Source organism: Amblyomma mixtum, chromosome 4 (assembly GCF_055824585.1).
Source record: "Amblyomma mixtum isolate Tamu chromosome 4, ASM5582458v1, whole genome shotgun sequence".
NCBI classification, from domain to species: Eukaryota; Metazoa; Arthropoda; class Arachnida; order Ixodida; family Ixodidae; genus Amblyomma; species Amblyomma mixtum.
Genome location: NC_143015.1, coordinates 35,339,401 through 35,396,243, shown reverse-complemented (window position 1 = coordinate 35,396,243; position 56,843 = coordinate 35,339,401). Strand labels below are relative to the sequence as shown.

General features: G+C 47.9%; 1 protein-coding gene and 1 long non-coding RNA gene across 2 annotated transcripts; both read right to left on the bottom strand.

Moving 5' to 3' along the window:
• Positions 1-4,970: 4,970 nt before the first annotated feature.
• LOC149346113 (uncharacterized) lies at positions 4,971-7,302 on the bottom strand. Its single transcript, XR_016292054.1, has 4 exons — positions 7,226-7,302; positions 6,533-6,652; positions 5,817-5,933; positions 4,971-5,077 (listed from the first exon to the last, which is right to left on the bottom strand). It is a non-coding gene; the product is annotated as an uncharacterized LOC149346113 (long non-coding RNA).
• Positions 7,303-34,330: 27,028 nt separating this feature from the next.
• LOC149346112 (uncharacterized) lies at positions 34,331-35,980 on the bottom strand. The gene is made up of 2 exons (XM_089541256.1): positions 35,394-35,980; positions 34,331-34,421 (listed from the first exon to the last, which is right to left on the bottom strand). Exons 1-2 carry the CDS (start codon positions 35,978-35,980, stop codon positions 34,331-34,333), a joined length of 678 nt encoding a protein of 225 aa, XP_089397382.1.
• Positions 35,981-56,843: the final 20,863 nt, after the last annotated feature.

Below are 56,843 nucleotides of genomic sequence, written 5' to 3'. Positions count from 1 at the left end.
AGTGTAGAAAGCCAACACAAGGCGTGGTGGTCAGTGACTACTGTGAATGGCCGCCCATACAAGTAAGGGCGGAACTTCGTAATGGCCCAGACTAGGGCTAAGCACTCACGTTCAGTGATGGAATAATTCTGTTCGGCCTTAGAGAGGAGTCGGCTGCATAGGCGATGACGCGAGGGGAGCCGAGCTGACGTTGTGCGAGAACGGCACCAATGCCATGACCACTTGCGTCGGTGCGTACTTCTGTGGGTGCTGATGGATTGAAGTGAGCCAACACAGGCGGACGGGTGAGGTGGGCAATAAGAGCGGCGAAGGCGGCCGAGTGTTCGTGGCCCCAGGAAAAGGAGACTTCTTTTTTCAGAAGCTGCGTGAGTGGACGGGCGATTTCCGCGAAGTTTGGTACAAATCGCCGGAAGTATGAGCAAAGTCCGAGGAAGCTACGCACGTCGCTGCTAGATTTCGGTGTAGGAAAACCACTTACAGCGCGAATTTTGTCGGGGTCCGGCTGTATGCCATGGGTGTTGACCAAATGTCCGAGGATCTTGAGTTCCCGGCGACCAAAGCTACACTTCTTGGAGTTCAACTGAAGGCCAGCTCGTCGGAAGACGCCAAGAATAGCCGAAAGACGATGGAGGTGGCCCTCAAAGGTTGATGAAAATACGATGACGTCATCGAGGTAGCACAGACATGTGGTCCATTTGAACCCGCGTAGTAAGGAGTCCATCATGCGCTCGAAGGTCGCAGGGGCATTACATAAGCCGAAAGGCATCACCTTGAATTGGTAGAGTCCATCCGGGGTGACAAAAGCCGTCTTCTCACGATCTCGTTCGTCAACAGAGATCTGCCAATATCCAGAACGGAGATCGATGGAGGAGAAGTAGTTGGCACCATGCAGGCAGTCGAGGGCGTCATCGATCCTAGGAAGAGGGTACACGTCTTTCTTTGTTATCTTGTTGAGGTGTCGATAATCTACGCAAAACCTCCAGCTGTTGTCTTTCTTTTTGACAAGTACTACCGGAGACGCCCAGGGGCTGCTCGACGGCTCAATAATGTTGCTGGCCAACATTTTGTCCACTTCTTCCTGAATGATATGGCGCTCTGAAAGAGCAACTCTGTAAGGCCGTCGGTGAACAGGGCGGGCATCTCCAGTATCTATGCGATGTGTGACGACGGACGTTTGGCCCAGGGATCCGTGACCGAAATCAAAAATGTCGCTGTACGACCGCAAAAGGCTGGCAAGGGCACTGGCATATTCGGGACGCAGGTCAGAGGCAACCATGGCTGAGATGCGGTCCTCCGGACTATGTGACGAGGCAGGCTGTGCAGGTACCTCGGCGCGACGGTCGGACAGCACTGCAGAAATAGTAAATGTGGACAAAGGTGACAGCTCGGCAAGGCAAATGCCCTCCGGGAGAACTTGCGAGGACATGCTGAAGTTGAGTACGGGAATGTAGGTGAGGTTGTTCTCGACGTGTACAATGTTATGAGGTAGGGCGATGTTGTGTTGTAGAGTGACGTCGGTGATGGGGTTGACAACGTAGTCGCCGTCAGGAAGGGAGGGAAAAGGTGACATTGGCACGTATACTGCCGCCTCGGGAGGTAGGCGAGTAAATGTACTGGAGCGGAGGCGAGGCTGGGAATGGTCAGCACTAGGGTCGTGAACACAATGGGGCAGGGCTAGGCGCAGAAGTCCGGAGGAACAGTCGATGAGAGCGGAATGGGCTGTTAAAAAGTCTAGGCCTAAAATGACGTCTTGAGGACAAGTAGTAAGGACGGCGAATAGCACAGGTACGTGGTGGCCGGCGATGCTAACGCGCGCAGTGCACATTCCGATGATGGCAGCAGTGTTTCCGTCAGCAACACGAACTGTAGAGGTGTTAGCGGGCGTAAGAACTTTTTTGAGGCGCTGGCGGAACGACGAACTAAGGACTGAAATATGGGCTCCAGTGTCAATGAGAGCGGGCACAGGGACTCTATCTACGAGGACATCGATCAGGTTGCGGCGGGGTGCGATGGTCGAGACACAGTTGGCTGTCCGGGTCGGTAACGCAGCGTCACGTCCGGGCGCTGCGTCGCCTAGTTTCCCGAGTAGGGGTCTTGGTACGTTGGGGACAAGCTGCGGCGAGGAGTAGGTGATCGGGAACGGTGGGCCTGTGGCGATGGCGAACGGCTAGGACGACGGACTTGCTCAATGTTTTCGGCACGATGCTGTGCTGGGGTGACAGAAACGCGCCGCGGTGCATAATAGTCATGGCGGACAGGGCTGTAGTAGGGGTGAGAGGGGGGAGCCGGGCGGCTGCGACAATAGCGGGACGTATGGCCAGCCCGACAACAGACGAAGCAAATAGGCCTGTTGTCAGACGTGCGCCACTCCGCAGGATTGCGGGTGGTGTAGCGCGGTGTGTAGGGCGGTGTGTAGGACGGGGTTGTCGTAGCAGCAGCAACCACTGGAATTGGCTGTGGTGCAGGGGGTGGCGTGGTAGGATTGCAAACGAGGCCCACATTCGCGAATTCTTGGCGGACAACAGCCTGTATCATAGCTATTGTTGCCTCTGCAGGAGGTGTTGTAAGTGGAACAGGAGTCAAGGCCTCGATTTCCCTGCGGACGATGGTAGTGAGGTTATTCTGACTTGAAGGCTGCTGCAAAGTGGGCAGATCGTCGCATGAGGATGTAGTCGCCGTGTTGGGAAGGCGCGCAAACCGATGGACGATGCGGCGCTGCTTCGCCTGTTCGAAACGGCGACACACTTGCAGGACTGAGTCCACCGTAGAGCAGTCTTTGCAGATAAGTATATTGAATGCGTCATCGGCGATACCCTTAAGTATATGGCCCACTTTGTCAGCTTCGGTCATGGAGGTGTTTACCTTTCGACAGAGGGCGAGGACGTCCTGTATGTAGGCAAGGTAAGATTCGGTTGACGATTGAGCGCGAGTAGCCAGGTCGTTTTTGGCTGCGAGAGCTCGCCCAATTGGCTTGCCGAACAAGTCCTTAAGTTTTTGCTTGCAGATGTCCCAAGTAGGCATCTCCTGTTCGTGGTTGGTAAACCAGGTCTTCGCAGTTCCCGCGAGATAAAAAATGATGTTTGCGAGCATTATGCTAGCATCCCAACGGTTATTCTTGCCGACCCTTTCGTATTCGTCGAGCCAATCTTCAACATCCGTCTTGTCTTCGCCGTTAAAAATAGGCGGATGGCGGATTTTGGTTAAGACCATGTGGGCAGCTGGAGTGTCCGGAGCGGGAGATGTGTCCTGGGAAGTCATGCTTACTGTGGCAGTCGGTGGTGTGAGTTCGGGGAGATGGCGTCCACTGCGCAAATCCAGGTTTCTGGCGCAGAAATACGAGGAGCTGTGGCCAGGGGGATCGAAAGCACCTCCACCAAGATGTTACGGGGTAGTTCCGCTTGGGATTGCAGAGAGCGGACACGGAAAACAGGGCTTTAAAACCACAGGCGTTTACTGCAGGCACCAGCCGACACTGCTCGACCGTCGTCTTCTTCACAAAAAAAACTCAAGAGCTTCTTCTTCTTCCTTCCTTATGCATGCACCGCCTAATGTAACAATACTTTTCTTATTAAGTTTCTTATTAGGCCCGTAGGTCATTGCATTGAGGGGGGGGGGGGGGGCAAAGTTTCGTAGTGCTCATTCGTAAACAGATACAGAACACAAAAAATGCAATGCACAGCAGACATGATTGAACACATAAATAGAGTTCAGAGGAGTAGGCGAAACGTTACAGAAATTATAAAAAGAAATACCCTCTGCAGGTTACATAACTATAATAAAATTAAAATGGCGTAGTTTGTCTTATTACGAGTGTGTGATCAACCAATCGCGATGTAGTACAATTCAGGATGGGGTCAGCAAGATGCTACTTGCATGAAAATACGAAAAAAGCTGAACTCATTTCAGCAACTATACAAGCCAGCGAAAAACATTATTAACACTGGCTTCATTTAAATTCTAAGTTTAGTTCTTCCGTGTGAAAGCCTCAGAATTCGCTTTGCTGTAGTAACCAACACTGCATACCAACAATCCATAATCCAAAATGCGGTTCATGTAACATGATGTTTAGAAACTGCAATTCTACGCATAAGAAAACAGCAGTACCTTTTTGAGAAGTGAAGTTATGGCTAGTGTTCTGGCTTGTGGTAGCGTTGGTTACTCCAGAAATTGTGTCTGTTGCGTTTCCCCTAGTTGCATTTTCCTTCGTTTCAGGATACTCGCCTGCGGAAAGACAGGCATGCAGGCGTACTTTATAGAGGTGTCCTAGCGCAAAGACGCATTATTTTCGTTAGCGGCTTCTACAAGGCATGCGAAGGCAAATTCTGGAATCGATGTGTTTTTGAAGAAGCTATATTTTTTAACAAAGTTGTGCAGGAATTTGTGTATTATAGGAATTACAATTTGAAGTTTTGGAAAAAACTCGAGCACTGTGCATTTCTTGGCTCATAAAAACAAAGAGCTGCTTTTCTGGGGGTTACGGGACGTTATTTCCCACCAAGTTACAATGAAGTATTAACGCTTCAAACGTTTAAGAACGAGCATCTAGCTTTTTATACGTTCTGAATACTTTATTTTGGACAAGAAGACCATAGAGTCTGGATGAGTTTTGCACTGAAAAGTTTGAATCACTACTCGTATGCGCAGCAAAACGCTTCTAATGACAATTTAGGTGCCGTCCTCAAGAAAATAACTCAGAGTTCTACGGTCTCTTCCCTAGCATTGAGAACAGCTTCAAGTTAATTTACCTTCTTAAATATGAAAATCTTAATTTTGCTCATAATTTTACTAGATTAAGGTGTACTTTGAGGGCGCAGCTTAACCGCTTTCTTCTGTTATGGCCAGGACAAATTTCCCACTGCTAGTATTGTTGTCGGCATACCAACAATCCATAACCCAAAATGCGGTTCATGTAACATGATGTTTAGAAACTGCAACTCTACGCATAAGAAAACAGCAGTACCTTTTTGAGAAGTGAAGTTCTGGCTAGTGTTCTGGCTTGTGGTAGCGTTGGTTACTCCAGAAATTGTGTCTGTTGCGTTCCCCCTAGTTGCATTTTCCTTCGTCTCAGGATACTCGTCTGCGGAAAAACAGGCATGCAGGCGTACTTTATAGAGGTGTCCTAGCGCAAAGAGGCATTATTTTTGTTAGCGACTTCTACAAGGCATGCGAAGGCAAATTATGAAATCGATGTGTTTTTGAAGAAGCTATATTTTTTAACAAGGTTGTGCAGGAATTTGTGTATTATAGGAATTACAATTTGAAGTTTTGGAAAAAACTCGAGCACTGTGCATTTCTTGGCTCATAAAAACAAAGAGCTGCTTTTCTGGGGGTTACGGGACGTTATTTCCCACCAAGTTACAATGAAGTATTAACGCTTCAAACGTTTAAGAACGAGCACCTAGCTTTTTATACGTTCTGAATACTTTATTTTGGACAAGAAGACCATAGAGTCTGGATGAGTTTTGCACTGAAAAGTTTGAATCACTACTCGTATGCGCAGCAAAACGCTTCTAATGACAATTTAGGTGCCGTCCTCAAGAAAATAACTCAGAGTTCTACGGTCTCTTCCCTAGCATTGAGAACAGCTTCAAGTTAATTTACCTTCTTAAATATGAAAATCGTAATTTTGCTCATAATTTTACTAGATTAAGGTGTACTTTGAGGGCGTAGGTTAACCGCTTTCTTCTGTTATGGCCAGGACAAATTTCCCACTGCTAGTATTGTTGTCGGCATACCAACAATCCATAACCCAAAATGCGGTTCATGTAACATGATGTTTAGAAACTGCAACTCTACGCATAAGAAAACAGCAGTACCTTTTTGAGAAGTGAAGTTCTGGCTAGTGTTCTGGCTTGTGGTAGCGTTGGTTACTCCAGAAATTGTGTCTGTTGCGTTCCCCCTAGTTGCATTTTCCTTCGTCTCAGGATACTCGTCTGCGGAAAAACAGGCATGCAGGCGTACTTTATAGAGGTGTCCTAGCGCAAAGACGCATTATTTTTGTTAGCGACTTCTACAAGGCATGCGAAGGCAAATTATGGAATCGATGTGTTTTTGAAGAAGCTATATTTTTTAACAAAGTTGTGCAGGAATTTGTGTATTATAGGAATTACAATTTGAAGTTTTGGAAAAAACTCGAGCACTGTGCATTTCTTGGCTCATAAAAACAAAGAGCTGCTTTTCTGGGGGTTACGGGACGTTATTTCCCACCAAGTTACAATGAAGTATTAACGCTTCAAACGTTTAAGAACGAGCACCTAGCTTTTTATACGTTCTGAATACTTTATTTTGGACAAGAAGACCATAGAGTCAGGATGAGTTTTGCACTGAAAAGTTTGAATCACTACTCGTATGCGCAGGAAAACGCTTCTAATGACAATTTAGGTGCCGTCCTCAAGAAAATAAATCAGATTTCTGCGGACTCTCCCCTGGCATTGAGAACAGCTTCAAGTAAATTTACCTTCTGAAATATGAAACTCGTAATTTTGCTCATAATTTTACTAGATTAAGGTGTACTTTGAGGGCGTAGCTTTACCGCTTTCTTCTGTTAGGGCCTGGCTGTGGTTTTTTGGTGATTGCGTCGAGAGTCCTTCATCAGTTGACTGAAGTCGGACCGGCTCAGTCGCATTTTCTGCTGAGGCGTTGAACTGGGGACCTGTGGAGTGTCAGTTAAGGCAGCGCATTTTAGACACCTCGGTGAAACACCAGTCAGTTTCGCTCTCACGTTTTCATATATGTGCAGGAGAAAATGGATTAGAGGCATGTTTGCTGGAAGTATGCTATTTAGAGCATGTTTGGGAAGCAACGCGGGTAACATTGAGATATACGTTTGTATAATCGCATGCAGGTTTTCGTTGTGTTGGCAGACCTTTACAAAAAGGACATTATAGATAAGCCTTTCATGTTCAGATAAATTATGTCGCAAAGCTGACTACCTTTCTGTTTGTTTGGTTATGGAGCGAGCACCTGTGTTATCTCTTTTCAAAATGCGACCTCTTTTCAAGAAAAACAGATAGTGGGTTGTGGCTGGGTAATTAAAAATGTGTTGCCATCTGAACCATACGCAAACAGTTAAATTTAGCTGAATTATGCGATTATTGCTTGCGATAAATCCACGTTGACAACAACAGTTTTTTACTAAGCGTTTAGAATGGTTCCAGCAACGTTTATTTATGTTCTTTCAAGACAGCTAAGCAAAACCGCATGCAGTATGGTGAAACCTAATTACCGTTCTCCACCACTTCCACAATCGTATTGTTTGGTAAGGCATCCGTAGAGTTTTCGGCAGATTTCGTTGCATTTTCCTCCCTCGTAATTGTACTGTTCACTGACGCAGTCGGAGGGGCATCTATGGAACAAATTTTATTAAAAAGAACCTTCACACACTCCCCAGCGAACACACGCACTAATTTCATGATCAAAGTTTTGCACAGTCGCGCAGCCATTTTTACTGATCGGCTCCTTTTCAGAATATATAACTTTTTTGCATACGTCAATATGTTCCAGCGTTTAATACATAGCTATTCCTGACCTTAAAAATACGAATAAAATTTGAAGTAGAACCTCGTTAATTGGCGGCCATGTTAGAATTACAAACACGGTACTTAAAAGTGAAAAGACGGCTTTCCTAAGCAAGAAAAGTAAAAAAATTAAATATCGACGTCGCTTCCCCGCCTGATTTTGTAAACAAAACTGCGGAGCGTCGATAAACTTTTCTTGGGCGCGGAACTTCTAAACTGGGCAACATCGTCATGATCACCGTCATGATCATGGTCAGCAAGTGGTGATCAGTCTTTTTTTTATGCGAAGCATATTAACGTAGGTTTCGGGCCTTCGCGCGACGCCCGGCGGTGGCCTTGAAGTAAGATCACATGATGTGACGTCACGTGATGACGTCACACCGGCTGCAGATGAGGCCTCATATCGCGCCGTCGGACGTCGCCCGGCGGAGGCCTCCACGCTTCGGTTCGCGCCGTCGCACGCGACGCGGCGGCGGCGCCACCATCGCTGCATCACGTGATATGTGACGTCACGCCAGGGATGAAGCGGCGCGCGCCCGCCGTCGCGTCAGTCTCTGTGCCCGCAACCGCGCCAGCGTCTTTGCGCCGGGCGTGTATGCGGTCCAGATGCCTCCAAACGCTAAGGACGTTAATAAAAAGAATGCAAAACGAAGGCTGCTTCGCATCCACTGGGCTTAACCGTGATAAGCCTCCAACTTTTTTGGTACGGAATTGAGAAAATGGAATTGTGGAGCGTTAACAGTTTTAAGCCAAATTTTCTCAGCGGCCGATGGCCTGTTCGCTGCCGTACAAACATCAACATAGCGCAAACAGGAAAGAATCATTTTAACGAAAAGCAAAAGTTGCATGTACTTTTCCTCGGCGTTTATTTAAATATGCGCGCTTTTTGAGCGTTGTCGAGTGCCCGTTTTCCCCCTTCAAAGAGGCCTACCGGCTTAGTAATTACGAAAATGAGCTCAATACAGCAGTGCGGAGGATTAGTAATTAATTACAAATTAGTTTATGCCACCGGTTTCAGTCTCGGTGGGCGCCAGCTCTGAAGTGCACCTCGTCGCGACGGCCGACTGGCCAACCTGGACTGCCCTAACACCGATAGTGTCGGTGTCGCAGGCAAACCGTGGCTGTTGCTATGAACAATCTCTGGGTTCTGTTTCGTCACAATAATTGGAGCAAGTGCACCGTGACGCCACTCGATGTGGGTGGAAATGTCGATTGGATCCTCGGACGACATTGAAAATCTTCTCAATTTGACTGCCTCTGAACGCCGGCGACTGAAACTTAATATAAGGCACCTCCTTACTCCCGCGAGAGAAATCATATTGTTTCTTTTTCAAATTGGTTTCGAAATTTTTTCCTATACCCCTACACAGGGAATGAAAATCGTATAACATGTATGATAGGTGAGATGTGCAAGGGAGTTAACAAAAACTGCTAATATCTGGAATAAGTGTGTTTAAAGGACTTCCTTACTTCAAAAGAACGTGAACTGATGTCCTGACCGAGATTTCACACTATTATTTTCTATACTTGCCCGAAGTGAGGGTTAGTAATGCATAATGGCGCAAAAATGAGCCGTTGTGAGGAAATCAAGAGTTTAACGGAAAGCTCCTTTGCTCGGTGTGGTACCTCATGAAACTAAAACGGCGTCAAATGAAAGAGAAATGAAATGATGTCTCGACTCCCACATGGCAGTTTTATTAAGAGTATAGCGGTCTGCGCAGGGAGCACATGATTTTAGGCTCCCGCGACTTCTGCTAGGGAAGATGGGGCTAGGAAAGCCCGTCAAACACCTATATCTAACTCTAGTATGGAACGTGTAGGCAAGCCAAAATGGGCTCCCCTCTGATGAACCCGCATCCGTCCTATGTCGTTTTCGTTACGGCTAGCCGACCTAGAAAATCGGCGCACGTCCTCACAGGTTTCCCTATCGTTCTAATGTATGACAGACGGGGTAGTTAGGTGGACTGCCCACATTAGGCCGATGTGTGTCCGAGCAACAAACCCACATTTAACCCACATGAGCTGCCCACATCAAATCCACAGAGATTCCATCCTTTGTGCTACATGTGATGGCACCTGGGTGGGAGCTGAAATGCCATTACATTTCTTACTTGGCATAGCTGTTTCATTTTATTCGGAAAAGCTGAGCCAGAAGTCGGAGGCCTCGCATTCTGAGCTGCGCTATATTGAACAATTTTTATGCCTTGAGCTTGGCGCACGATGGCCTTAGTTGCCTATGTCTCATGAAGCCAACACAACACATCACAATACGTACATATTGAACAAATGGTTACTTCCAAGCATGTAATGATGTCAACACAAATTCTTGCTCGGTTCTCCTTGCCAATGAGTCAGAACTGCGGTCTGCCAATCCTAGACGGAAAAGGAAAGGCGATCTTTTTCATTGTGGCATAGTTTTCAATATGTGTATGTATGATTGCTACTGTTCCAGGGGGCGCTGGAGCAGAATCTCGAGGATCTTGCGAGAAAAGGGAATCGAAGCGTCTAGAGAAGGCTATGGTTCTCCGGATGGACACACATTAGTCCGCTAAATACCAGCCGTGCAGTATATTTTTATGTTGCGGTTAAGGAAAGCTGGATCAGATTTCCACCATTCGGAAGCAAGAGCTCGTTAGGGAACATTCCATACTGTCACCCCTTGGTTAGCGCTCAGGTGCATCCTCTCGATTCCAAGAACGATGATAGCGGATCTTAGCTGTGTTGCTCAGAAGTACCAATGACAACGAACCAACTCAGGGTGAAAAAGAGTCAGGCCCAAGCGCATGCTACCGAGCGAAGACTGCCGCAGCAGACTCTAGAACAAGCCTTTCAACTGCTCCAAGGAATTGAAGTGTACCTGCCTGCCTCCCATTAGCTCCGCTCCTCATCTTTCGCATCATTGAGCAGGGCGACGCTAGTATCTCAATATATCACATGGAGCTACACCCCAAGAACTTCATACGCACTATCGTGTAGTACACAGTCATTAAAGCCGATTCACCTTTCTCAATGACGCCGCCTCCGAAATCGCCCTATCAAATATTTGCCAAAACAGTTTGGGAACGTAATGAACTTTCAAGAAATACGACATTAGCTCAAAAAGTGTCGTCTGTATCAATAGTGCCGGGTGTATTTTACAATGTGCGCCAGATCAACAGAATTAGCGAAAAATCTTTCAGGTTTATGCTCGCCTTTTCTGTTCGCTGCACACTGCCGCTAGGTTTTGGAGAAGGCAGAATGCGCTCTGGGAGTTAAAGTTTGTTCACAATGGCTTGTACGCGTTTGCGTTTAAAACAATGCAATCAAAGAGCTACTTAATTTTTATGTTCGTAGCAGAGTTAGTATTGCTCTTTTCTTGGGGGGAGCTATCATTACTGTGGGCTTTGTTTTCATCTTGGTAGAAAAGAATTAGTTCTCAGTTTATCCTGGAGCTTCATCCTGGAGTAGGCGATCACATCTCAACGGCAATTTTAATTTTGTGCTGATTGTAAGGAAGATTTTATTGAGTAAATTATCTTAGAAAGTTCAAAAAGAAAAACCAAAATTGGTTAATAAAATTTGTTCTGTGGAATAAAGCAGTAATTCGTAGATTAAAAAAATTGTAAATTCCTGGGTGTAACGTCCTGAAGGGACAAACTGGAAATTAGGGATGCCGTAGTGGTGGTCTCGGATTAATTCTGGCCAGCTGAGGTTCTTTAACGTCCGCTGACATCGCACAGCAGGCAGATGTTTTTATATTTCCCCTTCAAAGAAATACGGCTGAAGCGGCTAGAATCGAACGCGTGACCGCGCGATCGGCAACCGAACGGCAGAGCCACTAAGACACCACTGCGGTTTTGAATAAAAAGACGAGAATGATTTTGTAATGAAGCGGTGTTTCTTTCCGTTATCAAGTTAAGGCCATTTTATTTTTTGTTTGTCTTTTGCTTGCTGTTAGGACCTGGCGCAAGGAAAGTGCATTTAAATCACGATATGATGAGGCGTACCGGAATACATTTAAACGGTAGCAAAAAGGTTTAGATATGATTATCTTGGTAATAGATGCGTGTTTTGTCACCGGTGTTCCCACATAGAGAGAAACTTCCAGATAATTGATTTGTGCTAAGAGCAAATATTGGGTTAATTTATCCTTACGGTTACATTAAGTAAGCGCGCTGTTTAAGGGGGCCGAAAATAATGCACCTTTGATGGGTGAAAACTGAAGGAGGTACAGCAAAACTTCTAGTGTGTGAAGTAAGCAGTTTCAATGAGCTTTCTTTACTAGGTGAGAACGTGAACTGGTCTACCTACGCTATTTTGTCGGTTATTTTTTAACATTCCATCGATGTTCAAGGTTGTCAGTGCATCGTGGCGTTAAAATGTGCCATTATGTTAGAAATCAGCAGTGGAATGGAAGCTTCTCGGTTGAAATGGTACTTCATGCAACAAGAGAAAGGGGTTGAACTAGAGACAAACGAAATGACGTCTCGTCTCTCAGATGGTAGTTTTGTTTATGGTCTAGTGCACAACACCAGCGGCACATGATATTTGGTCCCTGCGGGTGCCACGGGGGTAAATGGTGCTGCGTAAGACCGTGAAACGCCCGCCTCTGCTTCCCGTTAAGAACGTGCATGCAACCTAAACTGAGTTGGCCTCTGCAGAGCCCGTATCGGTGGTAGGTTGGCATTGGAACGGCTACCAAAAAAAAAAACAGTCCACCGACTTCATAAGCGGTCAACATCGGTCCAATGTGGGACCAGTGGGGTAGCTTTCCATCAACTTATTGCTCACATTGGCTGCTATGAGCCGTGTGTGCAGATCCGACGTGAGCTCCCACATCGGTCCCAAATAAGAGCATAAGTGGGCTGTGCCTATTGTGTCGATGAGGGCACGAGCTGCAGAAGCTACATGGACCTTATATGCTCTAAGTACCTTACGGACCTTATATGGGTTACGTACATAGGACGCACACGGTCGCCCATCTCGTAGCGCACTTTGTGCGACTTGAGGACTGGCTTGTGGAAACGAAAATCTCCTTCTATTTGGTGCTTAATTCGAGCAGTTTCATTTTTCCCGCAAAACAGTTAGTATTTAAAAGCCGTACAAACTTAACTAGCAATTGTTATGCCGGGAAATCCACCCGGATTCCAATTCTCGAGGCCGCAAACTTTCTCCTGCGAACGTCCCTTTGACAAGCCCTGGTGCTGCGCCGCAAGGCACGCGCCCTAACGCTCCCTTGACAAGCCACGATGCTGCGCCGTACAGCAGCGGAGTCTTAAGGAGAAGCATCGGCGAGAAGCGTGCCTGGACACGTCGCTGGGTGCCAGACTACGAGGCGCCGGTTTCTCTTTCCCCAGGGCGTCACCGCGCGCGGCAAAATTTGAAGCGGGTGGCCGGCGCGGTCGCTGGTTGGTCCTTTCGGACTGCCGTCGAGTGCTACCTTTGGATTGGCCAGTTCTGAGGGGCCGCCGTTCCTCAGGCTATATAAGCCCCACCGCTGCCGCTTGGGCAGCAGCTGCAGCTTGGAGAGAGTCACCGACCCACCGTGGTGTTGGTCGAGTGCTGCTCACGAGTGGAGTCGGATGGTGTGACATGCTGGTGTCTCGCTGGTCGTCGCTGTGTGAGAACAGTCGCGTTGTGTAGCTCTCGGCCCCCGTGCCGATGTTGAACTATATTATGCCCTGTACATAATGTATAAAGCGTTTTCTTGATCTCACCGACGCCGGACTCGGAGTCTTCGCTACCGCCAAGAGAGCTGGCAGCGCTCAGTCACGAAACGGGTGGCGAGCGCTACGGGACCACCTCTATGGCACAACATTGGTGGCAGCGGTGGGATGCCCCAGTCACAACATTGGTGGTAGCGGTGGGGTGCCCCAAAGTCACAACATTGGTGGCAGCGGTGGGATCGACCGACATCAGCTACCTCGGCGCGGTGAGTGCCTGAAGTTTTCCTCAAACGCCAGACTTTCTCTAACACAGGTTATGGTAGCTTAGAGAAAATTGGTGTAGCATTGTGTTAACCTTGTGTGTTTCAAGCCTAGGAAGAGTGTTTTGAAAACCAAGGGATGCTGAAGGGGTAAACAAGGCAGTGTGAGAAATGCTTGCGCGTGTCTAACTAGTAGTGATATAGTAGTGTACGGCAAGTATTTTCTAAAAGGGAAAACAGCAAGAGGCCATTGTGAACGATGGAGGGTTACAAGGTCAAAGAACTTCTCCAAATTTGTGAGGAGCTGGGCATTGATTTGGGCCCAGCAAAAAGAAAGAATGCGATCCTTGAGGTCATGAGAACCGAGGACGTGACGGCTGAGGAAGCCGAAGAGGCCTGGGCTGATGTCATTGAACGGCGTGAGCGGGAGGAAAAGAGGGAAAAGGAACGTCGCGAGGAGAAAAGGGAAGAAGAGGAGAGGCGGGAGCGCCAGGCGCTGAGAGAGCACGAGGTAAGAATGATGGAGCTGGAGCTCCTCGAAACCTCGCCAGCGCCTATTCTTGCTTCTACGACAGTTCCCTCTAATGGTCCAAGAATAAGCGACCAACTGCCGCCCATGGTCGTCGGCGAGGATATGGATAGATACCTCGAGAAATTTGAGCACGTGTGCGAGGGTAATGACATCGAGGCTCTAATCTGCGGCCCAGAGCGTGGCTGTGAGTCACATGATGGTAACGCTGAAGCGCCAAGCCAGAGCGCAGCGTTAGCTGTAAAGTGCGATGCTACAGAGATTACCGCTGCGATCCTGAAAGATGAAGGCGTAGAGCCAAGATGTAGACCACAGGAGAGCGAGCAGCTGTTCTCTGCGGAAATTGAGACAGGTCGCTCTGAGTTCGCGACGGACAGTGGCGCACCGATAGCGCCAACTGAGAGTTCGATCGTAGGCGAGGAATGCTGTTCAGCGCTGCATCGAGACAAAGATCAGCTTAGTGAAGGTCAAACTCCAGCGTCTTGTGATAGACTGCCGGAAAACGAGCTATTGTGCTCAAAGGAAATAGCACCGAACGGTTCGTCAGGTGAACCGTCGCCTGGCACTGCTAGAAAAGCGCAGGTTTTGTGGCTGCGCGAGCAAAGTCTTGCTCGGGACGAGTGCATGAATTCTTCAGGACCAGATTTTGCTGGTCAGACGAAGGCTGGTAGCTTGAAGGATGAGGGCACCGAAATAACCGGAGAATCGCACAACAGATCCGCTAGAGCAGTTCCCAAAAAGCGGCGGCGTAGAAGAAAAACCAATGTGAATGGTTGCGCTAAAAAGGGAAAAGTGCGGAAGAAGCTTGTACGATCGAGGGCCGGCAATGTGCGTAAGAGCCCGAAATTGTCACCTTGGAGCCCAAGAGTTCGCAGGCGTCGCGTAAAAGGAAAGCCGACTCACCAGGCGCAGCCTGATCTAAAGCGTACTACTCCGCTGTGGAAGAACCGCAGAAGAATTCCTAGGATTCGGGACAGGCGTGATGGACTCCAGAGAAGGGTGCGCGGTCGCCACACAAAAGAGCGCCACAGTGCACGCGCTAGTCAGAAAGGGAAACGACATGACTGGGACCGAGAAAGGAGGAAGCGCCCCTCTCGCTTTCGGCCTTCCAAGCGCTGCCTAGGCTTTGGACGCATGTCGCGGAGAGGCGTGACTAATCAGCCCCTCAGCTTCCGTGAAGCGTCGGCTGGTCGAGCGGCCGTCCGACCCCGACCGCGCAGGGCGCGGCTGAAGTTTGTGGATTCTAAGAATACATCTTTCTTGTATTTAGTGTTTGTTTTTTTTGGTCATTCACTCAGATGTAAAAGGAAAGATGGAGGCAAACCAAAATTTGAGCTTCGAACTTAGAAACGAGCCGTATTGTTTCTCTAGCCTGATGGGCAGAGTGATTCATGGTTTCGGCGGGTTCGCATTGCCATACCTCGACGATGTTGCCATCTTTTCGGACACTGGGGAAGAACATCTGGAGCACTTGCGAGTCGTATTTTGCAGGTTGAAAGAGACAGGCCGTACTGTGAAACCAGCTAAATGTCACCTAGGTTACAGTGAAGTGACTTATTTGGGCCATGTAATGGGGCGCGGCCGGCGTAGACCTTCCGACATCAAGGTAGCCGTTATTGTAAACTATCCCCAGCCAACCAGTTTAGCTGGATATTACCAACACTATGTGAGAGACTACTCTGACCTTGCCAACCCGCTGACAGACGCACTTCGAAAATCGGAGCCCGTTAAGGTGACGTGGGACTCGAAGAAAGAGAATGCGTTCCAAATATTGAAACAAGCCTTGAGCCATAAGCCGGTTCTAACGGCACCAGACTTTCCGAAAGGTTTCATCTTTGAATGTTACGCGAGTGATCGCGGAATGGAAGCGGTGCTATGCCAAGAAGATGCTAGTGGTCATGAACCACCAATTTTGTATTTGAGTTGCAAACTAAGTTGTAGGGAAGAGGCAGAGGAGAGAGAGTGCGCCTGCCTTGTTTGGGCAGTTCAGAAGCTGACTTGTTGTGTCTCCGGTTCTGAGTTTGTTGTGGAAACGGACCGGTCGTTTGCTGAGGTGGAGCATGACCCTCCAGCAGCACAATCTCGTTGTCCGCTATAAGGGAAGGTTGAACGCGAACGCCGATGCTCTAAGTCGTGCATTTTAGGTCTCGCTTATTTCAGTGACCTCCTCGTTACTTACCTTCTCTCACTTTGCGACAAACTATCATGTTCAAAGGAAGAAAGGGGCAAAAATGAATGACCTCATTTGCTTCCTCAGTAGTGTGTTTTCGGTACAAATGATTTCAAGGGGACCAATATGATTGTCATTATTATTGCTGATTATTAAGTTCTCCTGCTATTTTGGTGTGTGGATACCTTGTAAAATGGTTGTTTGAACCTTGTGTACCAGATCGTACACATGCCTCTTGTTGCAGCGGGAGAAAAAGGGTCCATCAATTTAGTTAAGTTGATTTGGATTATGGCTTTGTCTGGTGTTTGATGGGAGACAGAAGGCACTTGCTTGTGTTGGGTGTTGCCTTTTGCCAGTCGGTTTTGTAGTCTGCAGAACGACCAACCATGACCGGTGGCGAGAAGCAAGGGGACCGGAACGAGCGCAGCGAAGCTGGTCGAGGTGCCTTGGCGACAACGCTGTGAGCACAGCTCCTGGCCCGGCGAGTGGGACCTGGTGCACGTGAAGTCACCAGGACGTGAACTTGGAAGAGCCTGAGAAGAGGCGCGCCAGGCATCCGAGCCACGTGGAAGCAGCTCGTCTTCCCGGCGCCTTATCTGATGGCGGGGGTGCTGTTATGCCGGGATATCCACCCGGATTCCAATTCTCGAGGCCGCAAACTTTCTCCTGCGAACGTCCCTTTGACAAGCCCTGGTGCTGCGCCGCAAGGCACGCGCCCTAACGCTCCCTTGACAAGCCACGATGCTGCGCCGTACTGCAGCGGAGTCTTAAGGAGAAGCATCGACGAGCAGCGTGCCTGGACACGTCGCTGGGTGCCAGACTACGAGGCGCCGGTTTTCCTTTCCCCAGGGCGTCACCGCGCGCGGCAAAATTTGAAGCGGGTGGCCGGCGCGGTCGCTGGTTGGTCCTTTCGGACTGCCGTCGAGTGCTGCCTTTGGATTGGCCAGTTCTGAGGGGCCGCCGTTCCTCAGGCTATATAAGCCCCACCGCTGCCGCTTGGGCAGCAGGTGCAGCTTGGAGAGAGTGGCCGACCCACCGTGGTGTTGGTCGAGTGCTGCTCACGAGTGGAGTCGGATGGTGTGATGTGCTGGTGTCTCGCTGATCGTCGCTGTGCGAGAACAGTCGCGTTGTGTAGCTCTCGGCCCCCGTGCCGATGTTGAACTATATTATGCCCTGTACATAATGTATAAAGCGTTTTCTTGATCTCACCGACGCCGGACTCGGAGTCTTCGCTACCGCCAAGAGAGCTGGCAGCGCTCAGTCACGAAACGGGTGGCGAGCGCTACGGGACCACCTCTATGGCACAACATTGGTGGCAGCGGTGGGATGCCCCAGTCACAACATTGGTGGCAGCGGTGGGGTGCCCCAAAGTCACAACACAATATAAAGAGTGGGTAGACGCAACCCTGCAAATACTTCAAGGAAACAAAATACTGCACTTGGGGCTATCTCTAGACTCGTCGCGACTGTCCTCTGGAAGTACATTGTCGAAGAAGAAAAACTGCTTCATTCATGGGGCGCAGTTTTTAGTGTTCGCGTTTGATTGCTTGAGCTCCAGGAGTGCTGACGCAAAATCGGCAGCGTGCTGAGGGGAAAAGAAATTGAAGCATTCACATAAGGCAAAGGATACCCGGATGGCCTCTCACTGATGGGAAACATAGCCGTTACCATGTACACTTGTAATTGGTGGTTCGGAGCAATAGCGCAAACAGGAAAAGGGACCAAGAACGAGTAGACACACACAGCGCTGTGTGTGTCTACTCGTTCTTGGTCCCTTGTCATGTTTGCGCTATTGCTCCGAAGTATGAACCAACAAGCCCGAATTTCAAGGTTGTAATTTGTGGGTTTTAAAAACTGTATCAGACTGTTTTTTTCGTGGAAAAAGAGTGGTATAGTGATTATTCGGCGTTGCCACCTCGGTTTAAGCCATCCGAAGCATTTTCCTGCTTCCATTAATTATGATAGCGGATCAGTGGTGGGCTGGTCAGAACTACCAAAGAATGCACACATAATAAGAGATAGAGAGAGCCATGTTGAAGCTCATTCTACCGAGCGAAGAGAGCCGCAGCAGCCGTCAGAACCAGATAGGTAGCTGGTACAAGGCTCTAATGTGTACCTGTCTGCTACAAATTACGTGCTTACCGCTTACCTCGCCCCAGTAAGCTGTGCGACGCTAGCATGCATCTCAAGATATTACATGCAACTTCATCGCAAGAAGTTCATACGAATTATATTGAGGTTCATCGTGAGTCACAGAAGCCGCTTTCAGTTTCCCAACGAAGCCGCCCTCAAAACATTCATATCGCCATATTTCCCAAAACAGTTTGCGAAGGTAACAACGACTCGAACTTTCAGGGAATGCCGACAACAGCTCCACTGGGCTATCTGTATCCATAGTGTGGTGTCCCTAGCTCAAAATGTGCTAGGTCTACAGAACTATTAAAAATCTTTCCGATGTATGCTCATATTTCCTGGTGACTGCAAACTGCCGCTGTGTTTTTCAGAATGCAGGGTGCGTTATAAGGGTTAAAATTTGTTTAGAATGGCTTGCACTACTTTTCAGTTAGAAGCATAGAAACAAAGAGCTACTTACATTCCTCGTTAGTAGCAGCGGTAGTATTGCTCACTTCTTGAGAAGGGCTATGATCATTGTTTGCTTTGTTTGCACCTTGAAAGAAAAGAATTAGTGCTCAGTTAACTGTTAAACTCCATCCTGGAGTGCCTGACCACATCTCAAGGGCAATCTTACTTTCGGGAAGACTCTATTGAAGATTTTATTGAGAAAATTCTTCTTAAAGGTTTAAGATATGGAAAAAACAAAGATCGGTTATAAAACTAGTTCCGTGGAATAAAGCGGTATTTCGCGGATTGAAAAAAAAATGGAAATTGCAGGGTTTGGCGTCCTGATGGGACAAAAGTTCAGGGGAGGCACTTTGTTGACCTAAAGTGCGGTGAGGCGAAAGCCTTATAAGCGCGGTGTTGCTGCTTGTGTCACTGATGTGTGGTTAAGGCGTTGAGCTTCGCCTCTAAGAGTGGAACGCGACAGCGTCTTGCGCCACTTCTAGGGAGTCCACAGAACGCCATCGCCCGTTCGGCTGTACGCCTTGTTCGACGATAAATTGGTTTTTGAGGAAAGGAAATGTATCTGTCTCGCATATCTCGGTGGACACCTGTACCTCTCTGTGGACACGTTGCCACCCCGTTTTTAGAGATCAAAAGAATATTCCTGCTTCCATTTAGTGTGACAATGGATGAGTGGTGCCCTTTTCAGAAGTACCAATGAATGCGCACATAATAGGAAATATAGATTAACGCTCAAGCGCATCCTACGGAGCGAAGGAAGCTGCAGCAGCCGCCGAACTAGATTGGATCGTGCACCTCTCTGCCATCATTTACTTGCGTACCTCTTATTTTGCACCTGTAGGCTGGGCGACGTGAGCATCTCAAGACTTTACATGCAACTGCATCACAAGAACTTCAGAAGGATTGTTGCTTAGTACAGAGTCAGTGAAACCGCTTGCACATTCTCAACGAAGCCGCCCTCGTAACAATTTTATCGAAATACTTGCCAAAACATTTAACGAAGGCGGCAACGCCGCGAACTTTCAATGAATGCCGACATTATCTCGAATGGGTCATATGTATCTGTAGCGTGGTGGCTGTTTCTCAAAACGCTGTAGGTGCTCAGAACTATTCAAATATCTTTCTTATGCATGCTTGCCTTTTCTGTTGACTGCAAAATGCCACAGTGTTCTGTAGAAAGAAGAATGTACTCTAATGGTTACAATTTGATCGGAGTGGTTTATACGACTGTTCAGTTAAATGAATACAATCGAAGACCTACTTACTTTCCAGGTTCGTAGGAGCGCTAGTATTGCTGTTTACTTGAGGAGAGTTATCGCCACTGTTTGCTTTGTTTTCACCTTGGAAAAAACAATTAGTGCTCAGTTAACTGTTAAGCGTCAGCCTGAAGTACCCGAACACATCTCAAGGGCAATATTAATTTTGGTTAGACTCTAGTGAAGATATTATTGCGAAAATTAAGATTAGATATGTTTAAAAAACAAAAAACAAAACAAAAGTATTAGACTTGATCCCTCGAATAAAGCGCTTTTCTTTGAATAAGAAGAATTGCAAAATTTGGTACTTATAATCCTCCGAACCGACACACTGACTAGGGCGGACTCCGTAATCTAAGGATCCGAGCTGATTTAGATGTCCTGGGGTTCTTGACATAAGCTGACATCGCACAGCACGGTGCTTTATGCGATAAGATTAAAACCGCCTTGTCAGCATGATGTGTTCGATCCCCCGTCTGACGCTCGGTTGGCAGGTTTTCAAAGTGAATAGCGAGGAACTCTCCTTAACACTTTGAAACGAGAGAAAGATGAAAAGATAAGGGAGAAGAAGGAAGACGGAGAGGGTGACATGCGGCTGGTGCTGGTGGTGGGTGTCAAAGAGGAGAGGGCGGGTGGCGTGACCCGGTCCGTCAATCAAGGTGTGACACAACCTCGCTAGTTTCAGGGAAGAGGAGCGAGCGAGAAGGTGGCGGAGCCCAGTCGAAAAACACAGGAGAAAGATTTCTTTCGTCACAACAGATATTTTTGACCGAAAACTTGTAGTAACATTACAATTTTGTGTAGTCTGTCATCGCCGTGCCAAGCCGCTACGGGAGATGGGAGCTTTGTCAAGCCGCCTGCGGGGCTTTTTTTCCTTTCTCCTCAGTCATTGTATATGACTGAAATAAATGAACTGAACAGAACTGAGTTACCACAGAGTTACACGCTACAGCACGTACTACATAAAAAACTAAATTACTGGAGAAATATACTACAAAACAAGAGAAGAATTGTCGTTAGGACAATGCTACGAAATATTCTGTGGCGTCATTGGTTTTGTCATTTTTGTATGCCAGCCTCTTCGCGAGGTCAGCGTGGCTGCGCGCTGAGCCGCGGCACCACCCTCCGCCAGCTGTGCTCATGCGCGGAGTGACATCAGAGCAAGCGGTTGGTGTGGGCGTGGCGCGCCTCGCCGCTGCGCCGACGGCGGAGCAGACGCCGCCCGCCTGGTCAGTTGTGCGCATGCGCGGCGTGACGTCAGAGCACGCGGCACTGCGCGCCTACATTACGCTAGCATTCCGAGCCTTCAACGCGGCGGCGTCGTGGCCGGTCACGTGGATGGTCACGTGGCGCGGAGAAGCAGCCGGCAGTGCTGCGCTATGGCGAAACCGTGTGGGAGAGGAGTGAAGAGGGAGAGAAGATTGAAGAGAGTGAATCCACGTCCAGGGAGGAAGATGAAGAAGGAATGCCCAGCGAAACGGAGCGGCGAAAGACGGACTTAGCAATTGGATTGAGCGAGTTCCACTTGGCCAGCTGTAGCTATCGCGTCAGTCCAGTTTAACCAGAGCTAAACCACAGCCATTTTTTTTTCGAATGGGAGGGAAGAGGAAGAGAACGTGGGGGATGAAGGGGCGTTGGGTAGGGGTGAGTGGAAAGGGAGTATGGCATGTCATAATGTGATTGCTGGATTGGATCGGTGGAGTGCGGAGGGGGCACAGCGCGTCACACTCTTATTGACGGAGTAAATACGCCATCCACTCACACGGTATAGGCCTGTCAGCGGTAGCGGCTATTCCGTCTGAAGGGAACATAAATGATAAAGCAAACATACTGCTGCATCAATAGCATTGATTGTGTAGTCGATGCTGCGATCGAGGACGCGATCTTGGGATTACTAGCCGAATACAACAGGCACTGATCCACAACTACGTGTTTGAACAAAATGGTGGGAGTGATATGAAGCCATGCAGCTTTTTGTTTTAGTGTCGTGATAGGGTCCTCTTAACTTTTTCCTTATTGATTTGCAGTTAAGACCTGACTCATCAGGAGCGTAATAAAATCGTGACATGAGATAGTGGGACAACAAGCTACCATAAATGTTTCATAACTTAGGTGTATTATTGGTAGCAAACGAATAAAGCAAATGGGTCTCATACAGATTCCTTCTTTCTTAAATTGGAACACTTTAGAAATAAAGTAAGGAAGCGAGAATTGGAAAAGAAACATGGGATTATATTCACCTAAATAACAGCCCTCCAAATCAAAGCCACTAGTTAAAATATGCAGAACACAGGCAATGCTCAGGAATGCAGTGTTAACGCAAACGGGCTGGTACGTGTACGTAGTAAAAGAGCAAGCTGAGTACGGTAGTTCGGCTCAGGGACGACATTGTGTTATATGCAGAATTTATGTCCTTGCTAGCCCCATCCAGTCAGATGCAATTAATGTACCCATCTTGTTTTTTTTTGCTTGAAAAACACAGAACTTAGCAATGAGTTTGAATTTTTGCCTGCCGCTTTTATGCAGCTCCTTGCTTTCTGTTGTCTATAGCATGTATAGATTCCAACTTCTCTCTTCTTATACAGTCTAGATCATGTTGCATAGTTTAGCCAGATCGCCCTCTGTCTTCTACTTTTATTGCCTGCGTCATCCAGTTTCCAAGTTATTTTCCCCCCAACACGTATTTGTTATCTAGTTTCACACCGGACACACTTTGTCCTCATATAAATGAATGAATATGAACACTTATTGTCACTCCTTTTTATTAGCACGGAGGTATCTCTTCAGAACCTTCTTAAGAATATGTACTTTGGTAGGAAATAGACAGGAAGAATTTTTTTTTTGTTTACAAACGCTGTTCGCGCTTCACTCCTGCCCCACTGCGCATTAATACAGATCTTGCAGTCGAAATTTCATTTTGTAGTTATAGATGGTCAAATTTTAGCTTTACACTTCAGCACAAAACAAAAAACAAAGGTGTTTAGACGTTATTTTTTCTCAGGAATCCTTATTTGCATGCGTTTGCATGGCTAGAATTAATTGCGCCGCAGCCACCTAATGTATTTCTAAGCTGGAGTGTAATGGTCGATAAATCATACCAGCCATTCAATTTTTTTTTGTTCCCTCACACTAGTTACTTAAATAAATTGGCGATTACACCATTTCGATCCTTAAATGCATTTTAAAAAATGAAGCCCCATACGAAGGACGAAGCAGAATGACTATAAAGGTTTAGTTCATACCAAACGCTGAAAATCAGTTTGTCGATCGTGCAGAATACCAACTCCGGAACTAGAAAAGGAAGCCAGATAAATGGAGAACACAGAGACTTCGATATATTGAATTAATGTGAATATAGAAGCTAGGGACCAGCTGGATAAATGTAGTCTCGACAAGGACGTGGTTCATGAAAGTGGACGCACACAAAATTATGGGTTCATTTATCTAGGCAAGAACGCCGCCTAAATGCTAAGAGGTGCTTGTCCATTTTCATTTCCTTCTCCGAGTTCTTTTAGTTATATTAAATTTGAGTCACAGTCCCACTGGGCCAGATATTTGCTTCCTAGCATGTTGACCATGCGCCCCTTTTTTGTCTCTTTACTATTAACACAATTCCCTGACCATGGTTGAGCGTTTGGAAAAGCAAAAAAAGGGCAATTTTGAAAAACGGTAAGGAGAAATTAACAAAACTTTCTTCATTCACTATCTCTAACGCGCCCACTAATTTCTTATTAGAGCATGTTAGCCCCGTGAACTTATCTGTTATCTGGTTTGGCCTCCAGGGCTCGCGGTTTCGGTCACTACAACCTCGTTGCTTAGAAGCGCTCAAATGAGGTATTGCATACACTAATACAAAAAAAAAATGGAAGAGGACATTTTAAACACTGGAGAAAAAATTGTCGAAGGGGAAACGACATGGCTGTATACAATTAAAAGCCTATATGAGGGCGCGGAAGAATAAACAGGTTATGGGCTCATCGATTCGTGCGGTGAATGCATTTGAACAGGTGTGAAAATGTATAGCGGTGATAGGGCGACACGTAGTCGATTAGAGAATACCGCACATGACCATAGAGAAAGAAGAAAAAAAAAAACGGATATTTTCCCTAATGCGTAATGCGCAACGTGTCCGTTGGCAAATTCAATACGTCACGGATGCCTTTTTCTCGAAGAGTAGGAGGATGTGCTCTGTGCAAGCCGAAGAGTTCAATAGCGTAGACTGGTGGGCGAGTTGGTACGACATTCTAGGAAAAAGCAGCGCACTAGCAGAAACACGAGGGCAAGAGGAAGGAGGAGGGAACGAGGGGAAGAGTCCAGACAGGTGCAATGGCCGACGTGAATCATGTTGAAGTAGAATGTGCGAGGTTCGAAACATAAACCTAGCGTATAGCCTAATTTTGGTAACGTGAGCACATCTCAGGTGCCGTGACGGTTCACAGTCGCCATGCCGCCAAGCATGCTACACTTAATTTCCGTGCAGGCGCTGCGATACCGCGTGAGCTTTTCCCGTGTTCGTTTCTGTTTGCTATATTTTGATCTCGCGCTCACGACTTTAATATTCCTTAATCTATTCATGACCAAGGTGAAAGGTTTACCTCTCCTAACTCAGTGAGTGGTAGCGCATCATCGACCAAACTAATCATTGGCTTACGAAGCAAAAGAATCTGCTAGAAGTTTTTTCGACTTTATTTCATGACATTTATTACGCGGACGACACCATTATTAAGTTATTTAGCATTGCTCATCGCACGCGTCATTCTGCGTCGAACATAAAGTGCTAACTTCCCACTCATGTGGACCGATTCATTCATACCAAAGACCTCTGAAAATGAGGACCTCACGCCCAACTGCCTATCGGCGAAAATTGCAAGAAGTTTTCCAGTGATAAAACGAGCTTTTACTACTCGTCTCTGAGATGCCTCAAAGAGTAAATGCACAGAAAACAAGTAAATAAAATCAGGCAATATTAAGCATCACTGCTTAGCGAACTAATTTCCAGCGAAAGTCACTTTTCTTCGCTCTGTGCAGTGCCGCTTTGCTTTTTTGCTCACATACCACATAGCAGTTTCAGTAAACACAGGTGCGGTATGCTGTGGTAACCAGGTTGTTGTTGTTGTTGCCTCAAAAATGATAGGTAAAGTGAAGACATGTGATATCTGCAAATTCGTTCTTTTTTTTCTTCTTTTTGGAGCACAGCAGGCAGAGCACAGCCAGCGCAGCACAGTGGCATTTTTTCAAATTTTCACTGTATTGCTCAGCAGTACTTTACTGCCTCGTCCACTGAAAACCACGTCGATCCTTCGGAAAGCCAATGGCGGAAACAGTAATGCTCTATGATGCTTATTGCTGCATTAACGTTTGTCATGACTTGGCCCACAAAGTTGTTCGGTTTGAAGGTAATGAAGAAGCAGTGTTGTAAATGCGTTAACAGTTACTCACTCGAAGGACTGGAAGTGCTGTACGTCTTATTCTGATTTTCGGTGGAGTTTTTGCAATTTTTTGTGTCGTGTTCAGCTGGCAAAGAACAATAGAAGCCAATAAAGTTCAGGATAAAACTAATTTTCAGGCATATGCGTACAGAAACCAGAACTGAGGCCATAGCTATAACTTAACTTCACAGGTTTAGTGCAGTTAAATTGAAGCTTTCTGTACATCTTTGCTGGCATGCGAGTGGTTCCTTATTACGCTCTAATTTTGTGGTTTTTTGGTGCTCTTTAATGACTGAGACATTGTTTAGGGTCCTAATAATTGCTTTGATAGAAGAATGAAAAATCTCTTTCATGAACTTGAGTCTAAGGGAAGGAATGCAAAAGTAAAAAAAGTAAATTGCACATTACTATAGAGCTGAATGTAACTCGAAGAAGAGCAGTCTTGCTACTCGAAGAGAGTTGGGTATGAGCCATATTTCGTTCCATTAAAGGTGCAACACAAGTCAAATTTACGATGTGTAGCAGTGACGTAAAGAAAGAGCAGTAAGAAACTGCGAGAAATGGGAGCCAAATATACATCTCGTTTCTTCTGAATCCGAAAAAAAAGCACAAATATTCCTGGATATTAGTCTTGTGTCGGCTGCCAGACTGCTGCAATCATGCCGAACTGAAAAGCGGACACATATATGTCGTACATTTCCAGTTTTCAGCGAGATATTCCTTTACACCTGGTGTATGGGTGGACCTTTTAGTCTCAAACATGAAAAAGGCTAGTTGTGCGCGGAGGCTGAAATAATAAATATGAAATAACTTGTTTTTTGTGTTTTTTTATCAGGCGCTGTTCACCATTTTATTCCAGCATGACTCTACTACACGCAAGGTCAGATACACCTCCACGAGCGCTGCATTCAGGCTACGGCAGTTTTTTGGTAGTATTGTAGCGGTCACGAAACTTCCGCGCTATACAGCTTGGGAGACATAAGGACGGTGCCGATTCGATGCGAAGCCGTGGTGTTATGTTCTGGAACGTTCAGAGTCAATGGGAGAACGGTGAATGATGTGGCATTAGAGGATCCGGCTCGTTGCTGTCTGTTTGACGCTTTCTACACTGATCGTAATCGTACTTTAATAAACAAAGCACAGACCATTCTTTTGAGCGCTTTTGGCCGGGCCGCATAACCACAACAAACTTGAGGACAGCGCCTAAGTCGCACGGTCGGCAATTATTTCCGCTGGCCGAGCATCTTGTGGCGTTTGCATCTTGTGGCATCTTGCAGCATCATTTGGCTATGGCGTTTACAACTGCTAATGTGGTAGGTCTGACTGATGCGAGCCTGATGGAAAAGAACCCTCTCGGTAAAGAGTGTCGATACGGCTGGCGAAAAAGTATCGCTCGACCTTAATATTTCAACAGAGCTGAATGGTTTGCCAAGAAGCCTTCCCCTTGCCCTCACGCATCGAAAATAAAGCCAAATTTTTATTATTTTGACTCTCTCTCTCATGACATGCGCGCACGGAGGACGTCTTTAGTAAGTCAGCAGACTGCGCTAGAGTAGCAACGCGTCATACAGCGGTGAAACCATGAAGTAACTACTAAATTTCTTGAAATCGCACTTATAATTGAATGATTCCACTAGATATCAAGTGTTTTATAGCTTCTGCTCCGTCATGTATTCCCCGCATTCTTCGTATAGCGACTGAGAATGCCACGTGCAGCGAAAGAACTACTGCCCAAAAAAAGACCCAAAGTAATGAAAATTTATATCGTTCCGGATATACTGTTAAGAGAAAGTAGCAAGAATTCCAGCTTTGCGATTTTCCGCAGTGACAATATGGCGCGAAAAATTGCTTCCGCGAACAATTCTCGCTAGAATAGTCACTGAAAGCAACCCTAATAACGATAAGTTTTTCTGTCATAACATTTCTAAAATAATAGGTACCATAGTAGAGGATGTTAAATTGTAAGCCCTGCGATATTTAATAGATTGCTTAAAGGTTTTTCTGTCGCTGTCGAGCCGAGCTCGCTTATATTTATGAATTGTTTTGTTCCAAAGGAGTCGGCTCTTTCTTCGTTATTGACATAATCAGCCGGATTAAATCCAATTCTACACAAGCCCTCTTCGGCTGAACTTCAATTATTACTGTCCGCTGCCAACTACGACCATTCTGAAGAAGCGAAATTCCTCACCTCATATATCCAGCTAAGTTTCTGCCGCCTCCAGAAAATTATAAGAACAGTAAACACTATCGTATTATTCAGCATTTAGGCATCATCATGAGCCATAATACGCCCATGCAGGGCAAAGGTCCCTCCCAAGTCTCTCCAATTTACCCTGTCCTTTCCCAGCTGTGGCCACCGTAACCCCGCAAACGTCATCTCATCCGCCCACCTAACTTTCTGGCGCCCCCTGCTACGCTTGCCTTCTCGGAATTCACTGCGTTACCCTTAAGGACCAACGGTTAACTTGCCTTCGGATTACATGCCCTGCCTAAGCCCACTTCTTCCTCTTCATTTCGACTAGGATGTTGTTAACCCCCTGCGCCCGCTTCCAGTCTCTTAACGTTACACCTATCATTTTTGTTGCATAGCTCGTTGCGTTATGCTTAATTTAAGCTGAACCCTGTTTGTTTCTGCCCAAATTTGAGTACTGGTAAAATAAAGCTGTTGTATACCTTTCTCGTAAGGGATATTGGCAAACTTTCATTCATGATCGGAGAGAACCTGTCATATGCGCTCCAGCCCATTCTTATTATAGTTATTTGCTTCCCTGGATCCTCATCAGCAACCACTACCTGCCCTAAGTAGATGTTTTCCCTTGCCAGTTCCAGCACCTCGCTACCAATTCTGAACTGCTGCTCCCTTGCGAGACTGTTGAACATTAATTTTATTTTCTGCATGTTAATTTTAAGGCCTACCGTTCTGTTGTGCATGTGTAACTAAGTGATCATGATATACAGTTCATGTCCTGAGTGACTTAGTAAAGGCAATGTCATCAGCGAATCACAGATTACTTAGCTATTCTGGATTACCTCTTATCCCCAACTGTTCCCATTTCAGGCCCCGGAATAACTCCTGTAAACAGCCGGTGAATAGAATTAGTGGGATTAAATAAGGCTTTTTTAATAAGTACACTATCGTTAATACCCACTCTCTCAGCGAGATGGTGGTTTCATTGTCGTCCGGTGCCAGGTTTGAACGAGCGAGCCGAAGTTAACATTATCCATGATTCAGTGCCCACTTCGTGGCGTGGTTTACTGCGGTCACATACGCACTGCTCGGATATTGTCACATGGTGGTGATGGCAGTCCAGTACCAAGAAAGCGTAAGCAAGAAGATGCAGCAGCCATGAAACAGATATTCCTTTGCATTAACGTCCGAGAGAAGTATGGTTAGTATATAATTTTTATCTCAAACGATGAAACGTTAAGTGCGAAACGTAAAGTTAGACGTTACGAGACACGAGAGCATTAGCGGGAATAAGACTGCCGAAAGGATCAAGTACTGTGCATAGTAATACGGCGGAGTGGATTTCATGGAAAGTTGCCGCCAAAAGGACCAATAAAGAGAGAGAGTGGTAAGCAAGACAACCTTCATTCTTTTACAGTAAGTTGCCATCCACGTTTAGTAATTTTTTAAAGCCAAGCCATAGTTAATGACATACTTTATCTAACACTTTGCTAGAGTTGAGAAAAAGACTTTCAGCTTCTTGGATGTGATCTTTGACTTCAGTCTCGGGGTTGGAATGCGCTGTAGATCCCTGCTGTAGGTTGTTGAGCATTCAATGTGGGATTGCTGCGCATTCACTGCAAATGTTTCTCAGAACTGAACCTATTGTGTCGCCGAGGTAAACGCACTTCTTCGCAAAGATGATCACTCATTGCCTGCTACGGAAGACGATATGTACATGGGTAAATCTCGAAACGAAGCAGGGAATATAAAATTCCGCGCAGCATGCTGTGTTCTTTTTCTCCAGAAAACTAAGCACACCAAGACTGTACACGAGGCAGAAATACGCACACAAATGCGCCTCGTGGCTCGTCTTGGTTTGCGCGAAGTTTTCATGATTATGTCGTTTCAGCAACTGGCCCAACAATCTGTTGTACCATGAGTTTCTTTTTAGTGGGTGTTCAGATTAGTGTTTTTTTTTTGAGGGACGGGAATGATGCACTGACAGGCTTACTTCTAGGAGGAAATCTAGAAAATTGAACAAAAACTTTCGACTACGTTTGTATGCATGTACAATAAAGGTGGTCATCTGTCCACCTAGTGGAACCATTTAATTAAAATGAGTAAATGGCAAGGCCAGCAGTAGTTAAGATTTACGCCATCGGTAGTATTCTTTTTTACCAAATGTTTTTCTTTTGTTTCTTGTTTCGCTTTAATGTGCTCCTGTTCATTTGTCAATTGCTATTTTGTTGAGTCTGATGTTTTGTTTTTCTCCCACCTACTAAAATCACATAATGTGGAATTGTAGTATGTAAAAATAAACACCACTGTAAGCCCTTGGTGTCTCGTGGTGTATTTTTTTTATGTCATTCATGAAGTTAGCACACACCTACGTAATTATCAACGACAGACTAGCCTCCCTAAAGCATTGCCGACTGTTAATGCCCTTTCCTTCAACGTTGGAGTGTTTATGTAGCGTATAGTGAGCCCTAATAGAACTCATGGGATGTTTGTGGGAGCCGATAGTAGTGAACTTCAGAACGTGAGCATTATGTCTTGAGATAAAGATATGGAATTACCACAACGAGCACTGAAGCTTATGACAGAACAGAATCACACATCTGCGAAGGAATGCACATAGCGATAACATGCGAAATTATTTCTTGGCAGTTGTTCAGAATAGCGAGGTAATAATATCAAGTTCGTTAGATGCACGAAACGATTGCATCAAACTTTTTAGAGAAATATCAGGCAGCATTTTATGTTCGATGGGTTCTGACTACAGCGTATAGGCTACCTGCCAGCCTACACGCTTATCATCAGGTCATGCGCAGAAGTGGTTTAAGGGGCCGCTACCCTCCCTAGTTAGACGTACATTGAGGAGGGTACGCGGGCATTTTCATGGAGGGAGATACGGCGCAAACTGAGGCTGCATGTGTCGTTATGCTGGTGTTTCTGCCCGGGCGGGCACACCCTACTTTTACGTCTGCGTGAATACCGTGTTCCTGCCATTAATTTGTTTAACCCATGGGGTTGTGGACTCCTGGTATTCTGCTTCCAATGTGTCCTGAACGAGTGCATTTGTTGTTTCATGTTGCCGAAATAAAGGCCCTACTCTTGTTTCCTTGGGGCTGTCTTTCTTGTTGGCCGCACCCGTGGTTCGAGAACCGCTAGAACCAGAGGGTGTGGCCTTCAAAACATTATAGAAGCTAAGTTCCCCTAGGATAAGCTAAGCTAAGTTCCCCATCTCCATTGCGAGCAGCAGCGGTGGCGCCGAGGCCAGAGCTTCCACATCACGTGACCATTACGCGCACACAGCCCGTGCTTCGCGTCTCGTGCCAACTTTGTCGCCGTCATGGGGGAGCGGGATCGCAACAAGACGCCGGCAGGCGCCTTGAAATTCAACTAAAGGAAACATTTTGAAATAAACCTGATGGCGTCGCATCCTGCTCGTGTGCGCAGTAGCTGCCTTCGTTGTTACGTTAAAGTCACCAACTGCGAATTGGTAGATAAGGCGCGCTGAGGGAGGGCCATGGACGCAGCCAAAGCAAAGCGCTGTGCTCGGAATGCTGCAGGTACGCGGGAGGTAAGGGCCGGAAACATGCTACTGGAAGTATGGAGTAAAAACGCCCTCATGACGCTGCACGACAATGATTCAGTTCTCAAAACTTAAGCCACTCGTTCCACTCCTTCCAAAAGAGAAATGCGATTGTAATTCTATTAGGCAAGGCATCAACACAGCCAACAGAAGCAAGAATTGCGAATGCACAATATTAACTGGCTAGCGCTGATCATATGCCTTACAACTGGTGCAATTGGGTTAAACATTTTAAGACCTACGGTCTGAGGAAAAAGTAAGGCTTTGGTAGCGAGCAGAAACTCACCTGCCGCAACGTGATACAAGAAAAGTTGAAGAACTATGGCAACAACTACGGGCCTCATTGTTGTTCGCTTGTGAAGACAGGCCAAAATGCAACTGGACTGTGTTAAGTGTGCTGCTTTATATATATACGCCTCAACTAAGTTCCATAATATACAGCATCAATTGCATCAGTTGGTACGAATTGATCTGACACATTATGAGCACGAATAACCTTAAGGATAAAAGAAGGAAAATACAAAAGCGGTCAATAACTTGGGAACGTTTTTATGGAAAGGCATTCTTTTGAAGTGAGCAGCTCTACCTTTTCTCATGAAGCGCATCCCGTTGTGTACATGAGTGAGAGATAAACCGATGGTATATCGTTACACGTGGGCCGCACGTGAAGAGCACTTTTCTTGCGAGCGTTCCGCGAAAAGGCAGCGCGGAGCTCAGGCTGATCCCTTGATTAATGGGGTTCGAGCGAGTGCAGTATTGTGTGCTTAGAAGCACTGGAGCGTTCGCTGTGAGTGCCGGCACTTCAGTCTTCTCGAGCGATGTCGCACGCTGACAGTCACATCTTCGTCTGGAGCCTTCCTGCATGAGGCTATGTTAGGAAGGAATGTGCAACCGGTTCGAGGCATAAAGGAATTTAAGTTTTTAAACAATAGCTTCTAAGAAGAGCTTCGGGAATGTATCGAAAAAATGAACAGAAAAAAGTTTCGCAAAGAGAGTTAAGACTGCTCACGCGTGAAAATGCGAAAGCCTTACTGGGTGCATTGACACCCACCCACACACACTGATGCTCGTACGACATCATTCGGAATGCTGTACGACGAAAGCTTGCATCACAGTTTTTAAACAAAAATTTGCTTTTGAGGGAAGGAAATGTGGTGGTAACTGTCTCACATCTCGGTGGACACCGCAACCGCTCCCTAATGAAAGGGGTAAAGAGTCTGGGAAGGTACACAATCGAAAGTGCTATGTAGTCGGTTTGAATCCCTCTCGCAAATGAGGTAGCCCCGAAGTTGACTAGCAGAAGTAAGCTGCATGCAACAAGAAGTCGAATGACACTACCCAGCACGCTGTGCGACAAACGGTTGTGATTTTGTCACGAATGTTGTCGGGAAAACAGGCGCGACATGGGGGTCAGTCAATGGCGAGTATGCATATAGGAACGACATGTATAGTCTTGTCTGAAGTGGCGATGCTCAACTTGCTGTCTGCGTCATGCGGTCGCTTGATGACGTCAGCCTACCTTTCTTGCTATCGCTGGGATTTTCTGGGCAGCTGCGGTACACTCACTAACACACACACGCCATCGGCTTTTCTGGTAATGGGAGTAATTATGCTTTCGCATTAGAAAGGTGTGACATAGCTGCTTAGATCTGGCAGAGCGGATGGGATCTGGGGAGGCGTCGTTAAGGTAAACCGCTTAGGCTTGCTAAAAACAGGTTAAGTAAACATAGCTCGAAAACCACTACACTGGTTGTCTATGAAGTGCGAGAGTATACCGCATGATACTCACGACGCCAGTTTATTAATTATATCTGAGTCCATGGCATCGAAACAGGATCGGCTGCTGACTGCAATGTCGATTCACAGGACCACATCTGGACGTACACCTCCACGGCGAGCAACAAATCTGCCCTCCACATACAGACATAGGAAGACTGGAAGATCTCCAGCAGTGACACCAAGCGCAAACTCAATGCCTGGCTGAACTTCGTTTAGGAGTCCGGCTCCCTAAACAAGCCACTTACCACGTAGGCCTGAGGCCATCCTTCTAAATAAAGTTAGATAAATTAGTGTTTAAGTAAATAATTAATGACTGTACCTCTTCTTCCCACAGATACACATCACAGAATCTGGTTGAGGTAGGCAAAGACTGCTTCGCCTTAAAAAAAAACAAACTGGGGCGGCGTTACTAAGGGTAACCGCTGAGCTTGCTAAAGACAGGTTGAGAACTTTAATGCCTCGTAAAGATAGAAATAAATATTACTGAACAATAAAATATTGCGCAAAAAGCATGCAATAGCCTTGTTTTTGATAGTATTAAGCTGTCGGGATGAGAACCACTCTCGTTTATAAATTATAATTCTGCCTCATAGAAAAAAAATCAGAATATCGGCGTAATTTTTTGATATTTGATTATATTGCCGTGCCTACAACAATAGACGCTCAGCGGCTGTTCGGCACGCAGCTCGTGCGCCACGCTGTTCGGTGCTTAAGAAGACGAAACTGGACGTTCCACTCTGGCCGTCTCGGTGTGCTGTCGCATCTTCTCGGTGTTGGCGTTCCCCTACCGTCTAGACGCGGCGCTACCTGTACCAACTGCTACGTGACACTGGTGGAGGTTGCGGGCTCAAATCCCCATGTCCAGGACCCCTCCAGACAGCCGCTCATCGAGTCCCGCCCACCTACCGCTTGTCTGCACGGCCGTTCACCGCAGCACCCGCCACCTCCTGGGACTGGCCTCAGAGTTTGGTCTCCTCCCCAAACAGGCACCTGTTGTGAAGCGTGGTTCATCAGACGCGCGCGTTCATGAGCGCGCGTTCATGCGAAGGAGCAGACAAGTTTCCAGGGGCGAACGCGGCGTTTATTCCCGCATGTTCGTCGGTGCGTGGCTGGCTGAGAATAACCCACCCGTAGGTTGCGGCGCACGCCTTTAATTAGTGTGTGGCGCGCATGCGCATTAGTGACGGCGGCGGCGATAGCTGTACAACACATCCCTCCCCTTTTATATTGGATAATTTAACAAGTTAAACTCCAGCTTGATATCTGTCCGGTGGTCGACGGTCTCTGGTCGGGTAGCGTCTTGCACCCGCCGTCTGGAACGCTTGCGAAGCGGCAGGACCACTGGTAGTAGGGGCGGAGGATGTTACTGGATCGACGCTTGGTGGAAACGCCAGGAACTAGTCTCCCTCCTGGTTGGATGCCTCGCGGTCCGGATCCATGGTCCGCACGAGCAGCTGGCCCTTGTGACGACGCCGGGTGAAACTGCCTCTGGGTTTGGTAGCACGAACGGTAAAAGACAAAGGGCCGGACTGCCCCACAACAACACCAGGGACCCAGTTTGGTCTGCCTCGATAATTGCGAGCCATCACTTAGTCACCGACTGCTATTTCACGATCACGACGTGGGCGAGCCAAAGATTGCTGGAACTGATTATATGCAACCCTTCCTCCCACCGCTGGCTTGACAACATCGAGTCGATTTCGCAGCCGTCGTCCTAGTAGCAAGTTTGCTGGTGACTCAGTTGTTGTCGCATGGGGCGAGTTGCGATAGGTAAGCAAATTTGTGAAGCCTCAGATGTAATGTGTCCGCTCCGCTGGACTTCCGAAGAGCGTTTTTAAGTGTGTGAATAAAACGCTCTGCAAGCCCGTTTGAGCTGGGATGATACGGTGCAGTAAGCACGTGACGACAGCCCAATGCTTTCACAAAAAGCTTGAACTCTTCGGAAGTAAACTGCGGGTCGTTATCAGTGACCATGGTTTCTGGGAAACCAAACCGCGCAAACAGTTCTGTCAGTTTGTAAACTGTAGCGTTCGACGTAGTCGAGCGCATAACAAACACTTCCAGCCACTTGGAATGCGCGTCCTCGACCACAAGAAACATTGCGTTCAAAAAGGGGCCAGCAAAATCTATATGTACGCGCTGCCATGGTGCTGTTGGCTAAGACCAAGGATGAAGGGGCGCTTTGCACGGCTCGGAACGCTGTTCTTGACAACTTACGCAGGCCTTGACACGATGTTCGAGGTCCGCCTCGATGGAAGGCCACCACACGTAGCTGTGCGCCAGTTGCTTGCTGCGCACGATGCCTGGGTGCCCCTCGTGGATTTAGTGGGCTCTCTGGATATGCCCCTTTTTGTTGCAACTGAAACAGGTGGCGTCCAAGTGAGGGCATGCTTCACTCGTCTGTTTTGGCGAACCACAGCGAAAACAGCTTTTGCGTGTTTTCTGCGCTTCAGCCTGCACCTTGTGCACATCGCTGACTGCGGCGTCGGTGCCCGTGCTTCAGCAGCACTCTTTTTAGCCTCTTCCATTGCAAGAGCCCTCTCCACCGCTTTCTGGAACGTAAGCTTGCTATCTTCCGTGAAAAGCACTCGCTGAATTTCTTCTCGTATCAGGCCACACACGAAGCGGTCCCGAAGGGACTCGTCAAGGGCCTTTCCAAACTCGCACGTTTGCGACAGTTTACGAAGCTCGGCAACATAACTAGATATGGACTCGCCTTCTCGTTGAGACCTCCGGTGAAACTTGGCCCGTTCTCCAATGACGGACGGCTTCGGGGACAGGAGGTCGCTCAAAACTTCCTTGAAAACATCGAAACTTTTCATAGAAGGCAGGTCTGGAGCAGTTAATGGCTTCAACAACCCGTAGGTCTTCGGACCGATAACGCTCAAAAACGAGTGTACCTTGTCGCCGTCGGGTACTCCGTTGACAATCAGGAACGACGTAAGCCGCTCTTCGTACGAAGCCCAATCGCTGGCGGACTCGTCGAAGGGTGCCAGTTGGCCCAGTCGCCCAGCGTAGTGCGTCACTGCTGCCTCGGCCCCAGTCATGACGACAGTCACCGGCTCCGCACACTGCAAAAACGATAGTCTTCTTCACGGAGTGAAATTCGGAAACACCTGCCTTCCAAAACTGAAGAACGCCGTCTTCTATCCCATCCTCGTAGCCAGTTGCTGTGATGCGTAGTTCATCAGACGTGCGCGTTCATGAGCGCGCGTTCATGCAAGGAGCAGACAAGTTTCCAGGGGCGAACGCGGCGTTTATTCCCGCATGTTCGTCGGTGCGTGGCTGGCTGAGAATAACCCACCCGTAGGTTGCGGCGCACGCCTTTTATTAGTTTTTGGCGCGCATGCGCATTAGTAACGGCGGCGGCGATAGCTGGACACCACAGCACGCACTCATCGACCTGGGGAGCATACCATCATGGCGCAAGCTAGCGCTGGCGTGCCAGCCAACTTCCATGGCGTCACTTTCGAATACGTTGAAGACTGGCTTGATGAGCTTGAGCGGGTCGCCGATTTCATCCAGTGGAGCCCTGCGCAGAAGCTGCGGAACGTGTATTTCGCCCTCGAAGACGGAGCCAAGACTTGGTTAGAGAACAGGGAGGCCGATATTCTAAGCTGGGATACCTTCCGCCAACAGGCCCGGGAAACCTTTGCTAGCACGGACCCCCGGAATTGTGCGCGGCGCCTCCTGGACGCTCGCGTTCGAAAGCCTAATGAGAGCGTTGCTATGTTCGCCGAGGACGTGACCCGTCTTTGTCGGCGCGCGGACCCAGATGTGGCGGAATCCACGAAGCTCCGCCACCTGATGCAAGGTGTGCAGGACCAACTCTTCGCTGGTTTGGTCCGAAATCCGCCGCAGACGGTAGCCGACTTCATCAAAGAGGCGACCGCCATTGAGCGGGCCTTGCAGCAGCGTTGCCGCCGAAATGACTCCTTGTGTGGTGAGCCAAGGGCCAGTGCGGCTTCTTTGAGCGTGTCCAGCGACAATTCGTCGTTGCGTGAGCTCATACGCTCGGTGGTCCGTAAAGAGCTCCAGAAATTGACCCTTGCATCTTGCGATCCGATGGCTGCGGCTCTTACCGAAGTGGTGTATGGCGAGATTCGCCGAGCATTTTCACCGCCTCCTCCATTTATGCCGGAGCCACGCCCCATGAGCTACGCCGCGGCTCTCCGTTCCGAGTTGCCACCTGTGCAAGGCTTGCCGTACCACCCGCCGCCGCCAACCGCTCCGCCACCGTCATTCTACCAGCGGCCTCAGCGAGGACCTGCCATGCGTCCACCGCCCCAGAAGGCGGCTGTTAGGCGCACTTCTGACCAGCAGCCGCTCTGTTACCATTGCGGGGAAGCCGGCCACCTGTATCGCCATTGCCCCTACCGTGAAATCGGCCTTCGGGGTTTCCCACGGGACGCTCCCTGTCCCCGTTTCGGTGAGCGACCCCACGAAATAGAGGAATACCTTTCTGCCCATGACACCACCTCTACACGCCGACTCCGATCTCCGTCTCTTGCACGAAGCACGTCGCCCAGCCGCCAGGCTTTCGCAGACGGACTGCGGGGCCGGTCTCCAAGCCCGCGCCGGGGAAACTGAAAGCGGCGACCTCAGGGGGGAAGGTTGCTGACAGCAGATATAACGAAATCCCCCGAATGCCGCCGGAGCGCGATGCCGAGATCCCGATGCCGCCGCAGCCCGATTCTGTGACACTGAGTTTCCTTGACACCGACGCTGTTGTTAGCGCCGACCTGCGCATTCACGTTGACGGTCAACCAGTGACTGCTTCAGTCGATACAGGCGCGGACATTTCGATAATAAGCAAGCACCTCGCGGATCACTTCAGCAAGGTAAAGGCAGAATGGGATGGAGCTCAAATTCGTACTGCTGGCGGTCACCTCATGACGCCTGTTGGAAGGTGCACTGCTCGAGTCACCATTGCCAATTCTACTTTTGTTGGCACTTTTGTTATCCTGCCACACTGCTGCAAAGACCTGATCCTTGGAATGTACTTTTTGCGCGAGCACGGTGCCATCATAAACCTTCCTGGTCGTCTGGTAACATTTTCGACCCCTGGAACGATTTCAGCTGACACCGAACCATGCAGAGCGGCCATGCGCATAATCGACGCCGATGTGACCGTGCCTCCGCGATTCTGTGCCTTCGTTACCATCAGTTGTGATGACCGGTGCAGTGCTGACGGCGTAGCAGAACAGAACACTGTGTCTGTGCTCTCTCATGGGGTCTGCATCACGAGGCGTACCGTCATGCTACGGAACGGCCTGGCAGATGTCCTTGTAACGAATTTCGGGACCGAACGGCAACACATCGCCAAGGGCGCTGCGGTCGCATACTTCGAGGCCATCGCTGAAACTCACGACTGTCTTACCCTCTAGAGCGAAGCGTCCACTTATCGCACACCTCAGTTGATCCTCGACGTGAACCCAGGCTTACTCCTAACCGATAGGGAAAACCTAGTCGGCCTTCTGCATCAGTTCCAAGACTGTTTCTCGTCTACGTCGGCAGTCAAACAGACACCTTTCGCTAAGCACCGCATCATAACGGACTACAGTACCCGACCAATTCGATAAAACCCATACCGTGTCTCATTGCGGGAGCGTTAGGCCACAGCTGAACAAGTTCAGGAGATGCTGCAGGATAGTGTTATTCAGCCATCGAGGAGCCCGTGTGCTTCGCCTATGGTTTTGGTTAATAAGAAGGATCGCAGTCTGCGATTTCGCGTTGACTAGAGGAAGCTTAACCAGGTTACGAAGAAAGACGTCTACCCGTTACCAGGCACTGACGACTCTCTTGACCGGCTGCGGCACGCGCGCTACTTTTCTTCGCTCGACTTAAAAAGTGGTTACTGGCAGATCAAAGCTGACGAGCGGGATCGCGAGAAGACACCGTTCGTGACGCCGGATGGCCTTTATGAGTTCAAGGTCCTTCCTCTCGGTTTGTGTTCGGCTCCGGCAACATTTAAGAGAATGATGGACACTGTTTCGTTGGGCCTGAAATGGCAGACGTGCTTGGTATACCTGGACGACGTTGTTGTATTTTCGCCAACGTTCGAAGAACACCTCTTGACCGTGCTACAGGCTATAAGATCTGCCGGCCTGACGTTGAAGCCCGAGAAATGCCACTTTTCCTGGGCCATGTCGTCAGCCATCGTGGATTCCGGCCGGATCCTGCTAAAACAGCTGCCGTCGCCAACTTTCCCACTCCTTCGGACAAGAAAACGGTCCGACGTTTTTTGCGCCTTTGCCCGTATTACTGGCGGTTCACTGCCAATGTTTTTCGTCTTGCAGCACCGTTGACGCATCTTACAAGAGAGGACGTCCCATTCGCGTGGACAGATCAGCAGCAGCAGGCATTTGATGAATTACGGCGATGCTTGCAAACGACGCCTGTCCTTGGTCATTTCGATTTTCGTGCGGGGACTCTGGTCAGCACAGACGCCAGAAACGTGGGCCTCGGTGCTGTATTCGTCCAGTGGCAGGACGGCGCTGAGCGCGTGATAGCATACGCCAACCGCACTCTGTATCGTGCTGAATCTAATTATTCCACGACCGAAAAAGAATGCCTTGCCGCGGTATGGGCTGTGACGAAATTTCGACCTTACCTGTACGGCCGGCATTTTCAAGTCGTAACCGACCACCACTCTCTCTGCTGGTTGACGAACTTACGGGGTCCCTCTGGCCGCCTTGCGCGTTGGAGTTTACGTCTTCAGGAGTTCGACATGCCCATGATGTATAAATCAGGGCGCCAGCACAGCGATGCCGATTGCTTGTCCAGATATCCAGTCGAGGCTGCGCGCGACGACGACGAACCGGACTTTCCTCTCATCGTAGCCGTAGACGCAGCTACTATTTCCAGTCAGCAGCGTGAGGACCCGGCGCTGAAACCTCTCATCGACTTCCTGGAAACACGTACCACGGAGGTTCCCCAGCCCTTCGCAAGAACCCAGTCCTCCTTTTGTCTGCGCAACAACGTGCTGTACAAAGCCAGCTTTTCTCCAACCGGAAGCGACTACTTCCTCGTCGTTCCAGCGAATATCCGTGAAGAAATCTTGCAGGCGTGTCATGACGAGGCCACCGCCGGTCACCTCGGCTACGCCCGCACCCTGGCTCGGATCAAAAAGAGCTATTACTGTCCTAAGCTTGCGGCGACTGTACGACGCTACGTGCGCACACGCCGTAATTGTCAACGACGGAAAGCACCCCCTGTCAAGACAGCTGGACTTTTACATCCCGTTCAAGCGCCCAGACTCTCGTTTGAGCAAGTTGGCATGGACCTTCTCGGCCCTTTTCCAACTTCATCTTCGGGAAACCGGTGGATTATGGTCGCCACTGATTACCTTACACGCTACGCTGAAACCAAGGCCCTCCAGCGCGGCACAGCAGCCGAGGGTGCGAAATTTTTCGTGGAGCACGTCGTCCTCAGGCGTGGCGCTCCAGCACTAATTATCATGGATAGTGCACCACTTTCACTGCCAAACTCTTCGAATCCCTCATGCGGCTGAGTGGCACTGCTCACAGGAAAACAACCGCCTACCATCCCCAGACGAATGGCCAGACCGAGAGCTTCAACAAAACTCTCGTCGACATCCTGTCCATGTATGTTGACGTTGAGCATCGATCTTGGGATGATATCCTGCCATATATTACTTTCGCGTATAACACGACAAAACAGGAAACCACGCGGAGGACGCCCTTCTGTCTGTTGTACGGCCGCGAAGTGTCGACAATGTTGGAAGCAATGCTGCCCATGATGGCCGCGACCCCGACGTTGGCGCCGAGGAGTTCACGCTTCGCGCAGATGAACTTCGAGAACTTGCGAGAGTGCGCATCCGGAACCAACAAGACCGTGACGCCCGACGTTACAACCGCCGCCGCAGACTCATAACGTTCGGCCCGGACGACAAAGTGTGGGTATGGACCCCCATTAGACGCCGTGGTCTTTCCGAAAAATTGCTCAAGCAGTATTTCGGCCCCTACAGAGTTCTCCGTCAGCTAAGCGACGTAACCTATGAAGTTCTCCCGGATGGGGCTTGCCAGACTACTCACCGTCAGCAGAGACCAGAGACTGTTCATGTAGTGCGGATGAAGCCCTATTTTTCGCGAGACATTTAGTGACTAAGTGCTGCGCATTACTCTGTTTTTTTTTCTTTCTCCCTATTTTCTTGTTAAAGCATCGGGCCGATGCTCTTTCTGAGAGGGAGGGTAATGTCGCGTCTACAACAATAGCCGCTCGGCGGCTGTTCGGCACGCAGCTCGTGCACCACGCTGTTCGCTGCTGCAGAAAACGAAACTGGACGTTCCACCCTGGCCGTCTCGGTGTGCTGTCGCATCTTCTCAGTGTTGGCGTTCCTCTGCCGTCTAGACGCGGCGCTACCTTTACCAACTGCTGCGTGACAATATACGTGAAATCAATAATAAAAAAAAAAGACAGCAGGACGTCGGTGCGGTGAAGCAGTGCACAAATACAGCGCGGTGATCCGTATTGCGAGATGTCGAGTTTTGCGATGAACAAGCATAACGATATTTTTTTTTAATATCCCTGTTTCTCTCATGATCCCTCCTCCTTTCGTCACAATACGGTTTGGGTATCCACCAGCTAACTGTAAGACTGCCGCCTGTTCTTTACTTCTCAATACTAATATCAACACCAGTAGGACGTGGGCACAGGCTGCGTTGTCGTTTGCAACAGTGCGAGATTCTCTTATCATGCTGCTTCCGAAATTCTTTTCATCTACAGCTGACAACGCTGTCTTGTTTGAGTTCAGACTATAATAATGCTATATGGTTGGAGATGTCACACGAATAACCACCGATGTCTGAGACGAAATTAGCCGAGAGGTCTAGAGATGACACCTCACCTTGCAACGCCATCACAACCCGCCCAACTGGCCGTGAGAGAGTTTCTAGAGAGCAGTCTAGACAGAGAATTAAACAAAATGAGAAAAATATATATCCGAAAACTTCGGCACTGTCAAAGTATACCGCATGCTGAAACCCGCTGTCTCCGCTAGCAGCCCGAATATGGCGATCGAGAAACCGACAATTGCAAAGAAACTGGCATATTGTCAAGTAGATGTTTTTGCAGTCCGGCGAGCTGGAAAACAGTGAGAATCGCTTCTGAACGAAGCTGTTTATTTAGGCTGACTTGCGCCCGCAAAGAACTGAATCACTCGGCGGTGGCGTAAGCAACAAGCATGCTCGGCGGTCGCCGAACAGAATGCCAGTCGCTCTCGGCCGGGCTCATTTTAAAGCTGATAGATAAATCTGGGCGCGTCTTGCATCACACAAAAAAAAAACCACGATAAAGTGGCGTGCCGGCAGCTTCGAAGATTGAACAAACTCTACAAGAAATTCGCGGCAGTATTTCGCAGAGTTGTGAAATTTAATGTTATCGCTTTTTGCACCGTGAAGATGGCTTAAGTGTCCCCATAATTTTTTGCGACCCAATGTGGCGCACGCGGATGCATATCTGACTGAATGAGAAGCTTGATCAATTCGAAGTAACACATACCGGGCTGTCCGCCTAGACATGAGGCGGAATGCCAACTGTCTGGAATGTGGACAGAATGTCAGCAGATGTTTTGGGGACAATGGTAACATTCTTTTGTTGTGACGTTTTAAAATGTTGCTATGGGTTCTGTTTAGAAGGCTCTTTACAAAGGAATGCCTAACAGGGCGTGGTGCTCCAGCGCGAAGAAGCCAAGCTTCTTCTTTCGCGTCTTCATTGTTCCTTCAGCGTCCATAGGTAGCGCGGGACAACATTACCAGATCCGACACGCTGTTCCATATTATTTCACGCCCTTCTGCGGCGGTCGTCGGCGGAGAAGGCCTGCAAGGCACTGCTCCGCTTCTTGAGAACTTCTGGCCTGCACGATAGGCTGGGACTTTAAGGAACAGTGACGTTTTAGAGTGACTTCAATTTTCTGTTACTCTTCTTTCTCTTTCATTTCTTTTTATCCCCTCACCCCCTTCCCCCCGTGTAGGGTAGCAAACCGATTATTCTTTCGGTTAACCTCCCTGCCTTTCCTCTTCTATATCCTCCTCCTCCTCCTCCTCTGAAGAGTACTCGCCTGCTGTTAACGGATGGCCGCCGTGATAGGTGCACTGTGAAATAAGAAAATTATTTTTCAAAGCTTTGTTTTCGTGTGTTCCTGCAGGCCGCGCTTCCATCTCCGGTACCCGCGCATGGGGTAATCGTTGCTCCCACACACTGCGATGTTTTCAAAATACAATACCTTTTAAATGACGTGTCATACTTGTACACTCTGCTTGGATGCCTTCGGAGCTTCTTAACGATGGCGTGTATTTACAGGTGCACCGTGAATTTAAAGATCTATTTTGAACACGTTTGTTTACAAACATTCCTATGGGACCTACCCTCAAATGCTACACATAAACGGCGACAGCAGCACCACCGCATTTTGCTGCCGTCACAGGTCTATATGGGCCGGTTATCACCACATAGACGCGCACAGAGCGTCAGAATCACGTCTCGAAGTGTTTGGCGTCGTCTCAGGACCGCGCGTCCGACCCAGTGACAACGAAGCTTGCTCGAGGCGTGAGGGAAGCGCTGATTGGTGGGGGGTGTCGTCTGTCTTCGGAGAAGAGCTAGGTGCAGTAAACGGAGTGAACAGAAGGTAATGCGCGGAACTGCCATGAGAACATGATCATTAGCCTAACTACGACCACTCTACGATGTCTCTACAGTTAACCCTGTCCTTTGCCAACTCCTGCTACCGTATCCCCGCAAACTTCTTAATCTCATCCGCACATCCAATTTTCTGCCGCCCCTGCTACGTTTGCCATCTCTTGGAATCCGCTCCGTTACCCTTAAGGACCAGCGGTTATCTTGTCTTCGCATTACATATGCCCTACACAAGCCCATTTCATCCCCTTGATTTTGACTAGAATGTCATTAGCCCGCGTTTGTTCCCTCACCGAATCCTTGTTCCCTCACCCACAAAGTGGTGATCGTTCTTTCTAACGTATACATTGGCGACAATGACGCGAACGTGTGGCCTTCGATTCGTTGTGTGCTTTGTTGAAGTGCACATGGAACATGCGAGGGATCCTGAAAAGCTTGTCATCAGCAGTCGAGCACTACCGAATTTCAATCAACACCACATATGTTTGAGGCCGCCAAGGTGGCTCATTTGTTATGGCGCTCGGCTGCTGACCCGAAAAACGCGGGTTCGATCCCGGCCGCGCTAGTCGAATTTTGATGGAGGTGAAATTCAAGCGGCTCGTGTACTCTGCGATGTCAAAGTACGTTAAAGAACCTGAAGTGGTCGAAATTTCCGGAGCCCTTCACTACGGCATCCTCCATAGCCCGAGTCGCTTTGGGACGTTCAACCCCCGTAAACCAAATAGAACCAGATCTGTTCGAAAAAAAATAACTCTTAGTTATCACTAAACTGCGCTCAGTACTGTCTATGACCCGTAATTGTTGTCTAACTGCGGAGCAAATATTATCACAGACAACTCTTCTCATTGTATGTGCTGTGGTCGTTGCAATTCGGACGCTTGCTAATTGCTCCTTGTGGATTTTAAACAGGAATGGATACCGGTACGTTCCAGAATGGACGCACAATCTAGAACGTACATCATGTGGTTTAACGTTGTTCTTTCTAAAGCATGTGCACGGCTAATACTAATGAAGGTGCATATTGCATCTGTCTGCTACAGCTTAGTAGTAGAAAATGAGCCCCCAATTGAAAAGACACTAAAATCTGGTGCTCCGTTCTGGCGCCTCACGTACCGTATGTACGATGACCCGCTCTGGAAGTTTTTTCTGTAATGATCGAAAGGAGAGGTCATGATTCTTGCACAGGGTACTTCTCAGATATTTTTTAAAAGTATCCCAAGCAATATTCATATTTTCGCGGTTCAGATCACATGCAAGACGACGCAATCTTATGGCACTTCAGGTGTTGACGCAAGCGTCTGCATGAGTGCGTGCTATAAAACGAACACTTGAAAAAGAGGCATTTCGTAATTTCTAAACGCCCCTAGCCCGCGCAAAGCAGCTGAATCGATAGCTAGTGTGAGAACGAAATCACTTCATGGGCCATGCAGCAAGCACAATAGAGCGTGAATGCCGTTGACATGTCGCATTTTGAACTCGCTGCGTATAACGGTCACATGCAGCCTGAATGCAGAGAACGCGAGAAAGGTTCAGCGCTCGTGTTTGCGCCTTGCCTTTCTCTCCGTATTCTCTTTGGCGCTGCTTTAATTACCGCTCTTCAAAGTCTTTCCTAAGCTCGCCATGCTGTTTTCATCGTGTTTCGACGCTAATTACACACTGAGGGTGAAGTAACTTTCCCCGAGAAAGACTGATCTCACGCAGTTCGCAAGGAAACTGTTACCGATTGTGTGATTGTATGTTTGCATCACCCGCTCATTTCCTTCATATCGGCGATTAGCTGCCCTATTGAAAAATATACATAGGTTTGAATGGGTTTAGGGATATTGAATTGAGGCACGTTTGATTTTTTTTATAGGATTATCGACCGAAGGCGACCCAAGTTCGTAGGGGGGACGTAGTGGATAGTTTAGATCAACTAGTGTTCTTTAACGTGCACTAACATCGCAAAGGTCATACTTTCGACCACGTCGGCTTCTTTAACGCGCACTAACATTGCGGTACCCACCGGGATGGCTGAGTGCATAGCTCGCTAGGCTACTCAGCCACAGTTCCCACGTTCGAATGTGTCTGGGGCGGCGATGTTTCGATGGCGACAAAACGCAAAAGGCGCCCGTGTGCTGTGCGATGTCAGTGCACGCAGAAGGTGCCCAGATGGTCTAAATTATTCTGGAGTTCTGCACTACGGGACCTACTTCCTTCCTTCCTTCCTTCCTTCCTTCCTTCCTTCCTTCCTTCCTTCCTTCCTTCCTTCCTTCCTTCCTTCCTTCCTTCCTTCCTTCCTTCCTTCCTTTCTTTCTTTCTTACTTTCTCTCTTTCTTTTTTTCATCTTTCTCTCTTTCTTTCTTTCTTTCTTTCTTTCTTTCTTTCTTTCTTTCTTTCTTTCTTTCTTTCTTTCTTTCTTTCTTTCTTCCTTTCTTTCTTTCTTTCTTTTTTCTTTCCTTCTTTCTTTCTTTCTCTCTTTCTTTCTTTCCTTCTTTCTTTCTTTCTTCCTTACTTTCTCTCTTACTTTCTTTCTTTCTCTCTTTCTTTCTCTCTTTCTTTCTTCCTTTCTTTCCTTCCTTCCTTCTTTCTTTCTTTCTTTCTTTCTCTCTTTCTTCCTTTCTTCTTGTCTCTTACTTTCGTCCTTTCTTTATTTCTTTCTTCCTTTCTTTCCTTCGTCCTTCCTTTCCTTCCTTCCTTCCTTCCTTCCTTCCTTCCTTCCTTCCTTCCCTCCTTCCTTCCTTCCTTCCTTCCTTCCTTTAAGGTGCGACTGAGGTGTCTACGGATAAAAGAGACTGTTACCGCGCCCGTCATTTCCTCATAACCAACCGATCATCGCACAGCACACGGGCCTCTGGCATTTCGCCTCCATCGAAATGGAAAAGACGCTGGTTTGATCCAGGCCGCGGAGGTCTCATTCGAATGAGGTGAAAGCCAGAGGCACAAAAGGAAAATGTGTGTGTGTCTCTTTCTTTCTGTCCGTGTCTTTTAAGCGCAGGCATATTTCAATATGCACTATCTAGCCCAAATTGACGTTCTTTGAAAGCCAGAGATTCATGGTCATTGTGATGTAAGTGCACGTTAAAGAACCGCAGGTGGTCGATATTTCCGGAGCCCTCTACTACGGAGTCCCTCGTATTCTTAGTCGCTTTGGAAATCAGACGAAACGTTATATAAACGTATTTCCTGACAGCATTAAAATACATATACATTTTTCAATAGGGTGTGCGCGGAGTTTAGTTCCGTCGCTGCATGGTGATCATGACGGCCGTTCTAGCCGAGCCGGTATTCGGGTTCCAACGCACTCTGGGTTCAGAACAGACATCACGTCGTAAAGAGATTGTTACTTTTTCTTAGAGACGACAGTCGCCATAGAAAAATGTCAAGAAGCGCACAATGTAGTTTTGCAGCGAAAGGTGTTTATCTGAGCCTTTCGTCGCGGACACGAGAGACAGCGTTTCGCATTGAGCTTGTCTGGGGGGTTGCTTGCAAAACGGATTAGCGGCGCGGCCAGTGGATGGCGCTACTGCGCTCGCGTCAAGGCAAGAAGAAAAAAAAAAGGAAAAGACACTTAAGCTCCGCCTTAAGGGCATGGCACGATAGCGTAATGGTTTAACTGCCATATATGGAGGCCATTTTTTACATGCATAGGACCCTGGGAGTCATCATATACCTCCTGGCGCAGTGGCGGACAGGCTAAGCGATGCGCCACTGCCATTCTATGGCAATATGGCAAGTGCTCTCAGCTGTTGGCCTCATGCGGCCCACGATGCTCTTCCAGAGGGACCAATCATTAATTTAACTGGTCGGCAGGTTGGGATGAAGCGGCAAGGTCACGTGACCTCGGTGGCTCACATGCTTTCTACGTCCTCCTAGGTGGACCTGCTAGCGTCATGCTAGTGATTTTTTTGCACACAACGCCGACGCCGGATTTTCTGCGTAAGGGGGCCTTTAACGCTAGCACATTAAAAACTAAGTGGGAAGGTCACGTGACATTTTTGAAGAGTAGTCATCAAAGCTGAAATGGAAAGCATGATGGGAAAGAGGCCTTCACGTGACGAGGCAGTGGTAGCTCCTAGCAGAGTTATACTTTTGCGCACTGGGCAGCGTCACGCCTGCACTCGAAATTTCAGATGCGCCTCGGGGGAAGCCCATAGAACCTGAGATCACAAGCTAAGTGCGAATTCCGCCGGAGCGGCCAACAGGCGTTGCGCCGGAGCTTAGAGGCTCACAAAAAAAAAAAACGACGGATCAGGTAGTTTGCACGCTGGTAACTAACCATTATCATCATAATCAACAGCCTGACTACTCTCACTGCAGGGAAAATGCCTCTTGCATGTCTCTCCAATTAGCCCTGTCTTTTGCCAGTTATGGCTACTGTATCCCCGCAAACGTCTTAATATCATCACCCACCTATATTTCTCCTGCCCCCTGCTATCCTTGCCTTCTCTTGGAATCCACTCCGTTAGACCTAAGGACCAGCGGTTATCTTGCCTTCTCATTACATGCCCGGCCCAATCCGATTTCTTCCTCTTGATTTCGTCGAATATGTCATTAACCCCCGCTTGTTCCCTTACCCACTCCGCAAACTTCCGATCTCTAGCGTTGCACCTACCATTTTTCTTTCCTTAGCTCGCTGCGTTTCCCTTAACTCAAGCTGAGCACTCTTCGTTAGCCTCCACATTTCTACCCCACAGGTGAGTACTGGTAAGATACAGCTGTTGTATGCTTTTCTCCTGGGGGATATTGGTACACTGCCTTTCATGATATCAGAGAACTTGTCACTACCTGCCATAACTTGCCACTACCTGTCACTACCTGCCCTAACTAGACATATTCCCTTGCTAGTTCCATCAACTCGCTACCAATTTCGAACTGCTGTTCCTTTGCTTCACTGTTGAACATTACTTTGATTTTCTGCATGTTAATTTTTAGACACACCGTTCTGCTCTTGCTGCCTAACTCATTGATCATGCTTTGCAGTTGATGTCCTCAGTGATTTAGCAAGGCAATCTTAGGAGCAAATCGCAGATTACTTAGGTATTCTTCATAAACTCTTATCCCTAGCTCTTCCCAATTCAGGCCTCGGAATAGCTGCTGCAAACAGGCGGTGAATAGCACTGTCGAGATCATGACTTTCTGCCTCACACCCTTCCTTATTGGAATTTTATGGCTGACTTTATGGAGGACTATGGTAGCTGTGCAGTCGTTAACAATATCTTCCAAGATTTCCACATAGCACTTTTCTGCGCCCTGATTCCTTCTACACGCGGCATGACAGATGAAGTATGTATTGGATCAAATGCTCTCTCGTAATCAATGAAGGCTATATTTAGGGGTTTTTTATATGCTGCGCATTTCTCTACCACCTGATTGATAGCCTGAATATGGTCTATTGTTGAGTATCGTTTAGGAAAGCCTGCCTGAACAGTTGGTTTATTGAACTCCAAGGTTGCCTCTGTTAGCGATTACCTTAGTGTAAGGGATTGGTAGTGTACGCGGGATCATCGGGACCGGTATTCTCCCTCACGACCCCGCCAGCCGCCGTCTTCAATGGACGCCACCGGCGTGAGGGGGGCGGCCGAGGCGTTCAAAGCGAAGCGTCTCCTTTCTCGGAACGCGGCCGCTCGCGAATGCGCCGGGAAGTACGGGTGTCCTCCGCCCCGCGGTACCGATTCGCGCACGTGCTGGGACGAATGTGTATTTGTGTTTGTTTTTGTTTTTACTTTGTGGTGGAGAGGGTGATTTACCCTACGGTAGTTGGAGGGCTGGCCATGCTCTCGATTAGCTAATCATATGAAGAGTGTAGAATGATTGGGTGCTACCAAATGGGGGCCGGGCCCTGAGGTCTTTAAAACCGGGTTGCGGCGCCAGAAAGGGGGTTCTGCGCTAAGGTGAGATGCTATGCATCTTCGGCTATGCCGAGTAGGGGTCTCCCCTAGTGTTAGCCAGTTCCACCTTTTTGTTGTTTTGTATCTTTTTGCCGTTTAATTTGTCTCGAGTACCTAAACTTGTATATGCTGTAAATATCTGTACATAAACTTTAAGTTTCCCTTGATCCCTGCGCGTCAACTCATCGTAAGACCGTCTCTGACGGGGCACCCCTGGTGCGAAGATAACGATTCAGTCTCCAAGTGAACAACCCGTCTGGCGGGGCACCTCTGGTGCGAGGAAGGAAGGAAGAGAACCTGAACTTTACTGGCGCAGTCGACGAGGATCCTGCGGCCATCGGAAGACGTCGCAGGAAGAAGACTGAAGGCAGGGAAAAAGGCGACGACAAGGCAAGAGGTCAGCGTTAGAGAACGGACCTGCAGGGAGAGACAGCGGCAAGGACCACGGCAGTAGTCTAGAGGCGCGGGACTGCGTCCGGTCAAGGAAAGCAGTGCGTCGAGAACTCGACGGTCACCGGCGGGTCGCAGCAAGTGACGACAGCGGGCACAGGACCAGCGGCGTGCGACAGCTCATCGCAGCGTCCGGTGAAAGTGGCGGTGGACATGTCTGTTTTCATGACATGACATGTCTGTGGACATGTCATGTTTTCTTTACATGTCTGGAATAAAGTTGACTTAACTTGACTTGACTTGACTGCGACGCCAAGGAGCTGGCAATCAGGGTGTCGAACCGGCATTTTTTCGGGTTCGGTTCCGGTTCGGGTTCTCGCCTTTCGGGTTCAGTTCCGGGTTCGGCTCCAGAGGGCCATTCCGTTCCGGTTCGAACCGGTTCGGACCGTCCCGAACCGGTTCAAACGGGTTCAGGACAAAAAAAAATAGAACGCAGATGAGTTTCAGTCAACCTTGCTATGCGTTTTCTTTTTTCTGGCACATGGGTATGCAAAAAAAATGCAAAGATTTGTTCACGAGACCATAAAACTGTGCCAGTTTGTAAGGGTTCATGCTTAAGAAGCGCAGTAAACAGGACAAAAGGAAGACTGGGGACGACACAGACGCTGACTAACAACAGGTTTACATTTTCGGAAAAGTATATGAAGGCGCAGGACACAGTGAACAACCCAAAAAACAGAACAACAAAGATTAAAAATAAAACAAATATACTGCGCATGCACATCAATGTCGAGTCATGACATCTGTTTCAACGAAATTCGAAGACTGTCTTCCATAGTAGACAGCACTCCCCTATCTTCTGGACCTCACACAGTTGCCAAGAAAGTCTGACTCCTTATGTATACGAAGTTGATGGATGGCGAACAAGCACGCTCATCTGCTTCCTTCCTGATCATAAAGGCCTCCACCATCTCGCTACCAATTCGATCAGGGTGAATAAGCAGGAGACTTGTCTTTGTAAGTGGGGAAGCAATGAGCATTTGGTCGAGCATCACAGATGGGGGAAAAAAGTAGCGGGGTCGTACAACTTGGCTTTGCATTGCAGCGAGTGCAACAATCGCTTCCCCCAGTAGATAAGACAAGTGTCCTGTTTAATAACCCTGTTTGCATATGTAGGGAGTTCGTCGAGGCCTATGTGATCAGGAAGGAAGCAGATGAGTGTGTTGCTTCACTATCTATCAGTTTGGTAGATAAGGAGTCAGGCTTTTTGGCAATTGGGTGAGGTCCAGGGGATAGGGGAGTGCCGTCTACTATGGAAGATAGTCTTCGAATTTCGTTGAAAAAGAGTCAGGACTCGACTGTGATGTGCATGCACAGTATGGTTTTTAAGTTTTAACCTTTGTTCTTCTGTTCTCGGGGTTGTTCCCCGAGAATAAAATAATCAGTTGTTAGCGCTCATGTCGTCTCCCGTCTTCCTTTTGTCGTGTTTACGGCGTTACTTAAGCATGAAAAAATTGTTTAATGCGCGATGTTCTCACTTGACCGATTTTTTTTATTGTCCGCAGCAAAAAGACGAATTTTCGGCAAGAGCCGCAAAATGAAATGAACTCAAAATTTATGAAAATCGGCTATGTATATGCTATTACATGGTAAGAAAATGTGCGAGAATCCCTCCACCGCCTATCCGCCGCCCAACGAGAGCCTCGTGGAAGCACTGGCTCTCTCTAACATTCAGAACTTACCAAATATATTTTATTTAAATCGCCTATTCGACATCGCCTTTATGACCCACGTTATATATCCCGAGCCCCTATAGCTCAGTATCTTCAAACACACAGCTAATCATGGCTTAGAAATTGTGACATTGACTTATTATGATGACGTCAACTGCCTTTCTTCTGATTAAAAAAATATGATAAAAAACACACGCTTGGATGGGTTGAGAACGTTTCTTTTTTGCACGGACACAAATTATCAACAGCCCCGCCGCGATGGCTCAGTGGTTACGGCGCTCGGCTGCGGACCCGAAAGACGCGGGTTCGATCCCGGCCGCGGCGGCCGAATTTTGATGAAGGCGAAATTCTAGAGGCTTGTGTACTGTGCGATGTCAGTGCACCTCAAAGAACCCCAGGTGGTCGAAATTTCCGCAGCCCTTCACTACGGTGTTTCGCATAGCCGGAGTCGCTTTGGGACGTTAAAATCCAATAAACCAAATCAAAGAAATTGGCAACGTGTTTGTTTGCGACATTGAGCTGCAGCATTCTTGCAAGTGCAGCATTGTGCGAAGAAGAAGATATACTTGCACTACACCGAATGTTTTCGACTTTTCTTGGGGCGCTATGAAAGGCAACGTTTGCGTCAACCGAATTTTTTGCGCCCTTGATTGAGTGATAAAGAGTGGTTAATCTGGCATGCACCATTTGTCCACCAAATTGTTTCAGGCATTTATTTTCAAAACTACAAACAACTCCTTTCTGGCAGCTATGCTTAATAGGCGACTAAGTTCTTGCCTGTCTTTTCTGGACGTGCTGGCGAGGAAACTTTGTGTTGATTCATTCGGTTTTCTCACTCTTCGCTTTCACTTACCTGTACGGCCTCTCCACAAGGCAGATGACAAATGTTGCGATCGGCCATTACTTCCTCTACTCATACATCTGCAGCCCTGCCTGGACTTTCTTGATACCAGTGTATTAAAGCGAATTCCGCGGATGTGCAGCTAGTCGAGTCCACTTTAACGGCCGCAGATATCACGAACCCTTGTTTATTACGAGCGGATGCGGTGCCGTCAAAATATGCATTTCCATTATTCATATATGCACAATGGCAATTTGTCGAAGATACAACGAACAAGTCTGGCCGCACCACGCGGCTATAGCGAACGAGGAGGCGCGGTAAACTACCCTCGAAGTTGAAGAGGTCGTGCTTCCACTAAGCTAGCAGATGAAAGAGTGTCTCTCAACCGGAAAGAACATGTCGACCCAGAAGTGCAATTAAAAGGCGGCACTGCCCTGCGCAGCGCTAACCGCAAACTCCATCGTCTGGTAACAATGTAAACGGTAAATTAAACACGGTAACGATATGCTATAACTCTCTATTGAAATAGTAAGTAACCGCCGATCAAACCCGCATCGATGGCCTACGAGGGCAATCATTGCCTACGCGTCCGCAGGCTCGGCAAAGCATCCCGTATGGAAGAAGCGCGGTGTGCGTGAGACGGGGGCATCGTCGAAAGCGAAGCTACTAACCATGGTCGCGGATCAACTAAAAACGTTGAAATCCGGGCTTGTTGGTTCATACTTCGGAGCAATAGCGCAAACAGGACAAGGGACCAAGGACGAGTAGACACACAGCGCTGTGTTTGTCTACTCGTCCTTAGTCCCTTGTCCTGTTTGCGCTATTGCTCCGAAGGATCAACTAAAAGCAGCGATTTGATAATTCTGAAATCCTTGCTGGCCATGGCGGTCAAGTGGTATGCATAGCCTGCCCAGTCGTCTCCATCTTTTGCCCCGCTACCATGTGCAGGCATGGCATTGTCACACAGCGGACAGTGCAACGGATGCATTCTGCGCCACAAGCGCTGCGCTACTTCGTCGCTGCATCATCCCATGCAGGAACGACAGAAGAAGCTCGCAAACACGCGTGACCAGACGCATGCAGATTTCTGGCAGCTCTACGTTGATCCATAGCCGGCCAGATGTTTTCTCGGATAACTACGTTCCTGCGGACCACACAATCGCAGAAGTGCATGCTCTGACAGAGACGTTGAACACAAAGGGCGAGTTCTCCCTACTGCCAGGAATCTCATTTATGGGGCCGACCTGCCACCAACTGCCATGCACATCTCATTCATAATTCGTTATACCCTGTCCCTAAATTTGATAGCTGGCAGCAAGGTCTCGACGAGGATTAAATGGCCGCCCTAGATAGCTTGGAAAGAGCCGCGACAGATTCTGCTTTGCACAAGCAGGCACGAATAACGCAGTTTTATAAGAAATAGACGCCATTTTTAGTGGCCTTAGTGTTTCTGGCTGTTGTACGAAGAATTCACTTGCTACGAACATCAGATATAACGAACGGAAGCCGCGTCACCGTCAGGTTCGTTATAAATGGGCTCAACTGCAGTTTCAATCTGCCACAAAGGGTCAGAAAGGTTCCAAATATTCCATGCAAAAACCATAAAAAGAAGCCGACAAGATAGCCGAATAGCCTAAAGCATCTGTAAAGAGAGTTTTCTGTTGCGCCGCCATTGGTACGAATCCCACTCGGAGTCAGAGGATATAGAGTATACAAACCCTGTTAGTTGTTCTTTTTACTGCGTTAGCAGTATAGCCTACTTTCCCAAAAATAACCGCGCTGTGTGTGTGTGTGTGTGTGTGTGTGTGTGTCATGTTGAGAAAAAACAGCGCTTGCAGACAAAGGACCAGAACAAGAAGGACACACAACTGGTCCTTCTTCTGGTCCTTTGTCTGCAAGCGCTGTTTTTTCTCAAGATGAATCCCAACCAACTCGCCCAGCAACACACCTTGCTGTGTGTGTGTGTGTGTGTGTGTGTGTGTGTGTGTATGTGTGTGTGTGTGTGTGTGTGTGTGTTGGGGGGGTGCGTGCGTGCAGCCTCCATCCTTTATGCGCACTCCGGTGGGCGCACATTCGGGCATTCACTGGTAAAAATACACCTTCAAAAACTTTCACTCATCTTTCCACCCCCATCACCCACCTGTACCCGATATAGCCGAGGCAGATTGTTGTGAAGGCTCAACGTATTCAGTCGCCCAAGCGTTGTACGACAAAAACGCCAACAGTCATAAGCCAGTCGTATCAGACACTACGAATGGGAAGTATGACAGCGAGAAGTAGATATAAGTCGCCAGACAGAGAATTTAAGATCGAGCAGTGAGAGAACAGCGGATAGAGCCGCGCGCTTGCGACTGGCAGCAATTTTTTCTTAAAACCAGAACGATTTCAGCGAATAGGGATAACGAAATCACTTCATCGCAGTTACATTTAATCGCAGTCACATCTTTCTGGGCGTAATCACTATCGCATGCCAGCGAGCGCATATATTTCCGCATTGCCCTTTTGAGCATTCGGTATTTAATTTTTTTCTTATTAGTACATCTCCACCGTTGCCAAGAACCCGCCTTTCGTTGCTTATTTCCGTCGCGCGCAAACAAGAATATGCGTATTCTAAAAACAAAACAAGCTGCACCAATTTATACATCCTTCTTTTGGTAATAATAGTAGGAATATCTCGGGTTTAATGTGTCGAGTAGACATTGTGGCTATAGGATGTACCGTGTAGTGGAGGGCTCCATATTAACGAGGACCAGCTGGGGATTTTCGGCGTGCGAAAAAGCACGCTGGTCTTTGTATTTTTGGAATCAGCAGCCGAGCTCCACAGCCATTCAGCCTTTTTTTTTGTTGAACTACATCGTGAGGGGTTTTATTTAGAACCTGCTGTTTGAGACAATGAGCGCCTACAAAAGTAAATGTTGCACTACCCACTGCGGTGGCTCAGTGGTTAGGGCGCTCGGTTACTTATTCGGTGTACGCCTACTGCGCCTGTTTCTGTTTTTTCTTTCACTCCCACCTTCCTCCCTTCCTTACGGCGCGGTTCAGGTGTCCACCAAGAAATGAGACGGTTACTGCGCCATTTCCTTTCCTCAAAAACCACCGTCACCACGTTGTTGGATCCTCGCGCTAATATTTCGTCTATTTGTGGGAAATGACCCAAAGAAAAGGAAGGCATTCTTAATCGGTGCTTAAATGACTGTAGACACCCAGTTTTATTGCGTGTTTTCTTCTTTCAAATTACGCCATAGATATTAGAATACATGGACCACCGTGTGGTATTCGCCTACTGCCACTAAATAATTTATTAGAAAACAATTTTATCTCCCACGCTGTTCCGGTTTCATCAACCAAATGATGGTTGCTACATGATTTCAACTTTAGGTCCAGTGAGGCACGAGAAAACTAATACAAACGCTGATACGTTGTTTTGACTCACTATAGCACTTAAATCAGCCAGCTTCAAGACCTATAGTTACAACGAACAACGTATCAGCAGTTATATTGCCGTTTTATTGCACCTCACGCGACTTAATTTCCTCTACACGTCACAGCCATCGTTATGTTGGTGAAACCGAAACAGAGTCATGAAGAAATTGAAATATAAATTATTTATTGTGTGTTGGTGAAATACCACGCCATGCTACGTGTACACCAACGTGTAACACATCGTTTGAAAGAAGAAAGCACGCAAGCAAAAAATTTGGTGTCTATAGTACTTTGCTGAGTTAGAGCAGTCGTAACATTTTGATTAAAGATTTACGCAAATATGTAAAAGGGGAGGAGTAATAACTCAAGATTTCACATAAACTTGACGCACAAAGAATTGGCGGCAGTACATTGCAGAAGCGTCAATTAGACTTTTTCCCAGGCACCAGACTTCCTGTAAGTTTTCTGTCGCATATACTGGGTACCATTTTCGCACTTCCCAGCGCAGACAGCTACGGGAGGGTAAATCTACGCGCTAGATCATCTCATTTTGTCCGAAAAGAAGAAGTATGCCGAGATGAAAAAAAGTGGCACTGAACCGGGTCCCGAACCAGTTCGGAACGGTTCCTTTGAATCGCTCCGGTTCGGGTTCAGTTCCAAGATGACGAAAAATTTATGGGTTCGGTTCGGTTCCAGTTCCGGGCGAAAATTCGGGTTCGGTTCCGGTTTAGGGTTCGGGTGCGGTTCCGGTTCGACACCCTGCTGGCAATGCGGATCGACGCATCGAAACTGTGAGTTTACTTCGTCGCATTGTTCACGTCCCTGTTCATGTGTTCGAGCCGGTAGGACAGTTGAGGGGTACAGACGGCGGTATGGAGGGTTATCCATGCCGGCCCTCACTCGATGTGAGGTACCGAGTGGAATTGGCGAAGGCGCGTTTAGCTTATTTTCAGGCTGAGCTTGCAAAAGTGAATGGAGGAAAGACGCCGCTATGCGA

What these genes read in the sequence shown, in the direction of transcription:
- LOC149346112 (XM_089541256.1), bottom strand. Translation starts at nt 35,980, where the DNA reads ATGACTGGGGCCGAGGCAGCAGTGACGCACTACGCTGGGCGACTGGGC. An exon ending in CAGTCAGCGATGTGCACAAG is followed by an intron (nt 34,422 to 35,393) that starts GTGCAGGCTGAA and finishes TACCAAACCCAG; the next exon opens with AGGCAGTTTCACCCGGCGTC.